The sequence below is a fragment of the Callospermophilus lateralis genome, chromosome 17, assembly GCF_048772815.1.
Source record: "Callospermophilus lateralis isolate mCalLat2 chromosome 17, mCalLat2.hap1, whole genome shotgun sequence".
NCBI classification, from domain to species: Eukaryota; Metazoa; Chordata; class Mammalia; order Rodentia; family Sciuridae; genus Callospermophilus; species Callospermophilus lateralis.
In genome coordinates, this window is record NC_135321.1 from 15,173,719 (window position 1) to 15,245,807 (window position 72,089).

The window sequence follows — 72,089 nt, forward strand, 5'->3', positions numbered from 1 at the left end:
CATAATATGGTGAATTACACATCTCTGGTCATTATTCCTATTTTTTTTTTGAATTTTTAATTTTAATTAAATATTTAAAAACTGGTATTTGACTCAATTATTGCAAAACATGCATATTTGGAACATGTCTATACATTTCACAATGATAATAATCCACTTTGTAAAAAAGTTCTTATTTGAGTATAGAAAAATATCATTTCTCACTTATTTGAATTGCCAACTTTGTTTTAAAGCCTGAGGCAATGTTAATATAGCTATCTCCTCTCACTACCAGGGGAAGAGTATTCCATTTATACTTCAAGCCTAATTTAAGCTGTAAATTACATAACCTGTCTTTAAATAGCCTTCAATCAGACATGATAAGCATCTTAACATCTATAAAATGACCACCTAAAGAAATACAATTGAATTCATAGAAAGATGTATTAAATCAAAAGTACATGCCAATACTACCAATATGGTTTTATTTTTGTCATTGTCAACATGTACAGCATTGCCTGTATTTGTGGCACAGTATAGTATATAAAGAAAAATTATATAGCTTCCTTCAACTATTGTCAATGAAAAGTAAATGCCTGTTTTAGTCAGCTATTTCACTGCTGTGACTAAAAGATCTGACCAGAACAACTATAAGGAGGGAAAGTTTACTTGAGGGCTCACAGTTTCAGAGGTCTTAACCCACAGAAGGCTGGCTCCATTCCCCAGGGCTCAAGGTGAGGCTGAGTATCATGGTGGGAGAGTGTGGTAGAGGGAAGAAGCCCACATTGCAGTGACCAAGAAGCAAGAGAAAGACACTCCACTCTCCAGAAACAAATATATACCCAAAGCCATGCCCCAATTCCCACCTCCTCCAGCCATACTCTACCACTCAGTTACCATTCAGTTAATCTCTAACTAGGGATTAAATCACTGATTGGGTTAAGACTCTTATAACCCAATCCTTTCTCCTAGAACCTTCTTGCACTGTCTTACGTGTGAGCTTTCCAGGGACACCTCACATTTAAACCATAACAATGCCAATAGAAGTATAGTTTTTTGAAAAAAGTAGTTCACTTATCAAAAATTTTTCTAGGCAGTGGAATGAGATGGATATCATTACCCTAAGTACATGTATGAAGACATGAATGGTGTGAATATACTTTGTATACAACCAGAGATATGAAAAATTGTGCTCTATATGTGTAATAAGAATTGTAATGCATTCTGCTGCCGTATATAACAAATTAGAATAAAAATTTTAAAAAAGAATTGCTCTAGGGTGAGAAGATATTTTTAAGTTTTAAAAAAGGCCAAAAATAAAGCTGATAAATATTAAACAAAAACATTAAAAATTATTTGATATTAAAATTTTTTAAAATAAAATAAAAAATCAAATGACAGGAAAAAATGTCATCAAACTATAAAGTGGACCATGAGTTAATATATTAAAGACTCTTACCTAAACCTTATTTTAAAAACAATACAATTAATAGTTCACAAAAGAATAAAAGTTAAAACTGTTTTGAATAATTAAGTTTTTAGCTTGGCTAATAATATCTGGAATGAAATTTGTACCAATCAAATTGGCCAAAATTTTTAAATAAAAGTAACTCATAGTACAATACAGTGACACTCAAAATAGTCCTGGTTGAAATGCTAATTAACACGACATTCTAGAAAACAATTTGGCAATATGTATCAAAATCCTTTAAAATGTACATTCTGTTTGAGCAGTTAAGTCAGTACTGATAATGCAAATATCTAACACATGAGAATTCACTCAATGTATTGTGAAATTTCCGAATTAGAACTAATAAATGGAGTTATTTATTTAAATAAATTATGTCATACAGTACAACCACTATGCAAATGTTAAAATAATGTTATAAAAACATATTATGAAGTCAGGCATAGTGGTGCAGGTCTGTAATCCCAATGGGTAGGGAGGCTGAGGTGGGAGGATCACGAATTCAAAGCTAGCCTCAGAAACTTAGCAAGGCACTAAGCAACTCAGTGAGACCCTGTCTCTAAATAAAATACAAAATAGGGCTGGAAATGTGGTCAGTAGTTGAGCGTCCTGAGTTCAATCTCCAGTACCAAAAAAAAAAACCAAAAACACATTATGAGATATTTAATAAAAATATGTAGACTATTACAAAGTGTAAAATACAACAAATTTGATCCCTTTTATTCATTTATTTTAAAGTGGAGAGCAAAAAATGTACAAAATAAGCCCAAAATATTTTGCTATATAAAGGAGACAAGAAACTATTAAAAATTATGAAGTTCTTTAAAAAACTGAGACAATCTGAGAGAGACTCTTCCACTGGTAAAAGAGGGAAATTTCTGAGTATTAATAAACATATTAAGTATCTTCAAATCCATAAGTCTGTAATGATACTCCAAAAGAAAAATCTCATTAGCTACCATTAGACAAACTTAGGACCAACTCATTATTTCCTAAGCCAGAAAATAAGAGAGGAAATGTCAATTATTTAAACTAATTTAATAAATCACAAAGAAGATAAATCTGTTAAGTAACATTATGAGAATGTTATTGGAAATATTCAGAATACTTTAAAATTCTATATCAAATAACATATTCAGCAAATAAGAGTAATGAAATAGAAGCACCCTTTAAAGATTAAAAGATAATTAAGATATATTCACCAAGTTGTAAACTTCATTGAACAAATAACTATAAAAATGAGAAAACATCTATGTCACAATGAGAAAAATTTGAATACTGAGTAAATGTTTTATTAAAGTATTATTATTTTCAAAATCCAACAATGATTTGTGACAAGTATTATTTTTAATTTTAACAATGATATTGTAATCATGTTTTTAAGTCTAATATTCTGGAAATACATGTTTATTAATAATCCTATACAATGCCTGGAATTTGCTCTATATCAATGGGAAAGCATCTGGTACTTGAGTATGGGTAAAGATGAACTCAGATCAGAACTAATAATTGTTGGAGATAAGTGATGGACTCATGAGTATATTATGCCATTTTTCTCCATTTTTGTAGGTACTTGAAATGTTCACTACTTTTTGATCTTTATTATAAAAGACAGGTTGGATTCATTTCATTTTGCTGACACTCAATGTAGAGTGCTCTTTATTGTCGAGTTATGTTTCCACAGAGTCTGTTTTTACCACTTGTAGCAGACTGCAGTTCAATACCCATTTTCTCTCCTTTCACTCATAATAAAACTTTCAGCTTAGCATTCTCCTAACCTCTTTTGCAGCTAGGCAATGGCCACTGATGACAAAGTTTTTGCTAATGAGATGTGAGCAAAAGTGATGTAAGCAATGTTGGCTATACCCAGCTCTCCCCATCCCCCTGCCTGCCATTTGGATCAGGGAGGTTGCAGGGAACCAACCCACTTGGACCATGCAGGCAAGGGCAATACCCCAGGAGAAGCATCTTTTCCTACCCAAACCACTTTTCATCTCCAGTGTATTTTTCTGGTGTTTGAAACAGCCACTCCATCCCTTACCTCCCCTGTACTTCTGAGAGTTCATATGTTGGAATACACATGACAGTGAGGCAGTGTGTTTGATACTGTGTACAGTAAGCCTATGTGACCATGGAGTGTGACTCAGCTGCTCTCTCCTTCTTGGAGGCATAAAGTGAATTCTCATTCTCATATCAAGGTAGAAGGCACAGAAGAGGATGAAGGTAGCCCCTGTTCTTTGTTCCTTTTCAAATTATGTCTTCTGGAACAACACAAGCTGATGCAATCCCGCGTATGGATTTGATAAAACTGAATATATTTAGTTTGACTTGATTATATATATTTTACATAGGTTAATGTGCCATCTGAAAAAATTATTACTGAGACCATAAGCAAAGTAAGCCTTGACATGAACTGACATTCCAAGACAGGGCAGTTCATGGAAAGAGTAGATTCAGAAAATCCTTGAAGTAAGAAAACACACTGATCATATGGTAAAATTGACCTTAAATAGCATCAACTTGTATTTGAATACTGATATAAAAATTAAAATATTAATAAAACCACATCTGGAAGTACATTGAAGGTACAACAAACTAGAAAAAAAAATGTGGTAGGCTCTGGAATTACATTGGCTACATTCAGATCCAAACATTGTGCCTTTCTCTCCACGTAAGCTAAGGCAAGTAACTGAACCTCTTTCCACCCCACTTTTCCCATCTAGTCACTGGGGATAACAGTATCTGCCTGGTATGGTCTGAATGTTTGTGTCCTCCTAAAATTCACGTTGAAATCCTAAGCACCAATGTGTTATATGAGGAGTGGGACTCTTAGGAGGTGACTGGGACATAAGGGTGGAGCCCTCACAAATGGGATTAGCACTCTTATAAGAGAAAACCCAAGAGAAAACACACACACACACACACACACACACACACACATACACACTCACTTTTCTCATGTGAGATTATAGTGAAAAGATATCGCCTAATTCCCCAGATGCTAAATTTTCCAACTTGACCTTAGACTTCCCAACCTCCAGAACTAAAGATTCTATTGTTTATGGTATTTTCTTATATCAACCTGAAAGGACTAAGGCATGCCCTGTAGGGTTGTTTTGAGTATTTTTATACATTTAACTGTCTGCTTATCATTAATATGTCTAAGTCCCAAACCCCAGAATGTACCTCATTTGGAATTAGGGCTGCTGCAGATATAATTAGATAAGATCATCCTAGAGTAGGGTAGGCCCTGGATGGATATGATTGGTGTCCTTTAAATGGGGGACTCAGGAGATAGACATGAACACAGTAAAAATGCCAGGTGAAGATGATGACAGTGATAGAGTGATGTTTAAATAAGGCAAAGAACATCCAGGATTGCAGGAACCACCAGAAACCTGAGGGTGGTCTGGCACAGTTCCTCCCTCACACAACTCAGAGGGAGCAATTCAGCTTGAATATCTAGACTCTGGAACTGAAAGACAATAAATTTCTCTATTAAGCCACTCATTTATGATACTTTGCTATGGCTGCCCTAGGAAATTAATACAAATGTTAAAGGAGTCACGATATGTGAAGCATTTAGAACAGTATCTTGCACATACCAAGTGCTCAATAAAAGTTAACTATCATTGTTATTTAAAATCGTATCTTTCATTTATGTTTTTATGTACATGACTATGCATAGCACCAATAACTATAATAAAAGGAAAAGTGAATTAGAGTGTTGTTAAAAAGTTGGTGCATTTTTCTGAGATTAAAATTTCTTTACATTAAGGAACTGTCACAGGACTATGACAATGGAATAAAACATCTTTATAAATTATTGTTTAGCTTTAAATTATAAAATTTTCTTACATATATTTTTAAATAAAAACATGATAAAATAAATTGCTTTAGTTACAAGAAGATTGCTGTATAAATCAAAATTAAAATAGAGTCTCGATAAATTTATCTCATTTGTGGTAGATGATTTATACTCTGAAGAACTGTAATCTCTTACACACTAACTTGCATCATTTTATTATATTTATCTTAGGCATTCTATTATTTTATCTTTTTTTTTTAACAAAGGTATGGTTTTGGTTCTTTGTTTTAGTCAGCTTTTTCACAGCTGTGACTAAAAGACTGACCAGAGCAATTTTAGGGGAGGAAAAGTTTACTTGGGGGCTCACAGTTTCAGATGTTTCAATCCATAGGAGGCTTACTCACATGAATATCAGAAAGCAGAGAGAGACTAAGCTCAGCTCACCAAATATATACCCCCAAAGGCATGCCCCCAATGACTCCTCTCTTCCAGCCACACCCTACCCACCTTCAGTTACCACTCAGTTAATCCCCAGGGGATTAATTCGCTGACTGGGTTAAGGTTCTCATAACCTAATCATTTTACCTCTGAATAGTCTTACATTGTCTCATGCAGGAGCTTTTAGAGGTCACTTCACATCCAAACCATAACATTGTTCTTTATAGATGCAAATAATATCAGAGTGTGTTGAGGCCTTATGAGAAACTTATGTTACCCTTGACTTTGAATATTACTTCTTTAGAGAAAAATGGCTTCTGGTATTTTCACCTTTCACTTCACAGGTTTTGGGGTATTAACCAATATTTTAAAAATTAAAATAGAACTCTTGGTTCAAAGTAAAAGTATCAGTATTCTAGGAAATTATGTCATTTATAATGAAAAGTTTCAAAAATAAGTTATTACACAGTTTACTTAGAAAGATGAAAGCCCTGGAAAATGTGTTTGAATCACAGGCACTTTTAAAAATGATTTTCTAATATTGTGTTAAAAAGCTAACTATAAGAGGTTTGTTTCCTCCTTTTTTTTTTTTTTTTTTTTGTCTTTTTTGTTATTGTTTCAGGTCTCCAAATATTTAAGATGAGAGTTATACTATGGCATAAAACCCATCATTTAAAATAAAAGTCAGAGTTGGTTTCCAGCCAGTAGAAACAAGATAATTTAAGTATACCCAGGGCTGGAACCTCAAACCTCAATAATGTAATCATTATGCAAAGAATAGGTCAATATAAGTTGGAAGAAAAAGCTGTCATGATTTTACACTAAATCAGTGAGAAACTAAAACATTTAATCTAAGAATAAAAGTACTTAAAGTATCAGATGACCTTACAAGCATAGAACAATGACATATGTCCTAAACAATTCAGGGGTAAATATTATACTAAAAATTAATTCAAATGTGTTGGGTTGGGGTTGTGGCTCAGCAGTAGAGCACTTGCCTAGCATGTGTGAGGCACTGGGTTCAATCCTCAGCACCACATAAAAATAAATAAATAAATATCCATCAACAACTAAAAAATTTTTTTAATTAATTCAGATGTGCTGAGACTTAAACAGATATCCAGGTACAATGATGTCCTTTTTTTTTTAAGGCAGATTTCTAAAATCAAGTATGGCCAGGTAAGATGGCTCACTTTTGTAATCCCACTACTCAGGAGGTTGAGGCAGGAAGATCCCAAGTTCAAGGCCTGGGCAACTCAGCAATATACTCTCAAAATAAAATAAAATGAAAAGAGCTGGTGATATATCTAGTGGTGGAACAATCCTGGGTTCAATCCCATAGCACAAAAAATAAAAATAATAGCAAGTATGTAACAATCTATGAAAATACACATTTGGTGAAAAAATTTCAGAAGAGTAACATATCATAGATCCTTTTGTACAGAACACACTCCTTTGCTTGAATGTGCAGTAAAATCTGCAGAAGGATACCATGTTTCTGTAGAGAACAGAATGAGTCCTGGTGGGAGAAAGAAAATCTTCTACAGGGCACCATCTTGTAACTCCTTTGTATTTATAAATGTGTCCTATCACTTAATTAAAGGTTAAATGAAGTCAAATAAGTTTTAAATTATATTCAGGGCAACATGATCATCTAGATAATTAGAACATAGGAAATAGCCTCATTCTTCCCAACCACAAATACCCTCATTCTTCCCATCTGCAAATACCATGGCAAGAAAGTTTCAGGTTTCTAACAGAGGCAGAGGGCAGAAATTTTCCTTCAAAACACACATGCATGCATGCACACATATGAACAAAAAAAAAAAACAACTTCTCAGGAAATTCACAATAAAATGCAGTGAAAATTCAGACTATTATAATTTAGCAAGAGGGGATTTTCACAAAGTAGAACATCATATCTAAACCTCCTAGATTTAATTACAAAAAGATTTAATCACTTCTTCATATACCACTGCAAGTAAATGAATCGGATACTTTTCAATTGCTTAAAAACTTGTATCAACCAATATACTAACTAAGAAAGAAGTTAGATAAATGAGCCTCATGGGCAAATTTGCACAAAAGTGAAGTAAGAGATTGCTTAAAGATATAAATCAAATTTCAGGTTTTTAAATTGGCCGTTTTACTTTTTAAATAGACTATTTTTTTAGAACAATCTCTCCATTTCTTATTTTGCTATACTAAATTTTATATAACACAAAATTCATCATTTTAACCATTTCAAACTGTACTGGCACTCAGTACTTTCACAGCACTGTGGAATTATCATAACAATCTGGCTAGCTCCACAATATTTTTTCACCCCAAAAAGAAACTGCACCCATTAAGCAAGTACACCACACAACCTATTCACCAGAACCCCACCCAGACTCTGGCAACCAGCAGTCTGCTCTCCCTCCTTTGCCTATTCTGGACAGTTCATACTTTGTAAATATGCAGCTCTTTTGTATCTAGCTTCTTCGTTTATCCTAACGTTTTCAGGGAAAATCTGTGGGGAAACATGTACAGGTTCTTCATTCCTTATACAGCTGAATACTATCCCATTGTGTTGATATATCACATTCTGTTTATGGACCCATCTGTTGATGAACATTGGTACTCCTTCACCTTTGGGGTATTGGGAATATGGCTGCTATAAACATTGATTTCAAGTTCTTGTTGGAACACCTTTCTTAACTCTCTGGGGTATATACCTACAAATGGAACTGCTGAATCATGTGGTAGCTCATGTGTAGCTCCTTTCTTTGAGGATCCAACAAACTATTTTCCACAGTGGCTGTGCCATTCACTTTCCAACCATAGTGTGCAAAGGTTCCAACTTCTCCACATCCTCACCAACATTTTCTTTTCTTTATTGTGCCCATTTTAGTGAGTATGAAGTAGCATCTCACTGTGGTTTGGATTTGTATTTCCCTAATGACTAATGACGCTCAATGTGTTTTTTGGCTCTTTGTAAAGGTTCTTTGGGAAAAAGTCTACTCAAATGTTTAGCCCATTTTTTAATAGGTTGTCTTTTTGTTGTTCCATTGTTTAGGGTTCTTGATTAGTCTTGATACCAGAGCCCTATCATATATGACTTGTAAATATTTTCTTCAATTATGTAGATTTCTTTCACTTCCTTGATAGTGTACTTTGATACACAAAAGATTTTAATTTTGATGAAGTACAGTCTGTTTTCTTCTTTTGTCGGTTGTGTTATGGTATTATCACTAAAAAACACTGCCAAATCCAAGGTAATAAAAATTTACTTCTAAGAACTTAAAGAGTTTTAGCTCTAATATATAGTGTTTTGGTCCATTTTAAGTTAATGTTAGTATATGGTATGAGATAAGAATCTAAATGTATTGTTTTACATGTAGATATTGAAATTTTTACTTACAAAGGAAGCATGTGTCAATACATACTATATTTGATGAGTGCTAAAGTTTGTATAATAAAGTATCTTTTAATTGTTAATCTGGAGCATAAGATTTATTAGAATAACCAGAGAATGCAATATATATAAATCAATTCCACATTGAGCATCCTCCTCATTATCATTATTATTAGTAAGCATAAAGAAAAATTCAAAAGCTCTTAAGTAACTATTACTTCCATAAGCCACATGAAAATCACATACAACAATTATACTGAAATTGTACATAGAGTATAAGTTAAAAGACTGTTCGTTGGTATTTAATTTCTTGGAATAAAACTTTTAACCGTGCAAGTTTATGTGTCAGGGAAGTCACAATGTCTTTGTCAATTTTGCTCTGTGAAGAATTTTTCAATGTAAGCTAGATTTTATAAATTGGGATAATATGTTTCTTTGGTGAGCTATGTGTTCTATTTCTTTTTCAGTCCCTCTGGTACTGGTGATTCATTAGTCTATATCAAAAATAACAACTTACTAGACATTTCATTGACCAAAAACATTATTAAATAAGAATTTTAAGTGAAACATTCACTATTATTTAAGACTCTCCAGTTACCATGACAATGTGATCTAATCAAAGATGTTAGTTCTAAAGGACTTAGAGAATTCTAACAATCTTTCCAAGAAAAAAGATACTCTTTTCATTGTTTTCTAGTTCCACATTTTACTAATTGTGTAACTAGTAAGTGGTGGTAGAAACATGGAACCACAATCAAATGCATCTTTATTATTATCATAGTACATTTAAAATGGCAGTGATAATATTTTTGGTAGGAATATTCTGAAATCCCTTTGAACCTTGAAGAAAATAACAGGGTTTATGAAAAAAAACCCTGAGCTTTAATTATGCAAACATGATTGAGATGCTATAACTCTGACAGTAAAAGGTATGCTGAAATTTCATTAAATTCTCTGACACCAAAAATAGTTAGAATTTCTTTAAGCATTAAAGTTAAAAGGTAAAGGATTAGTTTATGAGCTGTTACTTTTTCTATTGGTAATGATCTCATGAATATAAACTTTTTATAAAATAAAATTTTTCATGGGGATTACTCATTTGATTAGAATTAATAAAGTTAGAATTGAATTTTTTTAATGAACAGGAATTCTATGCATTTTAAAAGATTTATGCCACTGAATGGACCCCAAATTAAAAGGGATGATTAAAAATAAATCTACTCCCTAGTATTTCCCAACTCATCCCCACCCTCCGTTCTATCTCAGGGATACCTACTAGCAGCACCTGCTCAATGTCTGAGGGAGACACCATCATTGCCTCCTGTTATGATCTGGATCTAGAATATCCCCCAAAAGCTCATTCAGCAATGTGCAGAGGTGAGGCTGTTAGAAAATGATTGGATCACGAGGCCCATAACCTCATCAGTGGATAAATCCATTTAATAAATTAATAATTTGAGTGGACTACTGGGTGGAGCAAGGCTGGAGGAAGTAGGTCACTGGAGGTATGCTCTTGGGGACACCTTGCCCAGGGCCCTGTTTCCCAGCTGCCTTGAGCCGAGCAGCTTTCATTCAGGGAAGGGCCTGATGGATGGAAGCTGCTCAGCGCATGTTCTGCATCATCTCAGACCCAGAGCAACGGAGCCAGGCGCTCAAGGGCTAAAACCTCTGAAACTAAGCAAAAAATAAATCTCTCCTCCTTTGAGTTGTTTTTGGCAGATAGTTTGGTACAATGACAAAAACTAACACCCTCCTAGCCAGTTCACCCAGTATCTCCTGTAGGTTCTCACAGACCAAGTCTGTATATGGCTGAAATTCCCACAAACACACAACAGGAATAATACTAGCCAACAGCAGACAGTCACAACCTCAAAGGGCTGGGCAAGCACCAGATATTTGGGGTGCCAGCCCCACCCCCACAGTCCAGGGAACTCTCCAAGGACACCCAGGGATGGGATTCAGCACACAGGAATTGTGAGTGGTGGACAGAAGAGTACCTAGGCATTTCTAGTCCCTCTGGCCTTCCGTGGGTCAAGTCAGAAACAAGTGTAAGATGTGGGCCAACCCTCTGAGAGCAGATGAAGACGTCCAACATGCACAATATTTGAGGAGCTGACTTTTCTGGTCACTGAGAAATCAGAATGCACTATTGCAATGAGATGCCAGAGGTCTGTTGATGTGCTGGGCATCACTGTCTTAGTTGGGGGACTAGAAAGGAGGTCCAGGGTCCTAAAGAAGGAACCAAGATGGCCATTTTGGTGAAGGACACTACTACTTACCTATCTGTATATGAGTTTGATACTATAAGAAATACTTAAAATATCACCCCTACCTGGAACACTATAAATGTTCAACAAACCTTAGTTGATACAATATATGTTTATATATAAATAAACAATATAAACAGGAACCTTGTTTGGGGTTGGGGAGTTTTTGCATCATCCTTTCTTTTAAATGTCTAAGTAGACTGAGCAATCACCGCTGTCTCTTGGAACAAATGAGGAAATTGCAGCTAGTGAGGTTAAAAGATTGACTCAAAATCGTGCTGTTAAATACATCCTTGCCCTTTGATTCATTTATCTATGCACTTTCCCCTCCATAGCAGAGGTGGAGAATTAAGTAGTGGGAAACTACAGATGTGAAGGGATAGGGAGGGCAAAATTGAAAAAAAGAATGTTCTTGAAATGCACATATATCTAAGCTAGATTAAGGAAGTAGAAATCAGATAAAAATAAGAATAAAATTAGATCTGGCAAGGTTTGATGCACAGGGGAAATTAAGTCAGTTTATGATTTTGTGAAAGACATATCAGAATTTCTTAATCTTATTGAAGGTCACACAGCCAAAAGTCAAAAACTGAACTCAAATTTTTGTGTGGATTAATAACTTAGAAAACAGTGGTATAATGTAATGTGTAATAAATGTTTTCTTTTACTTTCAAAAGTATCCTGATTTTGACAATAAGTTACATACTCACTTTTTATACTTAAATTGATGACGTCTGGAATCATGGAAGGCTGATTATTATTATTTTTTTTTTGGATGCCTCATTCATAGATTGACCATGATTCTAAAAATTAACAAGTTTGATAATAAAGAAGTCTGGAAATTGGTGGGAATGACTACTAGTCCAGGTAGAGTTACTGCAGTTCACAGGAGAGAAAAACATTTGAGATAGTTGAGAAAACAGTAAATAAATCCCTCTAAGCAAAGGAAGGTCAGCATTGGCATGAGAAGTTCAGTCCTCAAGTAGGACATTACCTCACTCTGAGGACAAACAAGGTCATTGGCACCTTCCTCATAGGAGCTGAGAAATTTTGTAAGAGATCTGAGATTATGCTAAAAGAATTACAAAAATGTTGTTTGTGATGGAAGAGGACCTAAAAATAAGGCTAAAACTTCCTTAGCACAGTAAAAGAAAAATTATTATTTTGTAGGAAATAGGGTCAATATTATATTAATAAAAGGAATATGGTTTTATCAGATGTGTATAAACTGTATCATCTTTGAGAGAAAATCACTTCTTATAGAGACGGTGTCACCATTTCAGGGCCAGCCAACATCTATGATTTCTTCCTAACCTTTCATTTTTCCATATAGAGAACACAGACTTAATACCAAGGGGAGACAAATGATTCAAGTTCAACCAATTGAACACACTCTCCCCGGATATGGGCCCTCAGAGAGGTGACACAAGGATGAGAAAAAATGGTTAAAATCCATTTATTCAGTGGAAATACATAGGTGAGACAATCTGGAAGTTTCTGTCAAAAAAAATGATGTAGAAGCTGCGTATTTTCTCTGTCTTCCAAGCCTGCATGGTTATCACACACTTAAAACCAAAGAAGACTAATATACTCAAGTTGATAAGCTGTGTTGGTCCTAATCAAGGGGAATCATTTCTGGCACCATCACTGGGAAAGAATCTGAATCGACCTGGAGATATCCTTCCACTTTATGTTACAAGAGCCCACTACTTTGACAACCAGTAGAACCCTGGTCAAAATAAACACTCCATAACATCATTTCTAGGCCAAAGATAAAAATTTGCAAGATACAAGAAAGGAAGGCAGCCAGAATCCCTCTGCATCTCATGTGGATGGGGATTCCAAGGAATGGAAATTAGTACCTCTAAGGCAGCGTAGGAGAATGAGAGACAACCAAGGAACCAGTTTGCAGGGTTGAAGATACATCCACGAGGAACACCTTCAGAGGTCAGCAAGCATCTCGGGAGGCACCTCTTCATGCTTACCTGACCTTCCAAATTCTAAACCACCATCCAAATTCACCCTGCATTAGGTGGGGGCAACATTATGATGGCTCTCGGGAAGATCAGTGTCTCCTTCTTGGTCACCAAGCAGCACTCCCAGTTGATGGTGGGCGCTCAGGCCACACCACACTGATCATGAGTAGAGGTGGCTGCGAGATGGGCATCTGTGCAATGCACCAGCACTAAGTCCCTAGGGCTCTTTTCTTTATCCCACCAGACATGGTGCCCTCCTTTTTATGGGACAGCCAGAAAGGACATAGACACGCCCAAGTAAGCATTTCCCTCTCCTTCAGAATTATTTAAAGTAATTATTTATTTGACTGGGTCATTTTGGAATCTTGTTTCTCTTGAGGTTCTGGAATCTCTCAATAGCTAAAAAGGACTAGGTTAGGAGCTAAGGATGAGGGCTCAGATCAGCTGGCAGCTTAGAACAGGCACTAGGTCTACACTTCCAGGCGGGAGGCCAAAGGAAGCAGGTTTTCTTCTTATTCTCCCATCAAAATAGAACCCTAGACAGGGCCTTGAGACCAGGGCCTGGTTAATAAGTGTTCACCCCCCATTTCCACAATCCCTAGCCCTGAACAGGGCTCTCTTCAACAAGTCGTAAAGGGGAGAAAAAACAGATACAGTATTTACAGATTATATTTAAAAATGAATCCTCTTCAGATCATTTCCCTGGACATCACCCTCTCAGACCACTATGCTATATAAAACTCTGCTTCCTATTTTTATCTATGGAGAGATGTATCTAAACCTTAAGCTTATTTCCGTTTTTCTTGTTGTGCTAAATTTTAAAATACAGATAAAACACAGTGTCACTGATTCAATTTCCTGTGATGCTCTGTCTTTCCTATCATTACTTCTGGGACTATTTGAATCCTTCCACCTTCTTCTTATCACAAGCTGGTCTCTATGTGTCTTGGCCTATTTATTATTACATATAATGTTCTCCTAAAGCAAACTGGCCTATCAGGCAGGTACTTTAAATGTGTTTTTTTTTTTCTCCTTGTCATGTAGTAATTCTATTTGGTGGGAAGGATGTTCTATTGAACGCTTAGAAAAATATTCTACTCTTGGGCTACAGACTGTTTTTATGAGCTTTGATCTGATTTTCTCGTTTGACTCATTTTTGAGCAGAATACAATCAAGCCAAGCTTCGTGTTAGAGCACAGCAAGAAGTCTCCAAATCTCCTGCTTGCAGAGAAGTTCACTTCCCACTTCACATGCCAGAGGATATCATATAACCTACAAGGCCTATTACATTTCCAGTAAAGTAGAAGTCCTTAGAGAAAAGTCCCTTTCTTTTTAGGTCCATCTTTATACTCTGACTAGGGAAAGACACCCAGAAAATTCCATAGAGTTAAAAAAAAAAAATGTTTCATTGGTTTCCTACTTGGAATACAAAGGTACGTGGTAAAGAACTGTGGTTTATCAATGTTATACCTACTCCAAGCCCTGAATTAGAAGTTACTTTGAGAGGGTTTGTCATTAATTCTCCTCTTCTGCCTCCATTGGTAGTACAGTGGAGAGCTTTAAAAATTGCCAGGGCCCCAGGTCCATTTTAGAGATACTGTCATCAATATTTTTCAGCACTCCTCAGTTGATCCTAACAAAGAGCCAAGGTTGAGACTCCCTGATCTCAGGTAGCTCCTACTTTTAGGTAGCTCAGGTGACTCCCTTGATTTCACCTCAGCTACCATGGAAGAGAAGAACTCTGTAATATAGAAGTTCTTAACCCGTGGTCCCCCAATTGATAACAGCAGCATTACTTAGGAATTTGTTTAATGATAAATCTCAGGTCCTACCTCACTGCATCAGAAACTCTGGGGGAAAGACCCAACAGACTGTGTTTTCACAATCCCTCCAGGTGACTGATGTGCACACAGTTTTAAGAATCAGTGTCGTGTTATCTCAAAGTTGTTTTCGGCTTTTGAAGTCCCATAGCACGTTGTGAAAAACACAAAGAAGACTGCGGCTTTGCTACCTCACATGTGGAACTGTAGCTAGAGGAAATAAGCAACACTGTTTCTTAGCCCTCTGCCTATGGTATCATCCAGCCATTCAATTCTTAATATTTGTTGGTGGTGCCACAGTGAGATCCCCTACTCTGTTTGGGCATTTTAATGGATAACAGAGTAGATATTTAAACCATGGGGGTGTTGAACCCTCAAACTCAAAAAGCCTCTTCCCAGAGTTCTTTAAATTCATTTCTTGATGTATACTTGAATAGGAGCAAATAACTTGATATGGAATAGTTCTTTTTCTAAAAGCTTGAAACTTAGATTGACAGCTCAGACATGACTTTGCAGTTGGAAACTCAATAAAATACCATTAGGGCAACTGTGAGTCTATCATTCTTGTGATTTAAAAAAAAAAAAAAAGGAAGGAAAGAAAAACAATGGAGAGGTTTTCTTTAAATTCATGCTTGATTTGTTTCTTTGATTATTACTCTTCTTATCCTCCTCAATTTCCCTCCCTCAAGGGAATTACAGAGTGCAGAAAAGACCTTTGCAGGGTCAGAGTGGGTGGGAGGATGGCAGGTGGTCCTTCAGTTTTTTAAAACAGATATCACTGAAAAAATTACTGTAAAAAAAATCTTCTTCAGACTTTTAAATCAAGGGGAAAAGTCAATAGGAAACTAAAAAATAAATACAATGCACATTTATAGACTATTGGTTCCCATTTTTAACAAAAGGAATGAACAATTTGAAAGGTTTCCAGTTTTATGAGTATATTCTACCCCCAAATTTTGTATATGCAAATTTCCTTCCTTAAAATAATCTCATCAAACAAATTATCTTGGACTAGCATTAGGTGTTGAGAAAAAGTATAAAGAAAGGTTTAAGAGAGCAGCAAATAAATAAGAACAATTGGGGCTATTTAATTTGATTATTTCTAAAAATAGACTTAAAGGTGAGATTTTACTAAAGGAAATTAGTAAAGATAAACTTATGACATACTTGTGTATGTCAGCTGCTTTCCACTGTACTGCCAATGGAGAATATTTCTGCAATTCCAATTTGAATTTTCAAAAGAGAAACCTAAAAAGTACACGAATACCTCATCACTTCTATGTGAGGCCATGGCATTAGGGATGGACCCGGATACTACTGTCCACTCTAAAAACATGGAGTCTTTTCTGGTCCTCTCAGGAAACCATTCCTGTGCAATGAATAGCCTGGGACTTACTTGTCTGAGCAGGGAACACTGCTAGGAAAATTTACACCATCAAGGAAAGTGAGAAGACAGGCAAATCCACTGACATGGCCCATAGAGTTGCCTCACTGATCTCTGAAACAGCCACACCTAGAACTCAGGCCACTTGAATCCAAGTAATTTTCCAAAATTACACCCCAAAATATAATCTTCATTCAACTATAGTATTAACGAATATTTTAGAGAAAAAACAGCAAAAGCACAGTTTTCTGTTTCCTTTTATTACTGTGGTCCAAGGTGTATTTCCTAAAAAACTGATGTTCTATGAGATGCTAATAGAAACTTCTTGTAAAAAATAGTGCAGAATATATTATTTAAATACATGTATTTTATATTATAAGTATTTGTGGGTATATGTGACATAAGACAATTATTATACACCTTTATTCAATGGTTCTTTTGTTATACAACGACCTGCCTGCAAGAGGCGATATGGCACATAACCAAATGCTTCACAATTACTCAAGCTCAAGATACTTGATCTAACTCACATCAACACTAAAAATCCTTCATTTGGCAAAGTACCTACATAAATGCCTCTGGTAAACATGTACCTTTTAAACAAATCTGACAACATATAGTTACAATATTATTTGATATTTCTTGGCCCTTGATATCAATGTGTGTGTGCATTATTATAGTTCTGCATCTCCTATTGGTGTCCCCTTGATACATTACTACTTACAGAATGTCCCCTCTCAGCAAACTTGGGAAAATGTTATCATGTGATACTCCCCATTTGGAGGTAGAGAAATTAAAGGAACTTGTTACAATCAACATGTATAAGCACCATAGCTAATCTAATATTGTAAGGGAGCATTATCCCCATGGCATTTCTATATCTGCTTCATAGCCAGGGAACAGGACTCAGCCACGCTCAAAGCTCGGTGCCCATTGCTAACTGTCACTGGGGAAAGACTGAAACTCGGTTTTCCTCTCCCAAAAGCCCACACTGCTGCTGCCTGTTTCCATTCTCAGATGCTGCTTGTTGTCAACAGTCCCCTGCTGCCTCACTCAGCCAACTCTAGTGCCTGTCTCCCTCCTCATTAGAAGGGAAGTGGGCTAGAGATGCCCTGAGTGCATCCAGCAGAGAAGAGGGAGAGATACTAAAAGTCCTGCCATTCCCTTGATCCACAAGTCAGCTCTGGTAGAAAACAACTAAGCAAAATGATGCCTTAACATGGATAAAATTGATGAGAAAGGTGATATAGTCTGAGGGTAAATACTAAAAAGTTTAAAATTTGAGATTTTGAAAAGAAATGGAGCACTCTAAGAAACTTGAAAAGGATAAAATTTCTACTGAAGAAGGTAATATTAGAAAGCAAATCAATTTGGGTTCACGGCAGAAGGGCTACCCTTGTAAGGTCTCCTCTAGTAGTAAAATTGGGGGAAGTTACATCTCTAAAGTATATGTAGAGTTTTTCCCCCCTAAAAATTAAATTTTCTTTTGGAATAGAATCCTTAATTCTGGCAAAATGAGTCAAGCAGACTCCTCAGGCAAGTGAATATTCAGTAAATATGCGCACATTCCTAGGAGAACTGTGAAGTCGTGGCTAACTGAGCAGCAGATGCTTTAGAGTGAAGCTGTGCTGTCGTACTTGGTTACCTGCTGCTGGTTGCACTGTAAGCTCTACATTGCTGAGAGCTTGGACTCACCATGATCTCCTCAGCGTATCCAGCACAGCGTATCTGCCAGTGGTTGACCCTCACATATTGTACTATGTATGAGCCTATGAATAAAGTGTAACTCCTCCGTGCTAGGGTCAAACTTACAAGGTAACTGAACAGTGCTTATCAAGTGAAATTGTTAGTTCCGTTAAGAAATATAGCATTATGAGTGATTTTCATGTATGTTAATGTGTGAAACAAATATTAGACATGTAGTGTATTTATCCAGACTTGGTTTTAAATTATAGTTACCTTTTACTGCTTATTGTCTTAAATGCAAGGTTAATCATGGATATACTTTCTGTGTGATAGTACCTATTGAAAGTCACTTCACTTGTAGTTATTTCACAAAAAGCTCTTTTATTGCATTTAATTGGACTCAGAAAACTGTGTATGTGCTGATTGCAAAGCAAAAGGGTATTTTCTAAACTAAATTTTTATGTGTATGATTTAGTCACATCAAAAGCTGAATAAACCAGAATACACAACAGCTGAAGAAGCTTACTCAAGCACAATGATTCCTCCTTTTATCATTTTACCATGATTCAAAACATGTCTTTCACCAGAAGGCATTTTTCTGATAACCCAGATTACTTTATTTAAAAAAAAAAAAAAACCTTCAAATATCAGCTGTTGAAATTTCAGGACAGTTTTCTTTGCAAATTCCTTGAAGTATAGTAAATTATATTACAGCTTGATCTAAACTGGGACAAGTTACAGCCACTTAACCTCAGTTTCTTCATTTGTAAAATGCACCTGTTAGCTTTCCATTACTGCAACAAATAACTGAGTTAATCAGCTTATAAAGATAAAAGGTTTATTGTGGCTCACAGTTTCAGAGGTTTTGGTCTATGATAGGTTGGCCTGGTTGCTTCTGATCCTATGGCAAGGCAGCACATCATAACTGCAGTGCCTTACAAAACCATTTACCTTATTGCTGAGATGAAAGAGACATGCAGCTCGAAACTTCCCATTAAGCCCCACCTATTAACAGTTTCCACCACCTCCCAACAGTACCAAGATGAACACCAAGCTTTTATCACGTGGGCTTTGCAGGAATGATCCATGTCCAAAACTATAGGAACAGTTTAAAAAATGGGAGGGAAAAACCTGTTTTAAAGAATCATTTTAGGACTAAATGATATGATACATACCAAGTAGGTACAGAGTGCTGGTGTCTTTACAGTGACCAATGAGACTCAGGTGTCCTTGATTACAGTGGCTGCCTTCCCACCTCATATCTTACCACTTAAGAAAGTGAGGTTACAGTCCTAAACACTTGACAACAATTGACTCACTGAATCCTTCTATTACCCACTCCAAGTACGTACTGCTATTATCCTCAGTTTACATAAGAGAAAGCTAGAGTGGAAGAACACTGAATGGCTTGCCCAGATGCACACAGCTGGTAAACTTCAGCGCTGGGATTTGGATCCAGGTGCTCCAGTTCCAGCATTTAACACACTCTTTAACATTTCACTCTGGCTACTCCTGTGGCGATCTTATAACACAGCCATGTTCTCAGACACAAAAGGCATGCACTGTCTATTAGATTAAATCAATATGCAAGGTGAGCACTCTAAAGAAATTACAGCTGTTACCTATGCAAGAAAGATAAGAGAAATGGCTCAATTTTCTGTTTTGAAAAGGCCTCTGTGTTCCCCCTTTTCACTTTTGAATATCCATCCATTCATTTTTCATTCTGTCATATTCGATATGCACATTTCCATGTAATTATTAAAATGCAGTTCACTTGTAATCTTCCTTAAAATTATATTGGCCATTCCATTGTTTACACAGGATGTTCTCTGAATATCATTCAGGCTATTTTTAGTTAAATATCGAGTTCAGCCTGATACTGACTGTTAGGGAAATTTGCCAGTGTAATTTTCCTAACCACCTAAAATGATTTAAACCATGAAGTTGCCTTCACAGAGTGAAATATATAATTGATGAATACATTGTCAAGAGAGGAAGAAGATTTCTGAATACACGTTTATACAGAAAATTTAAAAAGGGAAAAATGAGGAAAGCCATGCAACCTCTATCCTGTGCTTCTATGTTCCAATATCTTAAAGAAATAGAATTGATACGAAAGTGAACTTACTCCTTTTTTTTTTAATAGATCATTACCAAGAACTGAGAGTATAAACTAAATTTTTTTCTCTAAAATTGCTGAACACAGCAGAGAACAAGTTTCAGTGCTCCTCTTTTGGGCTTTTACTGTGCCAATTCTAAGTAATTATTACTTTGTTCTGGAAAGATCTGTAACAGAAATTTCGAGTGCTGTGGTTAGCCTGCAATCCTGTCATATCCTCAGATGCTTTTGCTGAAGGGAAAGTAGGTAATGAGAATCCCCGTGAAATGATGAACACGGAGCAGCCCTGAACTACAGGCATGGTCTCTGGAGTGAGCTATACAGTAAGACTATTTTCTATGTTGACCACAAGCACAGACATCCAAAGAGAAAAGGGATTTTCAATTATTCTGCAAACACTTTTTAAATGGCTAGAGTGTATCAGACATGTTGTTTACTGAAGCTACAAAGAAGGAGCCTGTTTTCAAAGTTTTTGTAAAACAGCTGGGAGACAGACCTGTGAACAGAAGACCAGCATGTAGAACTAAGGCGGGCAGAAATGTCACAGCTCGTTTGCCTCAGAAATGGAAAGATGCCTAGGAACCATAAAAATAGGGATTTTTATCCTGAAGTTATGTGATGCCAACCAGGGGTTGAATCAGATGGGAGGTTTAGTATAATTAGCCTTATTTGGGGCTATTGAAGAGTAGTCTGTGAGTTAGAAAGGAGGATGTTGGCAGCTGGAATACCATACAAAGGTGCTGACTCAGGGGGATTAGAAATATCAGAAAAGCACCATCAACAAGATGTGGGAAGAGGGAGGATTCAAGAGATGAAGAAGAGGACATGGACCACTGAGTACATCTAAGGAGCCATTCACTGAGAAATAAGGGGAGTGAAGCAAACCACAGGTGGGGTCAGGGCAATGAGAACATTTTAGTTCAGTCAGGAACAGCAGAGTTTGAAGTATTAATGAGACGACCAATAAAAATGGTACCTGGTAATAACTGGCAAAATGGACCCAAAGCTCAAGGAAGAAATGCAAACTCAAGATCAAGATTTGGAAGTCTTCAATTAATTTAGAACATAATTTGGTTCATCCTTTCCTGGGGTGAATACATTCTAAGACCCCCAATGAATGCCTGAAACTTCAAGTAATAGTGAACCTTCATACACGTTTTTTCCTATACAAACATACCTATGATAAATTTTAATTTATACATTAGGCACAGTAAGAGGTTAACAACAAAAACTGGTACTAAAATTGAAAAATTATAGTAATATACCATAATAAAAGTTATGTTAATATGGTCTCTTTCTCAAAAAGAATTACTTGAATATAAGCATTGCACTACTGCCATTATCAATCAGACAACCAAGATGGCTACAAGGGACCCGCTGCTGGGTAGGGTATATAACGTGGATACACTGGAAAAAGGGATGATTCACATCTGGGGCAGAATGGGGTTGATCAGTGCAAGATTTCATCATATTATTCAGGACAGCACACAATTTAAAACTTACCAATTGTTTACTTCTGACATTTTCCAATTAATGTTTTTGGGCCATGGATGATAATGCAAAACTACAGGTAGGTTGGGATTACTGTTCTTGCTGCCAAAGGAGTACATAATATTTTATAATAAAGATGCATAATGAGCAAAGAGAAATATGTCAGGAAGACAATGAACCAGGAAACACTATTATTTAAAGGACAGACAGGAAAGAAAAGGCTGAGAAATGACTATTAAGAAATAACAAAAGAAATCAGAAGGAAACCAAAAGAAAATGTTGTCAGAAAAAAAAATCTCTTTAATTGGCTTCCAAGAAGAAAGTGCTAATTAATCAACAATGATGAATCTTACAGCATTTTAAAGCTACAAAGAAAAACCCTAATTTTTTTCTCTAAAATTACTGAACACAGCGGACAGAACAAGGTTCATATGATTTACTTACACAAAATGTCTCAAAAGTTTTGTTAAGACATGCCTTTTTTTTTTCCTTCCACTAGCTTGCATGGATTTGTAGCCTGGGTCTCATTGGGGGAAATACCAAGATGATGAAGAGTAACAACACAGAGAGTGGAAGGCCACTTCCCCAGAGAGCTGGGTAACACTGGCACTGGTACCTTCTCTAGAAATGGCCTCAACCTCTCTTCTACACAGGAAGGCCAGGTTCTAGAAACAGGATAAAAGGACAGGTAAATGCTTACCTGTCTTTTCCTAAACTAGAGATAGGAATATAGCCCAATATGGCCAATAGACATAAAATGACAGGAGAAGTCTTTTGCCAAAGATTCTCCACTACAAAGAAAAAACATATTTGAGTATAAGACACCCTCTTCACAGCAATTTTACCTTATATCTATTTTAATCTCACCCTTTTCCCCGACTTTGAAGGGAATTTTCTGAGGCCTGTTGCTGCCATCTGTCGCAGCCATCTTGAGAACCTAGTAGTTGACATCACTGACATACGGAGGATGGCAGAGCTCACGGACTAAAGGGAATCCCGTCCCTTGTAATAACATCAAATGCTGAAACGAACTTGAACACGTTAACCTCTGGACTTCTTACTACATGAGAAAACAATCAAGCCATAGCACAAGTCAATTTTGATCAAATATTCCACTACTTTCAGTCAAGAACATCCTACTTCCTAAGCCTACATACTCAAGGGCCTAGATTATGCCATTTAAACATAAAAGAAGTAAACTCACTTGTTCTGAATGACACACTGCTTATTATAATTTAGATAAGAGCTGTCTTCAAAAGCTTCCGTTAATGCAGGAATATTCAGAGGTGAAACAATTAGATTATGAAAGCTGTAACCTAATCAGTCCTTCCGAGTTTGCATGGTCTGACTGGGTGGTAACTGTAGGCAGGTGGGGGGGGCATGGCTGGAGGAGGAGGGTCACTGGAGGTGTGCCCTGGAAGAGTGCATTTTCCTTGCCCCTTCTGGCTCTGCTTCCTGAAACCACCAAGAGGGGGGCAGCTTTCCTTAGCTGGGCCCCTCTCCCACCATGTGCTGCCTCACCTTGGGCAATGGAGTAAGTCTCCTATGGACTAAGACCTCTGAAACTGTGAGCCCCAAATAAAATTTTCCCCCTCAAAATTGTTTTTGTCCAGTTTTGGTCACAGTAACAAAAATCTAACTATGTGCTACTAAAAAAAAAAAAAAAAAAAAAAAAAAAAAAAAAAAAAAAAAAAAAAAAAGACTGAATGAAGTGTCTTAACAAATAAAATCATTTAATATATTTTCCTATTATAATGACAATGCGTGTTTGAGAAAGGCAATTGAAGCATCCTGCCTGAATTATCTATCATGGTTCTTGGAAATTCTGGGAAAGAGCTGAACTAAAATGCAACAAATTAGTAAGCTCTGCACATATCTGTTGAGCTTCCATGGGATGGGGGTGAGAGAAGTCATGTGCCAAGGGAGCAGATTAAGATATGCAAATACACTTCTCCCAGGTGCCTCAATTCTTTGAACTTGAGTCCATGATATTTTGTTTTTTTAATTTACAAAAGCAGTACCTTGCAATTCTTAACAGTACAAATTTTTATAATAATGTGCTTACAGATACCAGCAAATGAAACTGGTAAGCCACAATTTAAATGAACATAGAAAGAAATTAAGTAGATGCACATTATCAGAGCCAACATCTTCCTTCAACAGGCATCCAGGTAAACAATGCACACACACAAAAAGAGATTCTCCTTCATCTTTCTGCACTAGATTCTTTGAAAGGAATGATAGGAGTCTGAAGTTTCCAAGGGTGCTTAGGAACACTGCTTTTCCTTTCTAAAATAATCTTCTTTGTTTTTAAAACTTAGAAAATTAGTAAGGTTGGTATTGAAAGAATTGGTGAGTATGACTGATACTGTTCTATCATCTCAGAGTCAGAAAACAAAATATTCTCATAACAGGTGTTAGCCTAAGTGCTTTTTGCTCCTGATATTGTTTTCCTGAATTAACCAAATATATTCTTCTCATGACTGAAGTAAACTTTCTCTAAAATTTAGAATGGTTTGCTACCAAAGTTCTGTAAAACTGAATCCATCAAGTGTACTCTAAAACCACCAAAACACCTCTCTTGCCTTTCATTTGCCCCAACACAATCCATCTGTCAGAGCTATTCAGCAAACGTTGTCTGCTTAAAATCTTGCCAGTGACTTTAGCCAAGTTATCAAGGACCTTCCTGAATATTTAAGAAACACATCAATTGCCTTTGCCCCAGAATGATATGTTTCAGGAAAGTACAATAAACATCCCTGAAATCCATAGTTCCTCCTCTAAGTTATTTTTGTCCAGTTTTGGTCAGAGTAAAAGCTAACTATGTGCTATTGCACGAAAAAAAAAAAAAATCCCTTGGGGATATTCTCATTTCTCTCTCTCTCTCTCTCTCTCTCTCTCTCCTGCTTCCTGGTTGCCAGAAGGCTTGAGCTGTGTCCATCCACAGGCGAAGCAGACCTACAGCAGAGTATATAAAGGGGTGATGCTGAAGGCTTTCTGTTTTCGCGTAGGTGTGGCTAAAACTGCAGTTATTCTTAACTTACTCAACTCGTAGTAAGATAGTGTTGGCAGGAGTTTTCTTTTTAAAATGCAAACATGTTACCTGGGACTATATTTAATGTCTTGACCCATTGATAATCACTGAAAACTAGGAGATCTGACGAGCAAAGAGAATAATTCCGAGAGTGAGAAGACATGAAGACAGAAGATGAGCAAAAGCAACTGTAGCACATGAGCAGGGCCTGATGATGGGGTTTATGGACTGAGTTGTGTCCTCCACACACAAAATGTGCATGCTGAAGCTCTGATCCCTAACGTGATTGACTCTCTTTGGACACAGGGGCTTCCAGGAGGCAAATTAGGTTAAGTGAGGTCCAAAAGGTAAGACCCACATCCAGTCAGAGCTGGCTCACCCTCCCCGACTCTGCTTAGGCACACAGAGGAAAGGCCATGTGAAGACAGAGCAGGAGGGCAGTCCTCCAGGAGCGAGGGAGAGACCTCACCAGAAACCAGCCCTCCAGCACCTAGATCTAAGACTTCTAGCCTCTGTAAGTGTGACCAGAAATGTCCATTATTTAAGCCACACTGTCTGTGTTATCTTGTTAGAGCAGTCCAAGCACAAAATGAAAAATCCTGAGGATACAAAACATTAGCAAATCCTTAGCTTCAGAGAACAGGAAACAAAAAGCCAGAGAGAGGCCAAAAAGTGAGGTGAACAATCAAGAAAAAAGTACACTCCCTGGCTTTCACCTTGGCTTAGTGCTAGCCCAATGTGACAGATGGATCAACAGTCCTATCTATGGGTTAAAAGGTGCAGTATAAGAAAATTGAAGATATTTATAGCCATCTATATTTCAGATCAATATGCTCTTTTGAAATGAATTTAATAGAACTTAGATTAAAGAAAAATTCCAAAGGCACTTTGGTTTGAGCCCAGACATTTACACAAAGTTCTAAAGGTGTGAGCACCACCACATCCTAAAGGAAACTAATTACCAGTGAGTTAGGGTTTAGATGTGAAGTGCCTCCAAAGCTCGTGTGTGAGACAAAGCCAGAATTTCAGAGGTGAAATGATTATGAGAAGCATAAAACAGTGAAAGTGTTTTAGTCAGCTTTTTCATCACTGTGACCAAAAGACCTGACAAAAACAATGTAGAGGAAGAAAAGTTTATTTTGGTTTATGGTTTCGTTTGGTCCATGGTCAACCTACTCAGTAGCTCTGGGCCCAGGACATCATGGTAAAAGGAAAGGCATTCAGGACATGGCGACCAAAAGCAGACAGAGAGCTCTGCTTACCAGACAAATTATATACCCAGAAGTAAAACCCCCAGTGACCCACCTCCTCCAGCCACACCTCACCTGCCTTCAGTTACCCACTTAATCCATCTCAGTGGATTAACCCACTGAGTAGGCTACAACCTACTCAGTGACTCACAATCTAGTCATTTCTCTCTGAAAGTTCTTGCATTGTCTCACAGGTGAGCTTTCAAAGGGCACCTAACATCTAACCCATAATAGACTAAGAACTAACTTCACCCAGCAGAGAGGTTCTGAAATATATTACATTTTGCAGCGCCATGGATTCAGTTTGTCAGAGCTGGAGGCAAACTATGAGGTCAGCTCAACCCTCTCATTTCAGTCATTTATACACTTGATTTCTCATTACCAAACTCATTTTAATGTAACTCTTAAGATTATTAATTATTTTTTCATATTTTTATTGGTTCATTAGAGTTGTAAAAAGGATTATTATTTATTTTTAAGACATTTATTTTTATTCTAAAAATATTATAATGCATTTAGAAGTGTAGACTTTCTTGTTTTAAAATGATTGCTTTCTTTATTTTCATTTTTTTAGAGAGAGAGAATTGAGAATTTTAATATTTATTTTTTAGTTTTCGGCAGACACAACATCTTTGTTTGTATGTGGTGCTTAGGATCGAACCCGGGCCGCACACATGCCAGGCGAGCGCATTACCGCTTGAACCACATCCCCAGCCCCAAAATGATTGCTTTCTTAAAGGCCATGCAATGTGTGGAATTTTCTGCATTATCTTTGCAATTTTTGTATAAATCTAAAATTATCCTACAACAATGTTTATTTTTTTAAATATTACATTTAGTAAATCAGGCTCTGTATCGAAGGATACCAATTTTACTTCATTCACAATTACCTTCCTACTTAAAGTTAAATTACTTAAGCATCTGTCTAGTGAATGATTCAGATAAATATAGGCTTAGATTGATGCACATGTAGGCACAGATATTCCAGGTAAACAAATTCTGCAAGCTCCTGTGAGCATGCCCAAATTATGTAGAAGCTTTCCTTCCTTTTTCAGTCTCTCCTTGTATTAACAACTTGATAAGGTACCAAGAGAAGGCTGAGGCAAGTTCAAGGTCAGCTTGGACAATGTAGCAAGATACTCACAAAATAAAATTAAAAGGACTGGGATGTAGCAAAGTGGTAGAGCACTTAAGTAGTGTGTGCAAGGTCCTGGGTTCAAATCCCAGTGCAGAAACAATAATAAAAAGTGAGAAGGTGCCAAGAATACCATGTGACAGTTTAACCTGTCTCCTCTTAAAGTTAGCCTGTGTTGGAAAAAATATAATTCACCTCCAAGAATTTTCTTTCCTTGGGAAATAATGACAGTTCTAATCCCAGGATAATTTTATTTTTGCTTGTGTTTTTTTTAATGAGGAAGAAGATTTATTTATATTAAGTAGCACTGAATTAATAGGCTTACTGAATCCATTCACCAATGCTAACTAATGTACAATAACAGAATTGACTAAAGTCATCACAACCTGATGTACTTTTGAGGTGGCTTATTGTTATTTCCTCTTGTGCACCAAGACATGTTAAGGAAGACTGAATGTATCTATTCAATATCTATCTTTACAAATATGTATGTGAGCTACAGGTAATATTTTGAAACATATTAAAATCCTTTTTCCCTATCCAGCTACTCATAGAGAATTAGGAACTTTTGAGCACAAATTATCACAAAGGACTCTAGAGTTACAGGTGTTTTGAGTTTCAGGAACTCCTGAAACACTAATTGTTTTGTGCTGATTGTTTACAAAAATGTAATGATTTGTTATCTTGTTTATTGTTGTCCTAGCATGATCCCTGCCCTATGTATGCCTTGTCCAGTGACCCCACCAACTACCACCATGGACTGTCCTGATGCTGAACACCTCTCACTGTCTATGCCTCAAGTCCTAGAGAACAAGGACTTTGGGTCACTTTCACCCAACCTTGCTCTCTGGAGATGCCATCACCCAATTTTCCATAGAAATGAAATGTAGAAATTTACCATGGGGAAATGTAACAGGATCCTCTTCGTATTTTGAATATAGCTGTTTCTGCTCTAAAATGAACATGCCCCCCTACACACACCTCTGTTCCATAATCTTCCTCTCCCTGATCTCTCCTCCTTAATCTTCTCCCTAATCTTTCCCTCCCTATTCTCAGGGAAAACAGGATTCTTCTGGGTCACCTCTTCCCATCTATCCCCCTGATGGGAAGAATCACAGACTCGGGGCAGGAGTCCCCTGTGTTTCTCCTTTGCTAGCAAAGCAATAAAACTCCTTTTTCCTTGAAGAAGGAGAAGGAGGAGGAGGAGGAGGAGGAGGAGGAAAGTGGCAGAGGAAGAGGAGACATGAGACAACTTTTGACGTACAACAAAGTACGTCAAAGGCACAAAGTCATGTTACAATCTTGAAAAAGGGAGACTCTGTTGAAAGGAAAGGGAGAGCTTTTAAATGACACACTTCATTTTATAAATCAAGAGTCGAGATCAACCAGTGAGCCAGAGGTTCCACTTCCCACTGGCTGCACTTGTGCTGACAGCCGGGTGACTCACGGTGGAGCAAAAATAGTGGTTTGGCATCTTTAGACAAGGAGGGACCCGAGACAGCACTTTCTAGTCACTTAGGGACTGTAAATGGTGGGAAAAGAGCATCCCTCCCCATGTAGAACTCCAGAGAAAGGTGCAGAAGTTGGCTGTGTGTTTGCTGGGGCGCGGGGTGGGGGGGGCCTCTTTCCCAAGGGCTATGCTGAGGACTTATTTCATCTTCCTTGCAAGCTAATTGCCTGCAAGCTAATTGCCACTGTTTCACAAATACTGGAAAAAGACACAAACTCCTGGGACAGATATGAAGGATGGGTTGAGTCACAGCAGCAAAAGTACAGTTTTAAGCCAGGCGCAGTGGCGTGCACCTGTAATCCCAGTGGCTGGGGAGGCTCAGATAGGGGGATCACGAGTTCAAAGCCAGCCTCATCAAGGGCAAGGTGCTAAGCAACTCAGTGAGACCCTGTCTCTAAATAAAATACAGAATAAAGCTAGGGATGTGGCTCAGTTGTCGAGCGCCCCTTATTTCAATCCCTAGTACCAAAACAAAAGAAGCCTGAATATCAGTATCTCTTGTGCTGGTTCTTCAAGCCCCAGTCCCACAGGAAAACAAAGACAAGAGTGAATGATGACTGCATGCCCCTAAGGAAGTCTTTCAGTAAACATGCCTGCCCTCGACTTCAGAGGGGCAGACAGCATCTCTACCTTCCAAGATTGTTGAGGGTACAAAGTCCCTTGAAGTTAACAGTTCCAAAAGAATTTCTATTAGTTACTTGCTCACAAGTCATGCAGAAATGCCAGAATGCCATGGGGAACTACCTCTGACAGGGTGAAATGAAATACCAATGAGTGATACAGTCAAGGGCAGTCAGACCAGGAATCTATAGACCTACATGGATCTGCAACATTGCTGAGAGCGGATGTGGGGACCTGGCTTTAAATCCCTGGAACAGTCACCATGCACTGCCCTTGCCCTGGGATCGGAGTGTAAGACATAGCCTCAAAGGCGAGGTCAGGCGCCAATGCACAGGGGATGTCTATGATCCTCCTGCACCCCCATGCTACCTGGACATGAGAGAAAAGAAACTTATTTGGCAGGAAATTACACTCTGAGTTGCAAATGAGGATGATGATGATGATGATGATGATGATGATGATGATGATTGGTACTGGGGATTGAACTCATGAGCTCTCGAGCACTGAGCCACATCTCCAGCCCTATTTTGTATTTTATTTAGAGACAGGGTCTCACTGAGTTGCTTAGTGCCTCACCATTGCTGAGGCTGGCTTTGAACTCACAATCCTCCTGCCTCTGGAATTACAGGTGCACCACCTCGCCCAGCTACGTATAAGGTTTATTTACTGGTATTTTGTTCATCTCAAAGAGACTGTCTTAAGTGGAAGTAGAGCAGGACTACCTTGATTTGGCTTGTTTAACTCCTCTGCTGGAGAGCCCTGCTCAAGTTTATCATGAATTAAGACCCCTGAGCAAGATGAGATGAGTTTTAGGGAGACAGTGACTATTTTGTGCCTCACTTGTAGTATGCAACATTTGACTTAACATTTGTGAGTTAAGTTCATACATCATTATCAGCAGACCACAATGACAGTATATTTTTATACCATCATTAAGGTTCTTTTTGTTTTGTTTCCGTTTTTATATTTTGCAGTGCTGAACATTGAACCTAGGGCTTCCAACATGCTAAGCAAGTGCTCTGTAACCATACTTAAGTCTTTAAATAGTATTTTTAGGACACATAAAAATAACTTTATGCAGCATACTTATGAGATACAAAAGTAGTATAAACTATTAAAGAAAAGGCAAAAAGTAGGTCCTTCAAAGATTTCAGTTAAATTCATGGATGATTCCACAAATCGACTAAGGGAAGTTAGAAATTTTTCAGCTACAACCATAACCTTTTGAAGTTAATGTCACAGAACACAAACATGTCCTTTCACAAAATATGCCTCAGAGCTACTGTCAGAGGCACAAGCATAGCTTGGCAGACCATTAATCTGATCGCATCTTCTAGTCTCCTTCATGAATTCTAATACCTAATCGTTTAATAGTCACATGACACTTCTCTGACCTTTCTGTAAAATCTCCCACTTCCTTAGCTGATGCCAGCTCCTCGGACTCCGCGGTCAGTTAACAGTTTTCAAGAACAGTGTAGCTCCAGGGTTTCTATGTGAAGCTACAAATGTAGAGAATCCTGGCAGGAAACTCAAAGACCTGGGACCAAATTCTGGCTCTGTCTCTTGCTGGCTCTGTGACTTTAGATAAGCAAAAATTTCCATGTCCCTCAACTTTCTCATCTTTAAACCCAAGAACATACTTGATTACTAACACCTATAATATACTATTGAAATTCAACTATTGAAATTCAAAGAATAGTTCATGTAAAATTAGTATTTTATACAAATATCAATTTCTACCCTAATTTCTCTATGAGAGAGAAACTGTTACTCAGATCCACAACTGACAAGGAAATCTATCTCCTCAGCAAGTGGCCTTACTTATCTCCAGGATAAATGGCTATTTTAAAAAGACTCTGAGTGAGTGATTGGGGTTTGAAGAAGAAAGATAAAAATGATCAATCTAGAAGGCAAAGAAAAGAAATAGGAGAAATAAAACTGCCTGACATACTACAATAAAGGGAATTTGGAGTGTGTGTGTGTGTGTGTGTGTGTGTGTGTGTGTGTGTTTTCAAAAGTTTAAGAAAGGGACAGAGGGGAATTGAGAGCAAAGGACAGAAAAGGAGGATCCCAGAAGAATGGCCTAAAAACTGGGGCTTTCTTGGGAAGGTGTCCAGGGAAAGTGCCCAAGAATCTTTACAGGGTAGGTGTCTTTTATTCAGTTTAACTTATTTGTTGCAAATACTTCATCCACCAATGCCTTAGACTTTGTTAATAACCACTAGGGTCTCCAGAGTGTGTACGGGTGATCATTTGGATGATGGAAGAAGCTCAGTGATGTGACGGCAGGCAGTACTGGAAGATGGTCAAGGGTGGAAGGCGCTAAGAAGCAAGTTCCTGCGATAGGCAAGACCTCAGGCAAAGGGAAAGCGAAGACAAAATGACCCTCCTCAAGTTCCCAAGACTCTTCCTGGAGGCCCTGGGTTTCTACCTTCTGGAGAATGAGAGTACAATCATTTTATTTAAATAAAAAATACAAAGGGACTTGGAACATCCTGGCAATTAACACCTGGTTTTCATCAATTTTACCACAAACAAGCATGGACATACCTAAGAAAAGGTAGAAAAAATATATCAACAGCCAGATTCTTCACTGTCATTTTAATATGTGGCTCCCACTAAGTTCCTATTTACAAAAATCAATTTTTATAGATTCCCAAGTGTACATAATTACTGTACATAAATAATGACCCCAAAGGACTCATTTCACCAATATTTGGAAATTGTTGACTTCTGAGGTACTGCAACAATACCAGAATTTTTAAAAATACACATATATATTTTCCATGGAAAATGCTGAAGCCTAAAAAAATAATGCATATTAATTAACTTTCATTCTTTGTCTACTTTTAAATTTTATTTTGCAGAATAATCATCTTCTGAAAGGCAGTAATGAAGCTATGCTGCTGGGACACCAGATTTATTCAGTACCTTTGAGAAGATAGGCAGCTAAGAATCCTGATGACCATGCTTGATGAGTCTTTGGTTTATTTTTTCCTGTCTGTTGCTATAGTAACTAAGAAAGAAGAAGTGAGCTGTAAAACCACTGATGCTTCCCTGTTAAACCTTTCTTAAACTTTCTATTTGTAAAATGAACCTAAGCTTATTTAAATCTTTTCAGGAGCTGGGGGCACGTTCAGTGGAAAAGCACTTGCCTAGTGTGAGCAAAGCCCTAGGTCTGAACCTTAGACCAGCAAAAAAAATTAATAATAATAATAATTGTTATTGTTATTATTATTATACATACCTATATAAAATTAATATTTACATATGTTCCTTTTAATTGTGTGTGTATGTATATATATATATATATATACTGCTTTTATTTATTTGCATTTTTAGTGTTGGGATTTCATAGTTCCTACTTCTTTACATTTCTATGAATATATTATCTCTATGAAGGGAAATTACTTTTATGATTCCAGTAACAGTGTATGCTAAAGTTTCAAAAAAAGTTTCTCTTATATAACATTACTATATAAAAGATGAAAGAAAAAAGATGTGGGGAGGAAAATGTGGTACATTTTAGAATGTGCAGTTCTATTCAGAGACCAATATAGGGCAAACTGTCCAAATTTTTAAATGATCTAAGGCATCAAGACTCCTCAACTTTCTGAACCAAAAGCTAGGTTAGGTCAATTCTGGATAGAAAATAAAGATGCATTGATTTTGCACATACATGTGATTATTTTTATACAATTTTGTCCCTGCTGTATCCATTGCAAACCACATGCTGATTGACTGGCCTCCACAAATTCTACCTTTTCCTTGAATCATTGGTTGATAGTGACAAAGGTTAACACTTCAATAGGACAAAATATGTTAGTAGTAATTCTAAGTGATTTACATGAATTCTCATTTAATCCTTATACAAAGAAGGAACTCTAGAAAATCAAGTCCTGCACATCATACTAGAAATTATTTCTTTAATTTGAAGATAAATTTGAGGTAAGACCAGTCTCCATAATATAGCACCATGTGTTTCAAATGAGGAAACCAAGGTAATGAGATTAACTCACTAAAGTGTTTACTTCAAGGTAATACTGACTACTATGAAAAAATAATTCCAAAAAATTATAAGAGTTCAAACAGTTAAAGTTTAAATCCTGTGAAAATAAAGGCAGTTGTTTTGACCAGTTGACAATTCCCTTCAAAGAGCTTGCACAAGGACCTAGATTCATCCTGACTGTGAGTTCTGACATCTTCCAACACAGATTCAAGGTTGCAGTGCATATTGGTTTCCTATAACTGCTATGACAAACTACCATTGATATCTGTCTTAAAGCAAAATTATCATACAGATCGGCAGATCAGACAACAGACACAGATCTCCCTGGGCAATGACCAAGGTGTTAGCAGAGCTACATTTCATACTGGAAACTCTAGGAAAGAATCCACTTCTTTGCCTTTTGCTGCTTTTAGAGGTCACCTGAATTCCTGGGCTCATGAGGCAACCTCACATATTAAAGTTACAGTGTCAGACCAAGGCTTTCTTATGCTGCCACCTCTCTGGGTATCTCCTCTGACTGCCTCTTCTATTTTAAGGACCCTTGTGATGACAATGAGTTCACTCAGAAAATACAAAGTAATCCCTAGAAAACTTAATTCAATCTGCAAACGTATTCCCCTTTGCCAAGTTACCTAACATGTAGATTTTAGGAATTAAAATATGGACACCTTTGGTGGGGCCATCATTTTGACTACCATAAACTGTATATGGGAAAGGGCATGGAGAGTCAGACATGCTAGATTTTTAAGAGTCAGTCCTGGATGTGGAACACATCATCCCTGTTCATATTCTACTGACAGAATTCAGTTATGTGGCCACATTTATGTAGTCTACCTGTGTGCTCAGGAAGAACAGGAAACAGATTTGGGGAAAGACAGTCAGAAAGTGGTAGAGCCAGGGTTTGAACCATGGCAGTACTGCTTAAGAGTTCTAACTCCTGGTTACAGTGTGGTACCATCTTCCACCTGTATTCTCTTACCTTTTCATCCTCTTTAAACTTTAGATTACTCTCCACAGACATATACAATATCCACCTAGTATTACACCATCCCCAGATGCTTTCCAAGCCAGGAAAACAAATGATCACCCATGCCTGTCTTCCAACTCACCCACTCTATGTTGCTATGATCTTACAAAGAGAATCTTTTCCTTTACCCAGGCTCTGAACTTCATTCTTATGCAGGCCAAAGCATCCTTTTTCTAACTCTAAGAAACTTACTCATATCTGTCTTCCCTACTGCAAACTAAGAACAGTGTCTTCTTGATTCATCTTTTACATCAGACCTGAGGCCTATTGATTTTCCATTTACTATAAGTTTACTTATTTTAATTAATTATCCAAAATTGACAATGTGTAAATAAAGAGGTATATATGTGTACCCACAAACAAATGAATTTGCTCATTTATAGTAGTCATGCTCTATAAAGTTTGTATAGGGTTAATTTCCTTTGAGCCTCTGGCCACATTTTAATCAATCAATCAATACATAACTTTGGTCTCTGTGTGCTTTTGTTTAGAGATATTTTATTTAATAGGTACTATTGAATCAGTAACACTGAACTCACAGTCAACATCATTATAATATGCCCGAGCCAAGCTTATCTAACACATGAATTTTGTGTAATGATCAAATCAAGGCAATTAGCATTTCTATCACCTCAGACATTTACCATTTCTTTGTATTGGAACATTCAAAATCCTCTCTCCTACTTATTTTGAAATCCACAGTAAGTTATTAACTTAATTGCCCGGCTGTGCTGTAGAACACTAGATCTTATTCCTCCCATCGAACTATATTTTGGTACCTGTTCTCCATCCTCTCTCTGCACTGCCTCGCCCTATCCTTTCCAGCCTCTAGCAATCTCTGTTCTACTTCCTACATCTTTTTCAGCTTCCACATAAGACTGAGATCATGTGGTATCTGTCCTTCTGTGTCTGGCTTATTTTACTTAATGTCCTCCAAGCTCATCCATGTTGCTATGAGTGCCAGGATTTCACCCTTTTATGTCTGAATAATATTCTGATGTGTAAATATGTCATATTTTCTTTATCCACTCATCCATTGATGGACATCTCAGTTGATTCATATTTTGGGCATTGTAAATAGTGCTATAATGAACATGGAAATGCAAATCACCTGTTCCAGATACTGACTTCAATTATTTTAAATACTCAGAGTGGTGTTACTGGTTCATAAACAATTCCGTTTTTAATTTTTTGAGGAACATAACTGCAACACTGTTTTATATTCCTATGAACGTGTATACAAGGGTTCTAATTTCTCTACATCTTCATCAACACTTACCTTTTTTGTTGTTGTTGTTTTAGTCACAGGCATCTTAATAGGTGTACAATGATATCTCATTGAGGTTTAAATCTTCATTCCCCTGATTGAACATATTTTCATATATTTCTTGGTCATTTGTATATCTTTTATAGAGAAATATCTACTTAGATCCTGTGCTCTTTTTCAATGAAGTTGATTTTGCTATTGAGTCCCCTGTAAACACTGGATACAGAGTTTGCAAATATTTTCTCCCACTCCATAGATGATAGATTGTCTTCTGGTTTAGCTGTTTTTGTTTTTGTTTTTTTCTTGTGAAGTACTCAAGATTAGATGCAATCTCTGGAAAAAAAACAGAACCTAAGACAGGAAAAAAAAAACCTACTAATAAATGTATGTAAATCCAAACAGTAACTAGATTTTGTGGATTCTTGACAGAAGAAATATACTACCAAAAAACCAACACAACTATACCACTCCTCAGTATTTACCCTAAAGAATTAAAGTCATCATACTATAGAGATACATGCATACCCATGTTTATAGCAGCACAATTCACAATAGCCAAACTATGGAACCAGCCTAGGTGCCCATCAATGAATGAATGGATAAAGAAAATGTGGGAGCCTGGCATGGTGGTGCACACCTACAATCCTAGTAGCTCTGAAGGCTGAGGCAGGAGGATTGAGAGTTCAAAGATAGTCTCAGCAACTTAGTGAGGTGCTAAGCAACTCAGTAAGACCCTGTCTCTAAATAAAATACAAAAAGGGGGGACTGGGGATGTGGCTCAGTGGTTAGGAGCCCCTGAGTACCAAAAGAATCCCCCATACCAAAAAGAAAAGAAAATAAAATGTGGTATATACAAATATAGTTTTATTCAGTCATAAATAAAAATGAACTTATGTTATTTGCAAGAAAATGGATGGAAATTAGGACCATTATGTTAAACAAAATAAGCCAAACTCAGAAGGTTAAGGATCATATGTTTTCTCTCATATGTGGACACTAGAGAGGAAAAAGGAAAAGAAAGTAGGGGTGGCAGGAATCTCATGAAAATCAAAGGGAGATCAATAGAGGAAAGGGATTCAGGGATGGAAGGTGGGAAGGAAGTGGGGGAGGGTTGGGGAGTGATGCTGGCCAAATAATATTGTTATATTGTGTACATGTACAAATATTTAACAACAAATCCCATCAATAAATGTAACATACCAATAACAAAGGTGGAAAAAGAAAAAAAAAATAGGAACTTGCTGACTCCCAAAGAGTCACTTGGAATCTATAGCTCACCCATGTGCCACCCTTAATGCAGACCTAAGCAACCCAAAACATCCTCTGATGACAACAACCTTGAGTGTTCAGCAATTATATTTTAAAGCAACTTGTATCAAAATTTCAATGTAGAAGTCCTATCAGAATTTGGCATGTAAATTTATTAACCATGTGTGATATGTTATTCACTCTGGACTCAAAAATCATTGCTAAATACCTCATACAGATAAGGATAATTAGGATTTTTATTGTCTACTGTAATAAAAGATTTTATTAATTTTCCACAACAGACTTTACTTCTCACTTTTTAAATGTTTTGAATAACTTAACAGGCACCTCATGAAAGAACTACAAAGAAAATAAAGAAATAATATTATGCCTGAATTAAGAATCAAACCTAGAAAAAGTAATTATTCCAGAAAATTTGCCTATTAAATTTGACAATAAATATTTTTAAAAAACACATAATAAAAGACAAAAAGATCCTACTTCATGTAAAAATGTGTAAGAACAGAAGTTACCAAATGCCTATTTTGTTCCTAACACTGTACATTATCGATGTTTTATTAATTTATGGTTTTACTAAGACCTAAATTCTAGACAATGTAATCAGATACATGGAAAGGAGTTACTAGATCCATTTGTCAAAAATTAATGGTTACTTACTGAAATTTTTTTTTGAAAGGCCTGTTGAAATGACCTTGAGGCTATGAGTACTTTTTTCTGATTTCATTTCTTGAATTTGGGGTATAGATTGATTTTTGGAAATAGCCAGAAAACACTCAAAGTCAAGTCTTTTAAAGTCTATGATCAAATAGTTAAGACACGCTTTTGGTTTTTGTTTGTTTGTTCAAGGCTGAACTTTCGTGCAGTTCATAAACAATTTTAAAAGGCAATTTTGGGGGGTTTTTTGTTTGGTTTTTTTTGACAGGGTCTGGCTATGTTGTCCACACTGGACTCAAACTCTTGATCCTCCTGCCTGGAGCTCCCAAGTAGCTGGGATTACAAGCACACCTACTGTACCCACCCTAAAAAGCAATTTCCAAGTAGGTATTCCTCAAATATTCTGAGCAGTGACGGTTTCACTGGTAAACATGTATTATTCAATCAAGAGAGGAGATGCCCAATGTGGACACGTGAGGTCTGGCATGTGTGCTATTGATATGTGTGGTCAGGCACACCTTAGTCATATTTATGTTGAGATAATTATGTCACCTCAGTGAGGTCCCCACAACTTTTGTGCATGTTACTTTCTTCCTTCCTCTCCTTTATTCCTTCCATTTTTCTTTCTTGCTCTTCTCCTGTCTTCCTCCATGACTAGCTCCCATGGTCTGTACCCTTATGTTACCTTCCTAAGCCCTAAAGTTGCCCACTCTGAGAAACCACCTCATCACCTTTGCTTACCTTGTCATTTAGGTGGCCCTAACACCCTATTTCCTTATTCTGTTTTATTTTTCTTCATAGCAAAAATCTATCTGTCCTGAACTGAACTTTATGTTTATGTGTTTATTTCTTCCCCCAGGAAGAATAAACTTCATGAAAACAGGAAGTTAGTTTCTAGCCTGCTGCTGTGTCCCCAGCACCCAGTCAAGTCTGGTACATATTGTGTGCTTAATAACTACTTGATGAATAACTGCTTGAAATTTGTATTAAGACGATAAATCAGCAGTTTAATATTTAAAACACATTTTGAAAATGAAATGAAAGCACAAGTCACATCATTCCCCATTTTTAAAATTATTTTTATATATCTCAATCTTTAAATGTTTCCTTAACTAAAAAGATAGCCAAAGTAAACATTCCTCACATTTTATCTAATATAAAAAAGAAAAGAACACAGCTGTGAGACCAAAGATTGTGTTAAAATAAAATTCTTTGTCTCTCCTTTTCCTCAGGAAAATAATTCTGAATTAAAGAAAACTACTGACAATCCACAGAAGACAGGCCCATTTTGGCTTGGTAGTTCATTATTTAAAAATGTCATGCCATGGGACAGCACCCTTGAAGACAACACTGAAGCTAGTCTCTCCTCCTGTCATATTTTCAGAAGTGCAATTTGCCAGTGTGGACAGCCCATATCTAATATTACAAAGCCCAAAGGTGAAATTTTTAAAATAATTTTCAATCAATTTTAGTTTCCCTTGAATGCATTCTTCTATTCTGGTTTAAAAGTGAGTTAGAATAGTCCATGTTGGTAACTGTGCCAGGTATTTTCAAGTATTTCAAAGAGTATGCTCTAAAGATTAAAAAACATCTGCTATATATTGTTCTTCATATTTGGGGGATTGGGGATATCATCAGAATGGAACAAAGGCCATGCAGCTCTTAAAAAAAAATCACACATATGCAAGGGCCAAATTCTTTAACACAATTTTAGGGTGTCTTGGATCACCCTTATCCCCAAAAGTTATGGGCATCTTGTCAAGAGTCTCTTATTAGCTGGGGTATGGTGGCATACACCTATAATCCCAGCTGCTTGGAAGGCTGATGCAGGAGGATTGAGAGTTCAAAGCCAGCTTCAGCAAAAGCGAGGCACTAAGCAACTCAGTGAGACCCTGTCTCTAAGTAAAATACAAACTAGGGCTGGGGATGTGGCTCAGTGTTTGACTGCCTCCAAGTTCAATCCCTGGTACTCCCCCCAAAAAAGTCTCTTATTAATGAAGCAGTAATTATACTTAAGCCTTTGGGGTCCAGTAGATATTTTATAATTTTTTTTCTTTAAAAGGCAGGAAATTAAATCGTTCATGACCTGATACATACAAATGCACCATTTCAATTCTCTTGAATTAGGTTAAGAATTTCAGAAAAAGGTCTGAGGCAAAAGCTCAGTGGCAGAGCGCTTGCCTAGCATGTGCAAGGCACTGAGTTCAATCCTTAGCACCACATTTAAAAAAATTTAACTATAACTACAAAAAAAAAAATTCTACACACTAGTGACTTAAAAATAAAAACTAAATTAAAAAATAAATAAATAAATAAAAATCCAGAAAAAGTTTGAGAACTAGAAGTGGCTCCACTAGGGCACTGTATTTGTGTGTGTTTTTTGTTGTTAAACCTAACTAGGAATCATCAACAGATGATTTCCCTAAGGGCAAAGCACAATGTTTACCTGAAGAGGAGTAAATGGAAGGTTCTCTCTCTCCTTCAATAACTGAGAAAAGCATCCCTCTGGTGGTACAGCTAGAGAGCGGCAGCCTGGGCTATGAACTCAGGGCATTTCACACACCAGGGCCTGCGTGTCAGAGCCAAGAGATGTGGGCTCTATGATCCTGAAACAGCAGGAAGGCCAGCGGAGGTGGAGCGTTCCATGTTTGTCACTGTTTGTCTCACAGCAAGCTCTTCCATTGAGCAGGCTGTTCTTATGGAGACCACAGGTTTCACCCTGAGGAAGCAGCCTGACCAACAGCACTCTCCCGAAGGACCTTGGAAAGTTGACCACCACAATGGAGGGTCTGGCCTTCTCCAGTATATTTTGTTTCTCTCTGGGTTTCCTCTGGGTAGAAGGAAAAGGGAAATGGCTCTAATAGCAGTGGCTGCACACTGACAGGTAAGTCAGAGGACATGTCCCCTGAGCAAGTGGAGGTGTGCCCTGGGTGAGCACCCCAGCATGTGGTTCTGGAGGACCAAGTGTTCAAAGAAGGCAGTAAGCACTCCAACACCTGTGCCGGCCTCCTGCTTCTCCCTGTCCTCTGCCTTGGCCAGGTGTGGTGAGAAGGGCCTGGTTTGAGCAGAAATCAGGACATCTCCCCACCACTGCAAACAAAGCCATGAGAGAGAGAGCCTTGTACACCCACTCAAGCCCTCTCCCTCTGCCTTTGAAGATGTGATGGGTAATGTAATGATTTCTTTATTAATTTTTTCATTTATAAATGACAGCAGAATGAATTACAATTCTTATTACACATATAGAGAACAATTTTTCATATCTCTGGTTGTACACAAAGTATATTCACACTAATTTGTGTCTTCATACAAGTACTTTGGATAATAATGTCTATGACATTCCATAACCTTCCTCTCCTCCCTTCCTCTCCCACTCCTCTGCCCTATACAGAGTTTGTCTATTCCTCCATGCTGCCCCTCCCTACCCCACTATGTGTCAGCCTCCTTACATCAGAGAAAACATTCAGTATTTGGTTTTTTGGGATTGGCTAACTTCACTTAGCATTATCTTCTCTAACACCATCCATTTCCCTACAAATGCCATAATTTTATTCTCTTTTATTGCTGAGTAGTGTTCCATTGTGTACATATGTCACATTTTTTAATCCATTCATCTACTGAAGAGCATCTAGGTTGGTTCCACAGTTTAGCTATTGTGAACTGTGCTGCTATAAACATTGATGTGGCTGTGTCCCTGTAATATGCTGTTTTTAAGTTCTTTGGGTACAGACCGAGGAGAAGGATATCTGAGTCAAATGATGGTTCTATTCCCAATTTTCCAAGAAATCTCCCTACTGCTTTCCATATTGGCTGCACCAATTTGCAGTCCACCAGCAGTGTATGAGTGTACCTTTTTCCCCACATCCTCGCCAACACTTATTGTTGTTTGTCTTCATAATAGCTGCCATTCTGACTGGTGTAAGATGAAATCTTAGAGTACTTTTGATTTGCATTTCTCTACTTGCTAGCGATGATGAACATTTTTTCATATATTTGTTAATTGATTACATACCCTCTTCTGAGAAGTATCTGTTCAGGTCCTTGGCCCATTTATTGATTGGGTTATTTTTTTTTTTTTTGGTGTTTAGCTTTTTGAGTTCTAATGACCATACTACCAAAAGCAGTATACAGATTTATTGCAATTCTGATCAAAATCCCAGTGATATTCCTCATAGAAATAGAAAAAGCAGTCATGAAATTCTTCTGGAAATATAAGAGAATAGATAAAGATAGAATATATAAAGCAATAGAATAGATAAAGCAATCCTTAGCAGGAAGAGCGAAGCAGGTGGCATCACTATACCAGACCTTAAACTATACTACAGAGCAAAAGTAACAAAATAGCATGGTATTGGCACCAAATCAGACTAGTAGACCAATGGTACAGAACAGAGGACACAGAGACTAACCCACAAAACTGCCATTATCTTATATTAGACAAAGATGCCAAAAACATGCATTAGAGAAAAGATAGTCTCTTCAACAAATGGTGCTGGGAAAACTGGAAATCCATATGCAACAAAATGAAATTAAACCCTATCTCTCACCATGCACAAAACTCAACTCAAAATAGACCAAGGAGTTAGGAATAAAACCAGAGACCCTGCATCTAATAGAAGAAAAAGTAGGCCCTAATCTCCATCATGTGGGATTAGGCCCCAACTTCCTTAATAGGACTCCTTTGGTGCAAGAATTAAAATCAAGAATCAATAAATGGGATGGACTCAAACTAAAAATTGTTTTCTCAGCAAAAGGAACAATCTGTGAGGTGAATAGAGAGCCTACATCTTGGGAGCAAATCTTTACCCTTCACACATCAGATAGAGCACTAATCTCTAGGGTATATAAAGAATTCAAAAAGCTAAGCACCAAAAAAACAAATAACCCAATCAATAAATGATTCCTTAATGGTCAGTTTATACCTTAAAGATCAATCTACTCACTGAGAACAATACACTGTGAAAAGTATATATTGGATGTAAATTCAAAAGGAAATAACATTTCTATATTCCCCTCCAACTTATCTTGCATATGAAAATCCATGGAATTTGGATGACTACAAATTATGTTTTTAAGAAATATTTTTATTTTTCCTGTTTTCCTTTTCTCTGAAAGTTTTTAAGAAAAGATCTGTGCTTTATAAGAACTAGTATATGGGTCAATAACAATATAAAACCTTAAGTGAGCCGACCACTCTTATTTTGTATGTGGTCATGCCTATTTAATCACAGTATCCCACACAATGGCATTTTGAGCTGGAACATTCCACTTCCTACTTGCTGAACTTTGGAGACAAAATTTAAAATGTGACATATTTCCTCCATCTAACTATCCTATCCAGTGAAATTCCCCCAAAAATAAATCCTAAAATGTCCATATAGTAACTGCCTGTATCCCAATCTCTCACTGACCTGAAAATCCTGAAGGACTCTGAATTCTATCTATGGCCCCTGGTCTGAAAACTGTAAAAATCAGTGATGTAAAGGCAATTCAGTTTGTTTCTCCTCAAGAACAAAAGCCAGAAATATTTATGGAACACTGACTTTATTAAAACTTTGAAATTAAGACTTAGAATACATTTTTTGAGAAATGAACATTATATATGATGTGGCATTTATATTACTACTAGTAAATACAGCTTATCATATACAAATTCTAATGTAATCTGAATACTTGATTAAAAATTCATTTATTTGGTGTCTATTATGGCTTTAGCAGAGTATTGGTTTGGTGAAGTTGTCCAAAGTACAGCAAACACTCAACCTTCAAAGAAATGTATTGGCAGAGTTCCCAGGAACAGTGATGCCAACAGTGTGAAGCCAACACAAGAGATGGAAGGGATGGAGACCACATCTGACTGGGAATCACAGAACTGAAGCCCCAAACCAGATTTTCATGGCCCTGGTACATGAGCAGTAGATTAACTGAGGGTCCTGCTGGATGTCAGGCCCATTCAAAATCAAATGCTCTTTCACACTTTTCTTATTCTCACCCATCTGCCATTCAGAACCTTCTCTCCATCATCTACCTGCAAACCACCCTCCCTAGTGAAACAATTAGACAAGTAAAGAGTTTTCTTTTTGGTCGTTGTTGCTCTAGACTCTTTATTAGCCAGAAAGTTCCATGGTTCCATGGCTAGATGCACTTAATCAAATCAGAAAAAAAAATACAACTTATTATTTTATTTTCTCCACTTAAATAAGAAAAAGAAAAATTTACTCTCATTCTGAAACACAAAGGAGAGCTGTTTCTGACTGTTCTACATCAGCTCAGAAGTGCTATTTTGTTTTGTTTTCATATATTTTTTAATTGTTCTAATTAGTTATACATGACAATGGAATGCGTTTTGACACATCATACATAAATGGATATAACTTCTCATTTGTCTGGTTGTACATGATGTAGAGTTACACAGGTCATGTAATCACATATGCACAGAGGATAATAATGTCCCATTAATTCTACCATCATTCCTAACCCCAGTCCTCCTCCCCTCCCTTCACTCCCCTCTGTCTAGTTCATAACACCTCTATTCCCCCCACCCCCTTATTGTGAATTAGCGTCTGTATATCAGAGAAAACATTTGGCCTTTGGTTCTTTGGGATTGGCTTATTTCACTTAACATAATATTCTCCAGTTCCACCCATTTATCAGCAAATGCCATCATTTCATTCTTCAGAAGTGCTATCTGCACCACAATTTTTACCAATGACAACTGTTTCAAAAGATTCCTCTTATTTTTATTTTATCTTACTCATCATGTAAGATGGTTCATTGTTCCTTATTATATGACTCTACAGCTTGTAGTCAAATCCCCACTCCACAGGAAAGAATTATTAATATTTTTATATACTTACTTTATTCCTGACTCTTTCCTATATGGAGACATCTTTTAAAAGTTTCTATAGGTGTTTTATTTTAAATACTAGAAATATAATATACTTCTATTATTAGAGTTTGTCACATTGATGCATATTTTTTTTACCTAATGAATCTTTATTAAGCACCTTCACATTCTAAACACTGAGAATCACAGCAAGACAAATCACTGACCTCATGGAGATTATGTCCTGACCAAGCCAGACAGAGTGAAAAACAAACAAACAAGTACACTGATATTAATTAGTAAGAATCCTTTAGAAACCAGCAGGTGTTCAAGGTAAAATAATAATAATAATAATAATAATAATAGGCACATGAGAGAAAACAGCAGGGTCATGGGCATGTGGTCAGTGTAGGTAGGTGGCCAGGGAACGTGTTTGAAGACAGACATGAACAGTAAGAAGGAGTCACTCTGCAAGATGTGGGGGAAGGCACCTTGAGAAACGGTGTCAGCAAGGATAAAGGCTGAGGAACTACTAACTGCAGCGCAGCCCAGCAGAGGAACTGGGAAGTGCAGACGCTGGAGAGGACAGGGTGGGAGACCATGGAGTGACCTGGGAGAGTCCCAGAGGCCTTGTCTCTGCAGGACCCCGGACTCCTCCCCTCTTCCAGGCAGTTTTCCCTTGTTGACTTTCTGACCCTGAGCTCGGGTTCGGGTCCTCTAAGCTCTCCTACTCTTTCTTCTGATATCCTGGACGCTACTCTGCAAACTGAGGTTAGTGACATTCCCTAGGTTCAGCGTTTTAATTTTCAATATTACTCAAATTAACAGGCATCATTATTTATTCACTGGTTTATTCAACTATGAGTTAAAATATATAATGTTATGCTATAAAATAATAATTTAATGACCTTTGTGAAAAAATACATGCACAAAACACTTTAAATGTTTGGGTTTTTGGGGTTTTTTTTTTGGATCCACAGTTAATTTTGTAAACTGTCTTCATGCTTATTCAGATGACTAAGCCCTCCAAACCATGGTAGGACCTTAAAGTAATACATTATACACATTATTCATTCTTCCTGGTTGCACCTTTTTTTCTTCAGTGTCCATCTACCCTGTATGAGGACCAAACTCTTTCCTCAAGACATTACTCGTAGCCTGATACGGCTTAGAATCTGTCTCTAATCACTATGTCTGGGGATTATGTTATTCTTGGTTCTCAGACTTTTGATCAAGGATTTAAACATGTTGTCCTTACAAAGAAATCTGGTAAATAATACTTTGTCTATCATGAGCCACAAAAGGGTCATGTTGCTAGCTTCTGTGAAATGGGAAAGTAAAACTTTAAGCTATACTTTTAAAGCATTAATTCCTGGCCCGGCACATCTGCCCACAGCTGACCTTCCTAACCTGTCCTGTAGTGAAGGTTAAGACCCCTACACTGATTCAACCTGTATCATGTGCTTCATAGTGTCATGGATGATTCCCATGACAATCAAGAACCTTCTAAAGACAGTTACTTAAGGCATAGAAAACCCTCAGATCCCTGTGTTAGAATGAACAAGAGCTATTTTCCCATGGATGCTGGAAAGCAGATGCTGAGAAACCAAAATCTACTCAAACTCCACAGTAGGAAGTGTTTTAAAGTAATTGGATCAAGGTGCTCCATTTTTGTTTTGTTTTCTTAGGAAGAAAATGTAACATTTTAGAAGGAAGATTAGAAATCCATAAAAACAGCCTGATCCAGAGTAATTAGAACCAGTAACGGTCAAATAATCAAAAAGGAATTTAAATAAGTAATCATAAAAAATGTTTAATTTTAACTTAACATGCACCTTTATTTGCTGATATTTTAACCAAGTTTAGGCCTTTTCCTGGCCTGGGTCCACTGGTTGGAGATCCACTTCATCGTTACAGTTATTTTCTTTTTAAAACAAAACTAGAGCCTAAAGCATACATGAAGTTATGTAGCTACATATTCCTCCCGGCCTTTTACACCATTCTTGCCCACAGCTAATTTGAAGGTAATTTTAGCAACTTCCTTTAATCGTATCTTTCTTTAATTATATATTTCTTTAATTTTCCCGGGGTGGAGGGGGGACATCTTGCTTTGGATACTTATATTAGGTAAGTTGACACAATCTTAATTAAATAAGATTATTTCTACTACAGCTAACATAAAGAGGTTTGAAAACAAACAAACAAAAACCTGATTCTAGCAAGCATATAACTCAACTTTTAAGGATGTAAAATTATTTCTGGACTATCTCTGAACTATTTATTTGTGAATCAAATAGAAAAGAACACTGTCAGTAACTAAGAATGCTGCCTGTCACCAAATACCTGGAATGTATCTCCTAAGTCAAGAACAAAATAGCAATAGCCAATAATTAATGCACTTATTTTAAAAATACATTTTGAGCACCTATGGTTTGATAACATTGTGCAGATCTGGAATTACAAAAGTGAACAAATAGTCTCCTTCCCTTAATTAATCCATAAATGACATGAGAGAGGGACAAATGGTTACACAGCAGTACACAGAAGCACTGAATAAAAGCCCATGAAAAGTAGGATTCAAGCAGCATGCTTGACAGCCGGGAGCACTTCAGAGAACAGTGAATTTCTAGCATTCTCTGCAACACTAAAATACTATATAGGACATACGGAAATTTCAAAGGCTTTCATCTTAATGGAGATTGAGCATTGTGACCTAGAAACTGAAGAAAACAAGACAGTTCTCAGAGACTGGAAGTAAATGTGATGAGAAGTCAATGAAGGCACAGACTAGAAAGAGAGCATTTCTGGCAATTTATAAAGTAGCCAACCAAAGTAAATAATTTAAGACTTTTGAAAAAGAAAAATCAGATGAGTTGTGTGCCATTAAGAGAGTTTTGTTTCCTAGGGAGGAAGAGCATGAGAAGAAGACTACCACTAAATAAGGAAGAGAGGTTGGAGGGAAAAAGAGGGAGACAGGGAGTTGCACGGAAGATGGAAGGAGAACCTCATGGTTATACAGAATACATGTATGATGTTGTGAGGAGAAAAAGGGAAAAAAAGTGTGTCACTTTAGATTGGATAGAGAGAAAGGATGGGAGAAGAGGGGAGGAGTAGGGGGGATAGGAAGGGCAGCAGAATAGAATATACATTATGATTGATGTATGTACATTCCATGTAAGTATTATATGTCAAAATACATTCTGCTGTCATGTGTGACTAAAAAAAATAAAAATAAATCGTATGGTTAAAAAAAAGAGTATTTTGTTCCCATAAATCCATTAGTACATTAAAAAAAAAAAACAATTATACTACCTACTTTTTTAACTACAGATGTGTGAGTTCTAACAGGATTCACTTTCATTTTTTAACCTTTTCATTCCTTGGTGCCTAGAATAAGGCCTAATACAAGCTTAGTGTACAAAAAAAAGTTCAAGAAATGGGTGAATAAATAAATAAATGAACATTGGGGAAGAATAATATATTGAAAGGTCACATGCATTATCCATCCTTCTAATCTTGGTCTGTGTCTTAAAGTAAATATAGTTCACTAACCCAAGAAGAGTTGTGCACATGAGTAAGAAGTCTAAAGGTACATATATCGTAGTATATTTTGGAAAGACAGAATATTTAATGTGGTTACTATGATGAGCATACATGAATTGGTTTGGTTATCAGGTGATAAAATTAAAGATCTGCTAGGGTAATATGTGCAGAGCCTTATGAATCAGGCTACCAGACTTGTAGTTCACTGGGAATCAGTGTGCATTCTCAATAGAAAAGACAAAATTAGATTTCATCTCGGAGAAAATAATTCTGACAGTAATTTAGGGAATTAATGTGAATGGAAAAAGACTGGGATAGATCTGAGTTATATGCATTTATGGAAATATCAACATGTACAATCAATGCATGTTAATAAGAAATACAAAATTTTTTGAAAATTTGAGTTACAGTTGGTTGAATAATTAACTACAAAAGAGCTAAGAGGAATTTGATAAATTAATCTTGTGCAAATCTGGTTCCATTTTGCTAAACATGGGAGAAAGAAATGAACAAGAAATTATGCACAGATTTCTTACTTCAGAGAATGGATACATAAGTCTGAGATGAGAAAATCAAAAGTGAAATACTGAGCAATTTTTAAAATGAAGAGCTTAGCCGTTCACAGCTTGTCCATACAGAGGTAGCTGCTTCATTCACCACATTGACTGAGTATACAACTATGCTATTCTCATATTGCCTGAGACGGAAATAATAGTAGGTCTTTTGCTGCAATGGTTTAATTGTCTGATGAGAGATAAGTATGAAAATAATGACAAACGATCATAAATAAGTACAAGGTACATTTGGGGGTCTCAGGAAGTAGAGCCTTTAAGTGTGCTAAGAAGTCTTAAATCAAATGTCTGATGAAAGGGTATGGAAGCTAAGACTTGAAAGATCAGTACATGTTTCCTGGTTGGAGAAGTGGGTAAGAGGACTGTTGGATGAAGGCTGAAGCAGAAGATGTTCTGCTCAGCTGGAGATAGAACAGAGCACAGAAAGAAGTCGGGAGGTCAGAAGAGCTTGAACTCAGTACTTCTTGCAACTCAAGGAACTTTATATTAGATGATGGAGAGCAACTGAAGAAATTTAAATATAAAAATTATATGAATAAGTTTTGCACAATGAAAGTAGTACTTTGTTGGTAAATCAAAGGTTTGACTGCAATAGCAAAATAAAAACACAAATAATCCAATTAGAATAAGCTAAAGATCTAAATAGACATTTCTCAAGAGAAAACTTATAAATAGCCATAGATATATGAAAAAATGATCAACATCACTAACCGTCACGAAAACAAAAATCAAACCACTATGAACTAACACCTCACCCAGTTAAAATGTCTAGTCTCAAAAAAAGACAAAAGAAAACAAATGCTGATCAGAATATATAGAAAGGATAACTCTTAAACACTGTTAGTAGGAATAGAAATTAGTAGAGTCATTATGGAAAACAGTATGGGGATTTCTCAGATCTTAGGATCCAGCAATCCCATTAGTGGGTAGAGTACCCTAGGAAATGGAATTGGTGAGTTGAAGAGCACTCCCATGTTTACTGCAGCACCCTTCATAACAACCAGGATATGGAATCAACCTAAATGTTCATCAGAAAGTGAAAGATAAAGAAATTGTGGTATGTATATTCATAGAACAATATCCAGCCACAAAGACCCATGAAAGGGCTGGGGCTATAGCTCAGCAGTAGAGCGCTTGCCTAGCACAGGTGAGGCACTAGGTTTGATCCTCAGCACCACATATAAATAAATAAATTAATTAATTAATTAATTAAAGGTATGTTAAAAACACATGAATCCTGCAGTTTGGGACAGACCTGGAGATATTTATGTTAAGTCACAAAGTCAGCCACAGAAAGACAAACACCACATGACTGCATGACCTCACTCATATGTGGAATCCAATCTCCCCAAGTTGAGATTAGAATGTGGCTACCGGCAACTGGGAGAGCAGTGGGGAGGAAAGATGGAGAAAAGACACAGGTCACCCTTACACAGAGGAATACGTTCTGCCGTTCTAGGGCCCAGCAGGTTAACAGTGGTTAACAGTGATGCCTCATGTGTGTCTCAAAATAGTTACAAGAGAGGATTCAGAATGTATTGACCATAAAGTAATGATGATATGCTAATAGCCCTGAATTGATCATTAACCAATAATACATGAATCAAAACATCACGTTGTAGTTCATAAATATGTATAAATCAAAAAGTAAAATTAATTAACTAAAAAGATTTGATTTCTAGCAAGTCAGTTTTAAAGTGTTGCTATATAACCCACCCACCCACCCCCTACCACACACACAATGAGGACTGAAGGAATTCAGGGATAACCGTCCCACTCCAGTGATCAGTGATGTTTAGATAAAGGGAGGTAAGGGACTTAGTTTAATTTTTACTTTTAGGGATAGGCAGTGGAGTGGACGTCATCAAAAAAGGGCAGATCTTTAGGATAAAGTACTAAATGGACTTCTCTTGTCAAAGCCAAGACATGAATACAAACTGTACTGTAAACACAGCATTTTCTGAAGGATGCTGAATCAACAGTGTTCTATTTCATGATGAATCCAAATGTAAAATCTAATTTAAGCAGCAAAGTAAAACATTATTTTATATTTGACAAGTCTATTTGGAATAACTTTCCTGAAAACAAAATACCAGCTGTGGGCTGGCACTTAACAGACTTACCCATCTGTTTTCTTCCAGTTCTGTTTGCTACTTTCTCTCTGTGAAATTCTTTGCCCATTTGCAGTTTTTTGTGAACTCTTTGAATACCATGATGCTCTACATCAACTTGCTTCTATATTGCAAATGTTCCATAGTCTTGGCCAAAAAGCTGTTTAGATCATCTCTACTTACCAACAATATTCAGGCAGCAAATTTCTTTTTTTATTAATTAATTAATTTTACAGTGGAATGCATTTTGACATATTGTACACAAATGGAGCACAACTTCTTATCCCTCTGGCTGTACATGGTGCAGAGTCACTCCACTAATGTATTCATACATGTATATATGGCAATAATGTCTGTCTCATTCTACTATCCTCCCCACCCCTCTCCTCACTCCCCTCTACACAAACCAAAGTTATCAGATTTCCTTAGTGGTGGGATGACGAATTACTGGCCTCAACATTCAGAGTACATATAAGTTTAAGCACTGTGCTATAATTTCATATGGATTCTAGTTATGGGGGTCTGATTTTTCAACAGTCCACAGAACAAAACAACTAGGAAATGGTAGATTTTAAAATTATTTTCATGACCATTTTTAAGTTATCTTAAAAATGAGGACCAAGATAATTTTCCCCAAAATACTTCATAATTCTCATTCACATTTCATTATCCTTTATGTATTTTCATTCTTTTAATAACTAGAACATACAAGATACATGATGGATATTATTTGAAATAAAGAAGGAAACAAAAATAAAGACATATTTTGTGCATAGGTACCTGAATTTCTAACTGTAATATTCCCAAAATGAAGACTCATTCTGCCTAAAATTCCAGGCTTTCCCCTTAAAGAGATGAAGAAGTACCTACCTTAATCAGTAAAATGATATTAAAAATAATATTTACCTCATGGGATTTCTGGGAGAACTAAAAAAGGTCATGTATGAATGAACTTGAAAATCATGAAAATTATAAACTTTTAGGTATTAAATTTCTTGAAATGAAGTCATTTCATCATCATTCAATACCGAACATACTAGCTTGAACACACAAGGAAGGAATGCCCACTCCTGTGAGCCCTCACAAGAGTGGGGTGCAGCAGAGTGTGTATAAAGGTTTGGGGTAGAGTGATATCAGGGGGCATTATATACATAGACATATTACATGATGTGGATGACAATAAGGAAATTCCTTCTCCTAGTGTCAAAGAGCAGGGCCTGCTTTACAGACAGTGGAACTGAGTGATCATTTGTTTCCAACCCACATAACTACATGATTGGTCGTATGTGGGGAGGGGGTGGGGATTTGCTGGAGACACTTACTGTGAAATTGGTTCACATGATCTTGGGGGCCAAAAAGGCCCATATTATGATGTTTGAAAGCTAGAGAACCAGCAGAACTGGTGGTGTAATTTAGTCTGAAGTCTAAGAAAGTGGGTAGCAGGGGTTGCCACTGAGACGTCTAAGTCCCAGAGTCCAAAGATCAAGGAGCTCCAAAGTCCCAGGCAGGAGAAGATGGGTGTCCCAGCTTAAGCAGAGAGGTCTTGCCTTCCCTTCACCTTCCTGTTGTACTTAGACCCTCAAAGGATGGAATGATACCTACGTGTTTTGGTGCCAGTAGATCTTGTTTACTCAGGATACTGATCAAATGATAACGTCCTCTGGAAACACTCAGAAATAATATTTTATCAGCTACCAGGGCACCTCTTAGGCTAGGCAAGCTGATGGATCAACTTGCCATCACATGTGCCCACGGCCTTCCCCTTCCCTCTACCAGCTGGCTTCTTCACCATCTCTTCTAAATGTCTGCCTAGTGAGTTCTGCAGGGTTCTAGTCAAGAGAGACACATTTTAGAACATGTTGAAGACTCTGAGAGCTCCCAATGGGAGAACTGTACCTCTCTATGCCAACACAGTTCAAGTTTATTTAACGTCGGAGCTCTTTTTCTGGGCAAGACTACTAACATCCTGCAAAAACTAGTGAAAAAACTAAGTTTTGAAAATGTTCTCTTATTTTCTGGTTTCTTCTTACTAGGACTTCACTTTATTCATTGTGTGAAAGCAAACACTCAATAGATATTTGTCAAGTACTGCTTTTAGCATCACAGATATAAAGTCAGTCTACTGAAGTTCCCCTTCACCTGGATATTTTAAGTCTCTCTGTAATATAACATGTTACTCATTTATGTACATGCCCCATGTCCAGAAATTTCTTCAAGTATTTATGTAAGACTATTCAAGTATTTATGTAAGACTATTCAACTCTAAAGAATCTTTAGGATCACCCAAAACAAAGCAAATAATAGGTGAACTTCAAAATTATAAAACTTCATTCCAAGTTTTCTAAGGAATCTCCACACTGTTTTCCAGATTGGTTGTACCAATTTGCAGTCCCATAAGCAATGTGTGTGTGTGCCTTTTCCCCCACATCCTCACCAATACTTATTGTTGTTTGTGTTCTTGATAACTGCCATTCTGACTTGAATGAGATGAAATCTTAAGAGTAGTTTTGATTTGTATTTCTCTAATTACTAGAGATGTAGAACATATTTTCATATATTTGTTGATCGACCACCATTTGACCCAGCTATCCCACCCCTCAGTCTATACCCAAAGGACTTAAAATCAGCACACTATAGTAATGCAGCCACATCAATGTTTACAGCAGCTCAATTCACAATAGGGTAAATTGTGGAAGCAACCTAGATGCCCTTCAATAGATGAATGGATAAAGAAACTGTGGTATGCATACACAATGAAATATTACTCAGCATTAAAAGAAAATAAAATTGTGGAATTTGCAGGCAAAAGGATGGAGTTGGAAAATATTATGCTAAGCAAAGTAAGCCAATCCCAAAAAAACAAAGGCCAAATGTTCTCTCTAATAAGTGGATGCTGATCCATAATGGGCAGGGGAGGGTGCAGGGGGACATGGGGAAAATGGAGGAAATGTGATTGGGCAAAGGGGAGGGAGGGGAAAGAGGGCATGGGCATGGGAAAGATGGTGGAATGAGGTGGACATCATTACCCTAGGTACATGTATGACTGCACATATGGTGCAATGATACATCGTATACAACCAGAGAAATGAAAAGTCATGCTACAATTGTGTGCAGTGATCAAAATGCATTCTGCTGTCATATATACCTAATTAGAAAAAATATATAAATTTTTGTAAAAATCAAAAATGCATACAAAAAAATATGATACTTCAGTTTAATTAATACTGGTTCAAGGAACAGTTAGTATATTAAAAGGGAATGAGATAAAAGAACATGCTTTTAAAATATTTACTAGACTAAAAATTTTTCATCCATCTCTTCAGCATAACTAAATTATAAGCCTCAATCCAATCAAAAGGAAAGAAGAGGGGCTGGGGATGTGGCTCAAGCGGTAGCGCGCTCGCCTGGAATGCGTGCGGCCCGGGTTCGATCCTCAGCACCACATACAAACAAAAGATGTTGTGTCCGCCGATAACTAAAATAAAAATAAAAATTTAAAAAAAAAAAAGGAAAGAAGAGCAAAGACCAGGTTCCTACATCCACAGGAAGAAACAAGGAAAGGTCAAGTTTGGGCCTTGAGCATTGGAACAGAAAAGCATTAGACAAGCCAAGAATCAGGAAAATATTTCAAGTTCTGGCAAGAGATCCTAAACGTGTTTTTTTATTTCTCCTCAAACTAACACTGATCCCCACTTCCTGAGTATTTGATTCTAGTGAAGTGCTTTCAAATATCCTCCATGTTACCACTATGGACTCTGAACACGACTGTTCTCCAATGCTTCTCTCCAACTGCAGCAGAGTCATGGTGAGTTCACCTGGGCAGGTCTCTGTGGCTTGCAGCATGCTTGGTTTTTTCAATTTCATGGTAAGTATCTCCAAACCCAGGACTAACCCAGCCTGTTTTCATTTTCAATTTGAAAGTTATACTCTAATCTCACCACTCCAAAATTGCTTAGGGAAGCCCAAATTGCTTTTCTATTTTTCAAACTTTCCAGATCAAGTATAATGTTCATTATGCCCAAAGGGTGCTCAGTAAATGTTGGGGAATAGATTGTTCTACTCCAAATATAAAAATTAAAGAGATATTTAACCTCAGGCAATACACATGACACCTTCTCTAACTGGAAGGACTTTGTTAGAAAAGAAGAAAGCAACTGTAACTACCTCTGACCACAGAAATGATGATGTGGCTGAAAGACAAATGGAAACTGCTTTGTGAGAAAGAAGATGGATTGATTAGATGCCCATGTGAAATTATTTGCAAAACACTCTATTCTCATGCTTCATATTTTAATAAATTCCAAGTAAAACTGTTGCCTTCACAACCTGTATGTTCAGGATACAGAGTCTATAGGGAATAACTTGAAGGACTGAGAATCAGAATATGCCTTCCCTGCAGAGGAAAGGAAAATGAAAAAGCAATATTTCACATCTCAGATAAGATGATACTATACAAGCCTCAAGCCTGAACAGCTGGGGATTGAGATGTTCACCATAAGAACTAAGAAGGTGGGTGCCCTTCTGCAAAGGTAAGTGCTGAGAGCTTAATTTTCAGTTCAACGGAACAAAATTGGAAGGTACTGCTGTCCACAGGCTTGGAAACAGGGAACAGTTAAGGTCCAAACCATGACTTGCAGAGGAGACACTAGCTCTGAAATATAAACCACCATAAACAGGTACAAGTATATCCTGGAAGCACCCCAAGCTCTGCAGCACCATGGTAAGAGTTATGAACTGATTCTGCAGGGCCAAAATTGTTTGGTGAGAAGATTATTGTTTCTTTCACAGAAGTTCTTCCATTCTTGGTAATAAGTCACATGAGGAGAGAGGGGAAGACCTGAAGAAATTTGAAGCTGAAAAGCCTGACCTTGTTATATATAAAAGGCAATACTGACTCCAGAAGTACCTTGTCCAGTGTCCTCAAGGGACAGACAGGAGAACAAATTCTTTTGGCCACCCTGACCAATATGACTTGACTTTTATGTGCTCAGGCTCATGGAAATTGGGGAATAACTACAAACATTCTCATGTGTATTTGATAAGTTATGCTTCTTATTTATAAGTTTAGTTGCTGGATTAAAAAGGATATGTGCTTCAAATTTTGAGGACTGATGCAAAATTGCCTTTCCGAAAGGGTGCAGCAATTTAGAGTTCACCAACTTCTTAGGCGGGTGCCTGGTCCTCCATATCTTTTATCAATACTTTGTAAATTTTAAAAACTTGCAAAGACAAGTTCTTATTCTCTCATAAGTGAAGCTAATCACTTAGACCAAAATCCCATTCAATAAACATCTATTGAATATCCTATTTATGTTACAACTCTAAGAATTTTCAAGGTATAGAAAGATGAGTGAGCTATGCCCTCACCCTAGGAAACTAGCGAGCCAATATGGACAATTAAGTGTCTTTAACATAAGCTAAAGTACAGCAAGTAACCTAATAGTTATTTTAAAAACTAGTACATTAGAGGAAGAAACAGTTCCTTCCTGCTGGGTGCTCAGGGAAGACTCTGTGGAAGAGACAGTCTTTTATCTTTATCTTAAATGCTGGCCAAGGTTTTAACAGAGAGCTCAGAATTCTTCCAGACAGCGAACAGCATGAACCACCAGTGCTGGATAGCTGAGTACAGGGCACATGTGGGCAACCACAAGAAGTTCCCTGGGACTACAAAGCATTACAGACTGCCCTCCTGCTTCTTATTGACAAGAAAACAGTGAAAAATCAAATTGAATGTCTGGCTCCCCCTCTGTGTGCTGAGAACTCAGTCTGTGAAGTCTCTTGCCCTCACCACGCACCCTGAATTACATCACTCGTTTCTTTTCATTCTCTAAAATCCAGAGACACTTTAAAGCTAGCACTTCTCTTGTAAGGGCCAGAAAGAACCATTTTTTTTCTTTTTGACATAGTTTTTTCCCATGTAGGAGTGGTGGGGAAAATAAACTTGAGATTAGTGATGAGGAAATAAAGCCAGTTTTATGGCTTAGTATATTCTAGTTATATTCAACCTATACTATACACATAACAATACCATGTTTAATAAATGCCGCGCAGATACTGACCCAAACATGAGAGTGCATTAGTGTACTGAGCAGCATATCAACTTAGGGTAGACTTTTCTTTCTCTAGCTCTTCTTGCTCACAACTTTTGCATATTTGTTGGACTAAAAAGGAGATTTCCTTGGGAGCTGGAATTGTGGCTCAGTGGTAGAGCTGCTCAACTAGCATGCATAAGGCACTGTGTTCAATCCCTGGCACCACATAAAAAAAAAATAAAATAAAGGTATTGTGTCCATCTGCAACTAAAAAAATAATAAAAAAGGAGAATTTCTTTCCTTAAGTGTGATCTTTTCTATTTGATGTTTAACCCAAGTCAAATCATTCTTTTTCAAGAGAGCTGATTGCTACATATTATTTTATTAATTCACGTTGTTATCACCATCAAATTGGTTCATTCTGCAAAAATCCACTTTTTCCAATCAATGGTTTCCTCCCCTACTACATTTCCCCTACTAATTCTTCACAGTTGAACTTGCCAAGGAAAACTTAATTCTAAGCAAAGTATTAACTTTGGAAGAAATTCTCTTATAATGTACTTGAGCAATTATTTCCTACTACCTTAACAAACCATTGTCTCAACTAAGAAAAAAAAAGAAGAGTCACTTGAGAAATCCCAGCTCATCTGGCTTTATTCAATTTTCTTTGCAGAGGAATTAAACCACTGGCTGTAAATCAAACCATCAAAAGAGAGTTAAGCTTCAAAATCTGTTAGCAATTTCTTCAGAAATTATTTCAAGTACTTCCAAGGTATGCAGGCAAAGATAGTTCCTTTAACCATCTTTCCTAAATTACAGAAAGGTAAGTTTCTCTATGGATCACCTGGGCATGTTTTTGCATCAACAACCCAGCAAATAACACCAAGTACCCAGTGACTGAGTGGATGTTAGCACCATTGCTCCCTCCCTGTTGCTCAGCTCAGCTCAGCTCACAGTCTCCTTCCTGTCTTAGTAGTATCCTTCTTCTCTAGCTATTGACTAAATCACACATGTTCTTTCCTCCCAAATGAGAAGAACGCAGCAGGTAATGCAGTCATAAGGAACTCAAAGGAATCCAGGAATAACATAGGGAAATCACCCACCCAGTCCCAGGGGCTCAGGACCAAGGAAGTTCTTCCCCCCTCCCAAATCTCATGAAAACCAGAGCAGGACCTGTGCTTTCCAAATCATTCCAAGTTCATTTCCAAGAAACAAGAAGAAGGTGGTGCTATGGTTTGGATATAATTTTTTTGTGAGGGGGTACCAGGGATCGAACTCAGGGGCACTCAACCACTAAGCTACATCCCCAGTCCTGTTTTGTATTTTATTTAGAGATAGAGTCTCACTGAGTTACTTACCACCTCACTTCTTCCAGAGGCTGGCTCTAAACTTAGGATCCTCCTGCCTCAGCCTCCCGAGCCACTGGGATTCCAGGCATGTGCCACCATGCCCGGCTGGATGTGGTATGAATGTGTCCCAGAGGATTTATGTGCTGGGAGCCAGGCCTCCGTGGGGCAGTATTGGGAGGTGGGATGGAAATTTTAAGATGTGGGACCTTGTGGGCTCTGCCCTCAGAAGGAACTGATGTGTTCTCATGGGACCTTGTAAGTTCTTGAGAGAGGGCTGTTATCAAAGAGCAGATCTGCGCCCCCCACCTCCACCCCTGTCTGTCTCTGGCTTCCTGTCTTACCATATGATCTCTTTCTCCTACACTTGTCATTGTGATGCCATCTACCATGAGGTCCTCACCAGAACCAAGCTGATTCTGGGACCACGCCCTTAAACCTCCAAACTGTGAGCCAGATAAAGCTGATTTCTTTATTCTTTACCCAGCTTCAGGCATTTTATTAGAGCAATGAAAAAAAAATGGACTAATATGGGTGACATGTTTAGTGTCTGCTCTCAAACTCATCAACCAAATTATAAGGAGTGGAAACAGGCCAAGAGGTGTACAGTAATTGCTATCCTTTTACTTGGAAAGAAACATCAGGAGTGGAGGGGAAAATGCCCCATATCCCTATCACTTTTCTGGGTATTTACTTCCTAATCACTTTCTTCATCTCCTATGCCAAGCACACACATTCTGATGTGTCTTTGTGCCTGGTCACCTGACCTACACAAATCTGACTTCTATCAAGTTCAGTTACTGAAAAAAAAAAAAAAAAACATAGGGAACTTGTATAACTAAAAAGTGCCAATAAAAAATATACCACAGGGAAGATCAGCCACTTTATTGAGTAGTAATTCACTCATTAAATGTTCAGGTAGGGCCCAGTAGTAATAATAATATCTATTATTTATATAGTGTATTCTCTATGACTATACAAATCACTCTACATAAATCATCTCATTTAATCCTGATGATCATTACAATTGAGGAAACTTGTCTGATTCCACAAAAGCCATATTCTTGTATTAGTTAGAAGCATTTTGTGCAACAGAAGGGAAATGAACCTGAATAACTTAAATGGAAAAGGAATTATTAAAGGGATATACAGTAGCTCAGGGAATTGGAGAGAACACTGAAAAGATCAGAAACAACAACAGGCATCTAGGTGACAAGAAGTGGTAGAATAAACCAGGGAGTGATTACTTAATGGGATGGGTACAGCATTATCTTCTGGAGTGATAAAAAAAAGTCTTAAAAATGCAGAGAAGGGATGGTTGCCCAACACTGCAAATGCACCAAATGCCACTGACTTGTTGATTTCACAGGAATTAATTACATATCATGTGAATTTCATCTGAATAAATTTTTTTAAAAAAAATAATCAGTGGATTGTCTCTATAGAGAGCTGCCTCTATGACTAATCATTTCCAACAAATATCAGTGTTTTTTCAATCTCTGAAAAGTGGGGAGAGAGCATATGATTGACCCAGCTTGAGTGATACACCCACACCTTGGGCACTATGAATAACAATTCAGCCAGATTGGGGTAATCATAGTTTCCAGAAAGAAATGATGGGGTGCTGATTAAGAAAAGCAAAAAGAGGTACTGAGTAACCAAAAACCATAACTTTCTCCAACAGCTCTTCATCACTATGGTACATTCCCTTTGTACTTACCAAGACTTGTGCTAGACCCTGAAAATCACGAATAAATAAAATATAATCATTTTTCTCAGCAATAGCAACAGATCTTGAAGCACAGTGTGACTATATAAAGGGCAAAGAAACTACAATGTGGAGATAGTAACAGAGCTGAAGTTAAACGTAGGAGAATTTAAAGATCTGATGGTTAGTTCACAAACAGGGAAGAATCCTGTAGTGTTTTGTTTTTTTGTTTTTCAAATTATGTTCGCTGAACTAAAAGGAAAATGATATTCTCGATAAAAGAAAATAAGTTTTATTTCAAAACTGAAAATCTTCTTTTTTTTTCCTTTTTGGTACTGAATTTCAGATTCTCACCAAATATGATTTGTATCTATTCTGTTTAGGGTAAATCAGAATGTTACCACTTAAGCTGAGCACAATTACCTGACAATGAAGACAAAAGGTACATGGAACATTTGTACCTCTCTGAGTCACTGAGTTTTCTCTCAACAGCATGAACAAGTTATCTGTTTGGTTGTGGCTTGTCTTGAGCAAAAGAAGCTGCAGGGTGAGATGGGAAGGGTACTGGCCTGCAGGTCAGGAGGCAGCATTTTAATAAGAATTGCATTAAATCTTGGTGGTTTGGCCATTTTGACAATATTAATTCTGCCTATCCTGGAGCATGGGAGATCTTTCCATCTACTGAGGTTTTCTTCAATTTCTTTCTTTAGTGTTCTATAGTTTTCATTGTAGAGGTCTTTTACCTCTTTTGTTAGATTGATTCCCAGGTTTGTTTGGTTTTGTTATTGTTGTTGTTTTGTTTTATGGGTTTGGATTTTTTGTTTTTTGTTTTGTTTTGTTTTGTTTGAGGCTATTGTGAATGGAGTAGTTTTCCTGATTTCTCTTTCAGTAGATTCATCACTGATCTTTGGGATGCATTTGATTTATGGGTGTTGATTTTATATCCTGCTACTTTGCTGAATTTATTTATTAGTTCTAGAAGTTTTCTGGTGGAATTCCTTGGATCTTCTAGGTATAGAGTCATGTCATCAGCAAATAGTGATAGTTTGAATTATTCTTTACCTATTTGTATCCCTTTAATTTCTTTCTTTTGTCTAACTGCTCTGTCTAGAGTTTCAAAGATGATGTTGAATAGAAGTGGTGAAAGAGGACATCCCTGTCTTGTTCCAGTTTTTACCGGGAATGTTTTCAATTTTTCTCTATGTAGAATGATGTTGGCCTTGGGTTTAGCATATATAGCTTTTACAATGTTGAGGCATGTTCCTACTATCCCTAATTTTTCTAGTGTTTTTAAATTAATGTGTGCTGTCAAATGCTTTTTCTGCATCTATTGAGATGATCATATGATTCTTGTTTTTAAGTCTATTAATATGATGTATTACATTTATTGATTTCTGTATGTTGAACCAACCCTGCATCCCTGGGATGAATCCCACTCGATAGTGGTGCACCATCTTTTAAATATGCTTTTGTATGCAATTTGCCAGAATTTTATTGAGAATTTTTTCATCTATGTTCATCAGGGATATTGGTCTGAAGTTTTCTTTTTTTGATGTGTCTTTGCCTGGTTTTGGAATCAGGGTGATATTAGCCTCATAGAATGAGTTTGGAAGGGTTCCCTACTTTTATATTTCATGAAATACTTTGAGGATTATTGATGTTAATTCTTCTTTGAAATTCTTGTATAACTTAGCTGAGAATCCACCTGGTCCTGGGCTTTTCTTGGTCAGTAGGCTTTTGATAGCATTTTTTATTTCATTACTTGAAATTGATCTATTTAAAATCATGTATGACTTCCTTATTCAGTTTGGGTAGGTCAGATGTCTCTAGAAATTTGTCGATGTCTTTGATATTTTCTATTTTACTAGAGTATAAACTTCCAAAATAGTTTCTAATTTCTTCTGTATTTCAGATGTGTCCATTGCAATATTTCCTTCTTCATCTTGTATTTTAGTAATTTGAGTTTTCTCACTTTTTCTCCTCATTAGCATGGTCAGGGGTTTATCTATTTTATTAATTGTTTTCAAAGACCCAGTGTCAATAATCAAGAATACATGCAACAATAAATGTTGGTGAGGATGTAGTGAAAAGGTACACTCATACATTGCTGGTGGGACTACCAATTGGTGCAACCACTATGGAAAGCAGTATGGAGATTCCTCAGAAAATTGAGAATAAAACCATCATTTGACCCAGCTATTCCACTCCTGGGTTTATACCCAAAGGACTTAAAATCATCATACTATAGTGACACAGCCACATCAATGTTTATAGCGGCTCAATTCATAAGAGCTAAACTATAGAACCAACCTAGGCATTTATAACATTTATGGCATTTGCCACTAAATGGTTGGAGTTGGAAAATATCATGCTAAGCAAAATAAACCAATCCCACAAAACCAAAGGTCGAATGTTTTCTCTAATATGCAGATGCTAATTCACAATAACACAGGGAGCACTAAGGAAGAATGGCGTTACCTTAGATTAGATAGGTAGAGGGAAGTGATGGGAGGGAAGGAGAGGGGATGTGAGGATAGGAAAGACTGTAGAATAAAACAGACATTATTACTGTATGTATATATGTGACTGCATGACCAATATAAGATTCTGTAACATGTACACTCAGAAAAATGAGAAATTATATCCCATCTATTATATATATATATATATATATATATATATATATATATATATATCAATCAAAGTGCATAAATGCATTCTACTGTCATGTATAACTAATTAAAACAAATTAAAAAGAAAATGCGAAAAGAAAAAAAATAAACAACCCTTAGGGTTAATTTTTAGTAAGTCCAGAAAACTAATGCATAGTAGAGGGGAAAAAATGTATGATAATAGATTTTACTGGCTGTTCTAGCAAAAAATAAAAATAAAAAGTTTCTACTTTACAATCTTCACCTTTCCTTCAACTCTTCTAGCTTTGATGTCTTTCCTTTGAATTCCCCTGTCAGATGGTGCTCATAAACCTCACGATTTATAGAAATAAGAAATAGTTCCAAAATCACAGGGGTAGGGGCTCAGCCTGCTGTTAATCATACCACTGAAATGCCAGTGCTTCCCCTGCCTTCTCTCCACAGGCTGCCTGGGCCACAGTGGGCAACACTGCCCAGAGCATGGCCTCCTGGACCACGCTGTCCCTGGAAAAATACCACGGCTGGCCCTGGGAACTGACTGCCCAACAGCATTCTCTTATTCATTCGCCCTTTGCTGTTTCCACTGAAAGAGCTAAAAGATGATTTCTTCATCCTCCTTTTACCCAGGGTAACCCTGTCACCAAGTTCCAGCTAAAATACTAAAATACTGGAAATCATTGACCAGAGCAGGACTTTCAAACTTGGCTGATATGGGAATCATCTGGGGATCTTCTGGAAACACAGAATCTGCGTCACTCATCAGGACAGAGCCCGACACTGCATTTTAATCAGTTCACAGCTGGCAGAGGATGCTGTGCTCCGTAGACCATCGTTTGATTTGAAAAGTATTGAAGGGTTTCTGACAAGGATTTCCCACCTTGATTTGGACAGAGGCATGCCTGGCAGAGCCACTCCCTGTCTTCCTCTCCAGCTTCCTGCTTAGGTATAGCACTGAAGGATGTGAGTGTGGGGCTGTGTCAGCCATCTTGTAGCCAAGAGGGATGGAAGCCAATAGGTTGAGAACCGTGAAGCAGCGGTATAGAAAGTGTCCACAGCTACAGTGACATACTCATGTCAACTCATTTAGGCCTCTGCCTTCTAAATTTGTCTTAATGGGATAATAAATGCTACTGTGATTTAAGTAAAAAGAAAAAAATAAAGGCAAGAGAAGGTACTAACTTCTTTGTTACCAGTAAATGAACAGTTTTTAAGCATTTGACTTGGGAGGTTTTCTCCTATAAAATTCAGAAATAAGATTTTAGTATTTTCCTAAGTAGAAGGAAATGGAATGAAAAGTAGAGAGGCTGACATCTTCACGTTAAAATAAACCAGGACTCTGAAAGTAGTCTGAGAAAGGCCTCCTACTTAAAAACCAGGGAAGGGCTGGGGATATAGCTCAGTTGGTAGAGAGTTTGCCTTGCAGGCACAAGGCCCTGGGTTCAATCCCCAGCACCACAATAAATAAATAAATAAGCAAACAAACAAATGAATAAAAACAGGAAAGTGTCACAGACTCAGCATGAAGCAGGCCTGAGGGGGTAATGTAACCACAGTGCACCAAAACATTCCACTGCCTGCTCCTGAGGAAACAGAGACACCGGATTGACTTAGCCTAAGTAGTAACTCAGAGTCAGAATCCACATGAGGTAGGATCATCCCAAGGGCTAGTGAGGAACGAGCTCCTAGAAGCATGGACAGAGATATGTGGGTTTCTGAGTGATTAGCCATAGGATGCCGCAGTCTGGCTGGGCACAAATAACCGAGCCGCCATGAAGCACTTGTAGGTTCAAACAGCAGCTCTTTATTCCCGAACTCTCACTCCATACACGCTCCCAGGAACCCTCTCCCCCTCCACCGGGCTCCAAAGTAGCGGGCGCCCCAGGCAGCAGGAGCCACTCTATTGCCCGAACAGCAAAGGTCTATATACAACTGAATACACAGCTTAACTTAACCATCATCATCTCAATGGCTCGCTGGTGTCACCTCTCAACCACTCCCTCTGGCAAAATGCCAGGTGCCACCCCGACTTGGCTGTGGCTCTCAACAATAGGACACAGGTAGAGTGAAGGAGATAACCAAGCCTAAAGCAGGAGGAATGTGGCCCATGGGATGGCTTTAAGATATGCAGAGCAGAAGCTTTCCACATCCAGAGGAATCAGGAAAAGAAGAGACCAAGAAGGCCCAAATTTGAAAGAGTCCACACGAAATATAGCTGAACAATAGAAGGTAACACCTAAGGGTCCATACATTGATGATAGTCTTAAGGAAATGAGAATTCTACTACACTTACCCTGGTAGCAGTGTCAATCTAAATATTTCTTGGACTCAAGAGCTTTAGTCACCCCAAATTTAAGGTGAGTAGGACTGGAGAATCTAAGAGGCTCCAGTAAATAGCATTCTTATTTCATAACCAAGTGCTGAGTATATTGAGAAACAAAATTAAGTGGTGACTAGTGGGAGATAAAGTATCATCTTTATTTTCTATAAAGGTTAAGTTGAAGGGTATAGCTAGTATGAAAACCCAATGGGCCAGGATTAGGCAGACTTTCTTGTCCAATCACATGAAAAGGCTGGCAAGATAAACAGGCTTTCCCTGCTGCAGAAGAGCTTCCTTCTGGGGGGAACAACAGAATTCATGTTCTCTCTGAGCAGCTAGATCCCCAAAGTAAGAAGGCCACAACTGAGTGAGCTCTCTGTAGTGGCGGAAAAGCTACCTTACTACATGTGTATTACCAGGACAGTCATCCTAGGGGACTTAAAGATCACATAAAAATACTCAACTCACACAATTTGTCAAATCAATTTTTTAAATTCAGCAAGTGTAGAGGAATGAGATGAGATCAGATATGATACTGTTAGAAGACCACAGCATGGAACCCTGTTCACATGCCCTGTTTCTCTCTGCTACATCAGCTTTCCTTGCTCATGGTATGGTTACAAAAACCAGGGTTGAGATTGAACAAGGAGGCCCAAACAAAAGTGGATCGTTCCTAGAACCAGTGCACCATCTTGCTCTCTTGGGGAAATGAAGAGGCCAGTTTGCCTAAGCAGAGCTCTAGCTATCAAAGACCTGCTGAATAACCATGCTTCAGTTCTAAATTTACACAACAGCATGCACTTGGGGGGTCATACTTGGTGACACCAAAGGTGGCTGATTTAGGGATGATACTGTTGTCAATCAGGATGTGGCTTCATCTGTGCTCTACTAATATACAATGTTTACCTGATCCTTTCAGGTCTTTTCCATCTATACGTAGCACTTCCATTTGTTTCATCCTTCTTCTCAGTGTTCAAACCACGTGCATTCTTCTTATTCGTCAATTTTCTAATTTCATTATTTGTACTTAGCACAGCATATAAGTTCCACTTATTCTCCTTGTTTTTCTTGTTTTGCATACAGCAAAATTGGATAGTCTCAAATATAACATCAACCACATGATATTCAACTCCAATTATTCTTCCCAAATTTACTGATGAAACAAATAATCCTTGAATGGGTAAAGAGAATCCATGAGTTACATCAGTGGAGTCCACTAGACATAGAAGGAAACATTAAGATGTTAGATGTGTTTCCCGATAATGATAAAGTTTTGGATCACACAATCTCTAGATTCCCTCTGGCAATGTATTTATGTACAAAGGAGATATAGCCCACTTTTTACAATATAATAAAAATATATAATTGCATAAATATGTAAGCAAAGCATTATGGATTAATGTATTGCTTATTCAAATTTGCTCAATTTCCAGAAGAATAAAAAAATAATTCTTTCAGCCACAGACTCCATTTATATTTTTTTCATGGACTCCATTTATAATACCATATAGAATTATGTGGTTGCCTGTTGTCATATAACTTTGAAAGTTCATTAAATCAAAAATTTTAATACATATGTAATGATTAAATACCAAAATTACTTGTGCTTTTACATATATAGCCAAAAAACGACTACTTAAATACTTTGATTTCAGCAGCAACAACATAAAACACACTCCTTGACATTATAAAATGAATCCCTAGACTTTACAATATAAATTTCCTAGTTCCTTCTCATCTTGCCAAAAGATTGAAGGGAATGGTAGATTTGAAAAAAGCACAATGTAATTAGAGTCGAGACATGACAGTGGAACCTCATGTGTGCTTTACATCAGCTCCCCATCACTTTCTTAGCATTTTCATAGCCCTTACTTTTAATCCGGTTCCAACCACACCAAGTTTCATTGCTTCTTGTTGAATGTTTTGTTAACTTTCTCTCCAGTGTCCTCAGGTGGCATCCCCAACCTGGGTAGGTCATCAAAAGCCAAGACCAAATGGAGAAGCCTGGATCTACAAAGCACCATTAAACCAGTTTAGTCTATTCTTGGTTTACTCCTTCTTACAATGGACATAATTACACCAAATTATATTGTTATATTGTGTGCATTTATACATTATTATCAATTATCTTAAATTGTAATTTGCTACTAACAAACAAAACATACAAAAAATATTGAGCTACAATGTTTATTGAAAATTAAAGGGTGAGCTGGGCGTGGTGGCGCACACCTGTAATCCCAGCAGCTCAGGAAGCTGAGACAGGAGAATCACAAGTTCAAAGCTAGCCTCAGCAAAAGCAAGGTGCTAAGCAACTAAATGAGACTCTGTCTCTAAATAAAATACAAAAGGCTGGGATGTGGCTTAGTGGACAAGTTCCCCTGAGTTCAATCCCCCCAGAAAAATTAGAGGGAGAGAAAATGAGGAGAATGTAAGCCAGAAGATACAAAATGGCAGATATGTGTGATGAACAAGTTTGCCATCTGACATAAACATGAAGACTACAATTAATGATGTATATTGTGTTAGGGATTTTTGTTTAATAAGTATATTTCAATAGTTCTTGTCATTAAAAAAAAAAGTAACTGAGATAGTGTTAATCTGCTTCACAACAGTAATTATTTTACTATCTGTATGTTTCATATAACATCTCATGATAAACCGCAAGTATACACAAATTTATGTTTTTTAAAAAGTAGACAAATTAAAAAGAGAAAAATTAATTACTCCCACTTTAGAAGCATCCAGTGGAAAACAATTAGTTCCTCTACAGGACCTGCACTTTTTGAGATTATGCAATTATTGTGGCCTTGCTTCTATACAGCTCAAGCACTTGGTAAACTGAAAACCTTTTATATTTTTCTTCTAGGACAGCTTTATTCACACTCACACACACACACACACAAATGGAGTTTTATTCATCCATAAATAAGGATGATATTATGTCATCTGCTGGAAAATGGATGGAGCTTGATAGCATTATGTTAAGGGAAATAAACCAAACTCCAGAAGTCAAGGGTCATTCGACTTCCTTGTATATAGAAGCTAGAGAAACAAAAAGGAAAAACAATGTGGGAGGATTTCATGAAAATAGAAGGGAGACCAGTAGTGTAGAGGGAGAGGACCCGGAGGAGGGAAGGGATAAGGGAGGTACTGGGTAATGAAACTGACCAAATTATATTGTTACATTGTATGCATTTATACATATGTAACCATGACACCCTCAGTAAAATTATAAAGCACCAATCAAAAAAACTTTTTAAAAACAACACTTAAGATTCTCATATCTGAGACCGAGATACAGGTAATCCCTTATAGTATAAGTGTTCCTTTTCGGGGCTGAGGCTGTGGCTCAGTGGTGGAGCCCTTGCCTAGCATATGTGAGGCACTGGGTTCGATTCTCAGCACCACATAAAATTAAACGAATAAAATAAAGGTCCATACATCTAAGATATTTTAAAAAGAAAGACTGCCTTCTTTCATTAAAAAAAAAAGTGTTCCTTTTCTGGGACAGCTTTATTCTAAAACACAACATCTCTGAGTTTCTCCTATTTCTGCTCATTAAGTTATTCCATTATGTCCACCTTTCTATAACCAAGTCTGTCTGGGTATTGCACATAAAGCCATTTGACCCATCAATATGTGCATTTATGCTTAGCCTTCTAGTTAATTCTCAAAGGTGACATTTAATCATTTGTTCACTACCAGATCTCAGAAACTAATTTTAAAAATCACCATCATAAAGCTGAGCCTGGTGGCACACTCCTATAATCCCAATCACTCAGAAGACTGAGGCAGGAGAATTACAAGTTCAAAGCCAGGCTCAGCAACTTAGAGAGATCCTGTCTCAAAATAAAAAAGGGTTGAAGATATGACTCATTGGTTAAGGGTCTCTGGGTTCATCCCTAGTACAAAAAGAAGAAGGAGGAGGAGGAGGAGGAGGAGGAGGAGGAGGAGAAGTGGAGAGAGGAGGAGAAGAGGTGGGGAGAGGAGGAGGAGGAGGAGGAATCACCATGATGTTACCCAATAGAAATAATGCTTAGGAAATTAGTGTATTTATTTATCCATGTATATATACTTCCGTCGAATGTAATAAACCCAGTAATCAAAAAAGAATAAATAATATATCTTTGTTCTAGAACATCTGTCACAAAAATGTGGTTGAGACACCAGGAGGTGTCTTGCTTTTTTATTTTGATTTCTCCAACATATTATTTTAAAACTTTTCTAAGTACTCTACACAGCTGCCAATATCAATTACAATTTAACAGGAAAACATTCAAATTTACCAGAAGCATAGAAATGGAGAACAATGTATGTAGAATTCAGTGTGCTAAAGACAGATGACAGAGACCGTTACAACATCAGAACAGAAATTAGCTGAGTTTTAGAAAGTAGAATGGAGGTTACCAGAGCTGGGAAAGGTAGGCGCAATGGAGAGAGGTTGGACAATAGGTACAGAATAAGTTCTGGGGTGCTAGTGCTTGGCCGCATGACTATAGCTAACAATTATAGATTATAGATTTCAAAATAGCTGGAGGATTTTTACAGTTCTCACCACAATGAAATGAAAACTATCTGAGGTGATTAATAGGTAATTACTCAGATTTGATCACCACACTATATACTTGCATTCAAGCATCACACTCTACCCCCATAAATATATGTAATTATTACATATCAATTAAAACTAAAAATAATGAGGTAATAATTTCACTGTAACATGTTCTAATAACTGTTATTTTATTTTGATTATGTTACACATGTTCTTGTAGAACACCAGAAAGTGCAGATAAGGGGAAAGAAAATCAAGTTCAGCAGCACTGTGGCACTGAAGAAGAACCCCCAGGCACAGAGATTTCTGGGAAAATTGGGAATGAAACCACCGTTTGACCCAGCTATCCCTCTCCTGGGTCTATACCCAAAGACTTAAATACAGCATGTTACAGGGACACAGCCAAACAAAAACAACAACAACAACAACAAAAGAAGAATTGTTCATAGAGAGAGACTGAAAACAATTTGACATACAGGCAGTTCATGAAGAATTTGAAAGGCTTGAAGAAGACTCAGGATAATGTACATACTGGTGCTAAAAGTGAATTTAGAAAAGAAATAGGTATATTGCCAAAAAAAATTATGATGCAAACTCATTAGCAAAATATGGCAAGTGTTTGAAAATCTCTTGGATCCATGCTATTCTGATGACTCCTTGAAGAAAGAACTTGAACCTAAGAAATATAATACAATTACAGCATTAGCAGAGGCGTGTAAGCCCCTAGAGTAGTTTTAGAAATCCAAGTACAAATTAAAACATTTTTATTCACGAGTTTAAGTACAAGACCTCCCCTCCTGTGAACTTCTAAATGTAATCCAAAGAGCTGTGTGACTAGGAACTGATCCTAAATTATACTTATCAATCCTTCTGCTCTTTAGGTATAATAGTGAATTTTCCTCTCTAATACTGCCAATTAATCTGTTATCAATACAGATTGTTTAAATTTAAAAAAAAAGAAAATTACAATTATGATTTCACCAAAAGAAAGAAAGGAAAGGAGGGGGGAAAAGAAAAAGTTAGTTGACTTTCATTATTATAAACCCAAAGCACTGAAGCTACTGTGAGTGCTAAAGACTGTAACAGGAAAATAATTAATTCTTGATGTCAACAACTGTTACATGGTCTGCTTCTCTGATTGCCTGATAGCTTATCTAATCTGCCACCTACTGACTGCCCTAAGACTTTGTTACAGCTTGGTGACCCCATCTGTTGTCCCTCTCAACAAAATCATCTTGGACTTTTCTTTATCCAAATTCTATTCAGACCACTTCCCTCCCTGAGAGCCTCATTTGGTTGGTCTTGTTATGGCACACAGTATGAGAGTTGTCTGGAGAGACTGCAATCTAGTCTTGCTGGGGCTGAGGACTCCTAGCTTCTTAATTTCTCCGGTAATGATCTTGTATACAAAGTGGTGTGTTTTTTCCTAGCAGGCTTGACCAAATAAGAAATTACTGGGGCAGGAAAAGTAGACCCACTGGACCTAGACAGAAAGGGCAAGAAGACCTCCGAAGCAGGCAGTTGGCATCCCAGACATTCCGTGGTAAATGACAGAAAAAAAGAAAAAGGCAGCTTGGAGAGGCAGAAAGATGAAGGGACAAAAGCAGAAGGTCCACAGAACCAGCCCCAGAACTCAAGGTCCGCAGCTTTTGATGAGGGTGCAGTGTTCAGAAATAAGATCCCAGTTCAAGAAGAAATGGGTTAATGGACGTTGCACAAACCTAGCAATCAGTGCATTACAGCTCTGGGCTGGTGAGTCAGGGCAGGCCAAGAGAGTCACATTAGAAGCTAAATTTTATAGAGCCCTGAGTGAGCAGATAAGAAGAAAAAGACGACACCCAACATGAGGTAGGTGGGCAAGGGTCACAGTCTGGATGTAAGGGAAGATACTAGATCAAAGAAAAAAATAAGTTTCCCAGGGATATAGCTCAGAAGTGTTGAAACTACAAATGTAAATCAGGTCTGTGACTGCCGAGAATGCTCTACTCCACCAGGACCCAGTCCCCGGCAGTGAGAATCATAAAGATCCAAATCCTGCAGGGGGAGGAAGTGTCAGAAACAGGCCTGGGGCAAAGAAGACCGCCAGGTCTCCAAGGCAAGGGGACATCTCTAAGAGAGCAAAAGGGGGTTACAGAAGGTTTATTCCTAGATGGAAGAGGGCCAGACAGTACTGATGATTTGTCCAGAGAGGACATTACCACATGCTCCTAAAAATATTTCTCTCAACAGTAAGTCTGCAAAGTCTGAGAACCAAGCTTGTGTCCTCCTCAGACCACTTCATGAACAAACTGGACCCTCCTGTCCTCCTCTAGGAAGCTGGCATTTACTTAGTTGTAAATCACCCAATGTCCCGGTACACACCTGCTGAAGCAGCTAAGCTGGTGGGGATCATAACATAGAGCTTCAATGACACCATCATGGTTTTGCTATTAATGCATGACTTGAGTGATTTTCAAAAGCGAGAAGAAATTTAAGTATTGATCTGAAATTGTGTAAACATACAACAGCTTATCCTGATTCTGGAAATACTACCCATCTAAAAAAGGTCATTCTGAATGAAGGCTCATTTATTATTGCTGCTGAATGAATGTCATTTTGAAATATCAATATTACTTCCTAATGCCCAGCACAGTCCCCTACCACAGTCTGGCTGGGCACAAATCACGAGCCACTCACAACTTTGTAGATTCAAACAACAATTCTTTATTCCCGATCTCACACTGGCCGTCTACAAACACGTTCTGGGGAAATCCACGTTCTCTGCCCAAATCCACACCTCCACTGGGCTTCTGTCTCCCAAAAATACTGTCTGAATCCCTAAG